This window comes from Neovison vison, chromosome 4 (assembly GCF_020171115.1).
Source record: "Neovison vison isolate M4711 chromosome 4, ASM_NN_V1, whole genome shotgun sequence".
Classification (NCBI taxonomy): Eukaryota; Metazoa; Chordata; class Mammalia; order Carnivora; family Mustelidae; genus Neogale; species Neogale vison.
Genome location: NC_058094.1, coordinates 137,758,806 through 137,829,323, shown reverse-complemented (window position 1 = coordinate 137,829,323; position 70,518 = coordinate 137,758,806). Strand labels below are relative to the sequence as shown.

Genomic DNA, 70,518 nt, shown 5'->3' with positions numbered 1-70,518 from the left:
GGGGCCGCAGCGCGAGGCGACGAGCGGACATACTCACGCCTCAGCGTCCGCGACCCGCGGCGTGTCCACGGCCGGGAGCGACCGGCGGGGAGAACCTCCGGGCAGCCTCGTCCGCCGCCGCGTCCGCAAGATCGAGACACTGGGAGCCCCGACCCGGGGGGGACAGGCCGGTCCTCTCACAGCCGCTGCCGCTGACCACGGACACGGAGAAGCTCGGGGCTCAGGAAACACCCACCGTCCCCGCCGCCGTCTACACAGTCCGCCCTCGCTCCCGGACGCCTGGACTCCGGCCGGCCCCGCGGCCGGTGCGGACGCAGGAAGGACGCGCCGGGCCGAGGCGGGCGGGGCGGGGGGAGCGCGAGCCCCGAGGGGGCGGCCGAGCCCGGACCGCGGACCGTCTGAGGAGCCGCAGGAGTCGCGTCCCCGGCGCACGGACACAGCCTCGAGCCGGGGCACATCCGAGCCCGGACAGGGGGGACCCCACAGCCCCGCGCTCAGCCCCGCGAGAGGCCGCCAGCGCCGCACACAAAACCGCGGAAGCCCACGGTCTACACCGCGCGCCCTTCCTCCGGGGGTCCTGAGACCACTCGCCCCCTCGGCAGTGCCCGCTCCGGCGGCTTCTGCTCACCTCCTGCTCCAGAGGCCGGTCCTGAGGGGGCTGGACGGCTGTCAGCGTGGACGCGGACCCACGTCCCTCACAGCTGGTCCTGTCAGCGTGGGAGCGGCCGCACGTGCTCCAGGAGCCTGCACAGCTGGTCCTGAGGAGGCCGGCACCCGTCCCAGCTGCGGCTGCGCGGGCCAGGCTCAGGGCGGAGCTGCGGTCCGGCGCCCTCTGCAGGCGGTGTAGGACAGTGCAGGACTGGGGGCCTCACCCTTCCGTGGAAGCACCTGCTCCCACCCGGGTCCCCCTGAAGCCATTTCATTCTGGAAACTGCAGCTGCATGGAGCCCAGTATGCCCCGACTTCCCCCAAAAATACCTAAGGAGCAATGAATTGGAAGCAGTGTGGAATGACAACAGTCCCTGACCCAAAGGTGGCACCAATCATGACCCTGGCCCTGACCAGACCCACACTCTGACCTCAACTTGCTCTCAAGCCTGGGCCTGACCCAATCCAAGAGCCTATCCCCAGCCCCCAACCCAAACAGTGTTCACAAGAACCGAAGGTAGAAGCTGCAAATACCCATCCGTGGTGCGTGCATAAACGAACTCTGGTGAAGGGTTTGGGTCTGGGTTCAGGGTCAGGTTTCAGCCAGAGTTCTAGATCAGGGTTTGGGTTTAGGGTCAGGGTAAGGATTCAGAGTGAGGGGCGAGGGAACAGTTAGAGTTTAGGGCTTTAGGTTTATGATTTAGAGTTTAAGACTCAGGGCTTCTGGGATAAAGTCCAAGGTCAAATTTGGGGTTTGGATTCATGCTGGGATTTGGGTTCAGGTTCATGCATCAGCGTTCTGGTTTAGGGTATGGGTTCATGATTCAGGGCTTGGATCCAGGGCTCAGGTTCAGAGTCCAGGCTTTGGATTCAATTTTAGGTTTGGGCTTGAGAGCTCCAGAGTGGGCTTTAAGGTCAGATTAGGTTTCAGCATTAAAGTTAGGGGTTAAGGTTAGGTTTAGGGATGAAACATTTTCTTCAGTTGTCATCATGGACCCAAAATTTCTATCTGAAGTTTCTAAATCTGAAATGCATTTCATCTGGGTGTCAGGAGCTCATTTAGAATTTAAGATCTCAGTAACTCCATACCGACAGCAAACATACCAGGGTCTCCCAGTCACCCAGAAATCGATTTTGTCTTGGCTCAAACAAACCCTTGGCAGAGAAGGGCGAGTGGCTCCCAAAGTTGGGATGATTTCACTATGGTAGTGGAGTGAATCCAAATATTGTGGACCTGTTCATAGAAAATGAAACAGGAGACGAATAATTGGTCGACTCCTGATTCTTCCACAATAGCAAAGACCAAGTTTCCCATAGAATCTGATAATGTCCCCTAGAAAGTACTATGGTCCGCATTACCTGTACTGAAAGAGGGCCCCCTTCCCTGCTTTAAACTAGGAATCACAGCAGGATATTTCCTACTTTGTGTCAAAAATAAAATTTTATTATTTGGCTGTTCCACTGTACAATTTGTGGAAGCACTGACAACATTTTCCTCTCTCAAATCCTCATCAACACATGGGTAAAATGCAGGCAACATTGTAATGCACTGCTCTTTGGAATACCAAGTACAAGAAGGGCTATTAGGAGTAATAAAAAGATATGGAATATGAACCTCAGAACAAGCACCCTTTATGGGTACTTAATGAGGATCCCTAACCATGAGATCTAACATCTCATCCTATGGAATTCACCCATAAAAATCATCAATAACAATAGCCTGCTGACCGCTGTAACCACCTAGCCATTGACCTCTAGGCTTGTAATACACACTCCAACCGCTAGAGACTCACTTCTCCGCAGCAGAAGGGGACTTGCCCTCTCCTTCTGGACCAACTCTTACAGTGAAACCAAAAAATCCCACCCCTTGGAAATCCCAGCCATTAGGATAAAGTCGCAAAAACCACACCCAGAACTCAATAAAGGACAGACCTCATGAAGTGGAGGCTGCAGATTACCCACATCCCACGAAGTAGCTCTACAGTGGATTCCAGGTCTGTCCCCTGCCTGGGATCACACGGGGCACCGCATTCTTCCAAGACGCCATCCTCAGAGCAAAACTGCGAACTGTCCTTGTCAGTCCTGTGTGCAGGCTCACAGTGAGCCCTGCAAAAGCCAGACACCTTCTTGAGAGCACTCGGCCTCTCACAACGATCCTAGCAGATGGAGGGCGCTTCTCTCTCCGACTTCTGCACCAGCTAGAGAAGACTTGGAAAGAGTCTTGCCAAACTCCATGCACAGGCATGTTCTTCATCTGCAAAATGATGAACAGTGAAACACCATGGATTCCCCGCACCTTCTTGAACCTAGGTGAATCAGAGATACAGCTTGGCCAGAGCTATTATCCCCAACACTCTACACACACACACACACACACACACACACACACACTCCCTTTGTGCACTCCAAATGAGTTTCCATTCACCTTGTTCATTTCCAGCCATTGTCTCTGCAGAGAAGTACAGTAGCACTGAGGTTCTGGGTGCTAAGCCAGCACCTTGGACGAATTTACTATCAGAAATTAAGATTTGTTTTATTAACAGATGAGCCCCAGAAGATCTTGCCGCCACGGCCATTAGAAAAGTCATTACAACAGAGGTCATAACAACCTCTGCCAATCTCTGCCAATCTCCATGGCTCCACTCCCTGGCTCCAGGGATTAGTTCATTCATGGGCATGTGACCTGGTCCCAGCCAATGAGGTGGGAGGAACCTTGGGTCTCAGCCTGCAGAACTGAGGGATGGGGTGGGCCACCCAGGCCAGGGGCTTTTCCATCAGGACTGCAGAAGCAGCAGGCGAGTGCCACAGAGGGCCCAGGAAGCCAGGTGCTCCGTAATATTGCTGATGACTGGATTAGACTCATCCTGAAGCCCACACAGGATGGATTCTCTGCTACCTCAGGAGAAACCCCAATGTGCTCATGGTCTTGGCCTGAACAAGATGACTGCCTGTGTGGTATATAAGCCGCAAGATATACCCGCCTGATAATGGGGCCTTACCCAGCCAAATAGTACCTACATGGAATTCAACCTCAGACAAACATGTTGGGAGAAGCTTGAGGCCTACAGAGAAAGGTAGGAGAATCCTGAGGACTTAATTTTAGGTCAATCACACTATCATTTTTTTTTTTAACTTTCAAGAGGAGGGGCCATGGTCAGGCAGGATAGATCCCAGTGTCTTCCCACTCTGCCACTGGAAAAGAAGAGCCCTCTCCCCCATCATCCATCATGTTGCAGACCCAGGGTATGGGAAACTACCACCCATGGGCCAAATGGAACTCCCCCCATATTCTCTCAATCAAGTGTGGCAGGAATGTGAGTTATGGATGGTCTTTGGCTGCCATCAAGCCACATTGCAAGAAAGGAGTCATTGTCAGAGATACCATGTGGACTGCAACACCTAACAGAAAATCTTCACAGACGACTTTACAGAAATGTCTGTGCCGATCCCTCATCTCAAAGATCCCAGGATCATGCCCCTTCTTTGAGTAGAACGTAGTGCTTTCTGGTAAAATCTAATTGCTTCACCCCCAGAGGCAAGGACTTCCATCCTTTTAGCCAGAACTCCATCTCCATCCTCCTCTACTGACAGCTGGAATGGCACATCTACAGATCCGCAGCCCAACGGGACTTCACTGTTGATTTCATGGTAGTGATGCTCAGAAACGGAGGTGTAAGTGGGAACGTGTGAGGGTGAGCGTGTGTTTTCTCTTTGTTAGTCACAGTGTGCACGGAGAATACAATACAGTAACATGCTTTCTGTCCCACGGAATGGCTGGCCAGGCCTGTGGTTGTACAGTGATCTCGGAAGGAAGCCACCTTCATAGAACATACTTCATCTGGGAGGACTCCCAAGTCCCTTGCCCTGGACACTAGGTTCCACTGAGGCTGGGGTCACTTAGAGGGACAGAGAATTCCCCTGCCCAGCGTTTTTTGAAGGACGCCTGCTGTTCTGGGACAGAAGATCCCAAAACTATTCATGGGTCCATCATCCAGCCCAGCAATCTGGGAGAGAGACCTACTCCAAGCAGGAAGGACAGACCAAGACACAACTGACAGCCTTGTGTGACATGTGCCATGACAGGGGACACTGAGGAGGACTGGGGGTGTGCAGGGTTGGCCAGACTGGGGTGGCAGGGGGACCAGGAGTGCTCTGGGAAGGTGTGGCAGCTGTGCCCTTGTGTGGCTACACATGTCAGTGTGACTGGGCATTGGCCAGACGGGAAATGACATCGCAGGCGAGGTGCGGTGTCCCTAAACTGTCTTCTGCGAGGCAAAATTCGGTAACGAGAGTCATTTCAGTACGATATCCCATCACATGCGTCCGTGAGTCCCTAAAGCTGACTGTGTGGAACATCAAGTATATAGTTGGCCATCGCTTTCAAGCCTGAGGTGCTAGGGACAAAGCACACTGGATATTTCATACCCTGCTTTCAGAGTATGATGACTTCCTGCCTTCATCTCCAACCGAAGCACAGGGTACAAAGGCAACACAGATCTACACTTCAAATGTCAACAGAAATCTGCAAACCCAAGTTCTCACAGGAGCTAAAGTTTCAGGACCAGGATGATGGAGAGGGGAGGTCGAGAGCAAGGAACCAAAAGAACATGGCATGTGCATGTTAGCTGGCCCACTTCTCTACCTGTTGGAAGTGAGCCATGCCTGACAGGAGGGAGTCCCTCCTGCACCCGGTCTGTCTGTTTGCTGCCCTGGAGCAGAGTAGAGGATGGGCTGACCTGGGTGTGGATGTTGGGGAGAGATGGCCAACTGGCTACAGATGCTACCTGCTGAGGACCTGTAGGACCAGCTCCCGGTCCTCAGCTAAGATGAAACCATCATTATGTGTGATGACTTATTTCTGGGGACAGGGCATGTGCTCAGTGCTTTCGTGACTATATCCTCTCCCATTGTATTTTTTAAAAACGCCTTAGGCATTAACACTGACATACACAAAGCCATCCCTAGTTAATGTATGTAACTCGTCCCAGACCCTAATATCTAGTGAAGAGACTCTCGATTTAGAAAACTGCTCACCAGTTAGAGGATGGTTCTTAGGAGCTAAGGAATTCAAGGACCAACCCTCTTCTGTCTTCCCCCTGGAAGCTGGTAAATGGGAACACATTCGGCCACCTGCTCTCTGGAGAGTGGCCACACGGGGGCAACAGGGAGTCAACAGTGCCCCAAACCCCACTGCAAAGCCAATTCTCCCTTCATCCTGTCAAATTTTGTTCATTCAATGTTTACAGATCATGGTAGAGATTATGAAGGGTCTGACCTTGCTGAATTTTTAAAAACCAAACAAATTCTTTCACCCTGTTCAGAATAGAAGATGTTTTCTAAAATCTCAGAGTTGGCTAGCAGAGGAAGGCCCAGGGACCTGGGAAAAGTCTATTACTGTTGAATCTCTTCAGGTCTACCTAGGACACAAGGACGACTTCTACTCCACTTCTTTGCAGGAAGAGTCTGTGTCCGCTCACAGCACTGAATCCACACAAAATAGTGCAGCTCAGAAGAAAACAAAGGAGAATCCTCAGCCCCCAGAAGCAGAGAAAGAGCCACACCCAGGAACCAAGAAGACAGACCAGGAAGGTTCTGCGTAGGCCAGTTTGCATTTCTGGAGAGCCTCTGGAGATAGACTGCCCCCAGTCTAGCCCGGGGTCGTGGGTCAGGCCCAGCGCACACCCCGATGCTGCACTGTTGGAATCCGTGACTAGTCTCCTGGTCCCTTCCTCCCCAAGACACCCCTACCCCCTGACGACTCCAGCCTGCTTCTTAGAACTCCCATTCCCCTTTCTGACCCCATCCTTCACTTTTCCCGTCATGGCCATAATACAGAGTACATTGAGCTACTTTCTATTCTGTCATTTAAATCTTTTTTTGTCATGGTTGCTCTAAAACTAACCCTTGCATCATCTACCCTGATGTAGAATCCCTTGTCACATTGCCTGACTCCACTGTGAACCCCGAGTGCCCTCACAGTGTCACGGGGCTAGTGTCCAGGGTGAGGTCCTCACTAAGCTGACCCAGCGGTTGCAGTGAAGGCCTGACCCAGGCACTGTTGCTTTCATGCAAGTGAGGCAGCACAGCCAAAACCTGGGTTTGGGATCAGAATGGCTCATGGCCCCTCAGACACATCGGATGGCATGGGGGCATGCCCTGAGGACACTTGCTAGTCCAGTGTCATCCTGGGGAATTTCCATGCAATAGCCATTGTGTCCAGTGGGGGAATTTGGTAGGAGTGGGGACGATGGGAGTCGGAACTCCTGAGATGGAATCCACCTTAGAGACCGCCCGGAACTTCCTGGGAGTTCATTCCATCATCTCGCATGAATCAATGCCTCTAAAACCATGTCCTCACTTTAGAAAGCATGGGCCTCAGGCTTCAATGACATGACTCTCCTGGGTCGTACTGGACATCAGCAGAAGAGCCTGACTGAGCCTGGAGACGGCCTCCAGTGGGATCCCCCAGAGCAGCTTCAGCTAGAGCCACAATCACACATTTATCTTCCCTGCACTCCCTGACTCACGTGGGACTCTTCATGGGGCCTATTCTGGGAACAAGGGTCATATCAGGGCCACAGAAACCTCTGACACCAGTTGTAACGAGAATCTGGGATATCAGTGGAGTCCCAAGCCATGGGCCATCTCAGAGTTCGTCTGCAAAGATACAGTTGATGGGGAAACCCACATGCTGACAGAGGGTAGAAGATGGAAAAGCTAGGAAAGAGGGGGTGCTCACATCCTATCTGGCCCCAGATGTCATAGCGGTGTCCAGCAGGACAAGCCCCCCAAATGCTCCCCAGTGCCTTCACAGAGCTCACCCTAAGGTATGAAGTTGAGCTCATACACGGGTCATGAGTATCCCGGCCAGCTTGGGGCAGCAGGACACAGGACACAGTGAAGCCACGGCCTTGACAGATGTATCGTCGTGGAACAACAGCTTTCTCCAAATATATCCTGAAATGTTAAAAAAAAAAAAATCACTAATAAAACATTAACAGTTTTAATTAAAAAGAAAGCCATACATGTCATAGAGTAAACTGGTTCAATTAATAAGTATTTATTGAGGATCTCCTTAGTGCAAATGTATAGCTCTAGTCCCTCCTGGGAGCTTGCAAACAGCAGAGGATATAATCCACGGATCAACAGTAGGAAGGAGTGCTGGCCAGGAGAACAGTGCAGACTAAGGGGACCTTCGCATTCAGAGGCCCTCCAGGAACCCCCTCTGCAAAGGTGGCGTTCGAGCCAAGACCAAAATGAAAGGGGGAGCGAATCCATCTCTGTGGAGGGCAACAGAGCAAGGACATTTCTTACTAACTTTAAAGATAAAAGAGAAATGCTGAGATGTTTTCACTTAGGTGTTGCTTTGGGAGCACTGGTTCTTCTAACTTTTAGGGATACACACTTACCTTTCCTCACTATAAAATGGTATAAGAAAAATGTCTTATTTAATCATTGACATCTTTAATTAAAAGGCAAATAAATTAACCCAAGGTAACCCCTAACCCTACTCTAGAGACTGAGTACTGTATTAGTTTTTTACTGGAGCTTGAACAAATTTCTACAAATTTCGTGGCCTAAACAACAGAAACTTACTATCTCAGAGCTGTGCAGCTCGGGGGTCTAGTGCGGGGGGCAGGACTGTAGCCCTCCTGCAGGCTCCAGGAGAGAATCCCTTCTCAGGCCTTTTCCACCTCGTGGAGGACGACTCCTACATTCCACGGCTCACAATCCCTTCCTGCATCTCCAAAGCTTCTAGAAAGGCATGTGGCTCTGCTGAAACCTTGCTTTTAACTCAGCAAGACCCAGTTTTGTCTTAAAGCCTACGAAACTATGATGAATACACCTGAATTACTTTAAGCCACTACACTGACCCACACACGAATGAAGGCGAGTGTCAAATGCAGGAATGAATTCAGCATGGAGGTGAGGGCTATTAGGGTCAGAATCCTGTTGAGGTTAGGTGCAGGGTCAGGGTGGGGATGAGGATCAAGGTCACCCGAAGGTCAAGGTTAGCGTGAAAGTAAGCATCAGGGTGAGCAGGGTCAGGGTCATAATCAGTGCCTCAGGGTTAATGTCAAGGTCAGTTTTAGGTGAATGGTCAGAATGGGTGTCAAGTTATGACTCAGTGTGAACAGCAGCATCAGATTACTGGGAGAGTTGGGTCCAATTCAGGTTCCGGGTGAGAGCGGGTTTCAGGTCAAAGTCAACATCAGAGTCAGAGTGAAGGTAAGGGTCAGTTCTGGGTCAGCACCATGGTGAATGCCAGTTTCAGAATCAGGTTAACAGTACACTGCAAGGTCAGAGTAGGTCATTTCCAAGGTGAGGGTCATGTTCAGGACCAACGATAAGGTGAATGTGGGGTCAGGATCAGGGTCAAGTGTGACATCAGCAAGGTGGCTGCAAGAGTCTTCCCTTTCTTCCTCTCCCCTTTTATTTATAACTACTTAGACATTCATAATCAAACAAAAGTGCCTCTGATCATCACACCAGGGCACCCAGATTTCTACACACCTGTGCATCAGAAAGCAGGCGGACAGGGCCGTGAAGGGGGCTGCAGATCCCAGGAAGAGGACGAGCCTGCCACAGCCTGACTTGCCGGGACTGGAGGAAGCACAACTGGGCGACACTCACTGAAGACAGAGAGTTTGCGGAAGCCCAGCCAGCAGGGAAAACCAGGCCCACCACCGAAGCAAGGTAGAGATGGGCTTGGAGTCAGAGGAGAAGGAAGAATTTGAGTCGGTCCCTCCCCAGGGCACCCCTGGTGACGGCCTGCCCTTCAAGGCAGGTGGAAAGCCAAAGTGGCGAGTGAGTGAGGGCGTGAAAGGAGCTGGAGGAAAGGGAAAGAGGCAGACGAAAACAACCAAGGAACATGTCGTGCCGTCCGCTTCAAGACTTCTGCAAGAGATGAGCCTGTGGGAGTCCGGGAGTCCCCTCATTGCAGGACATGCCTCCTGGGGTGTGGGCACCCCCCAAAGTAGAAAGACATTCTTCAAGGAAGGTCATTCATCATATTTGACATTGTGATGACACTGGCTACAGTCTATCATAGAGAAGGCCACCAGGGAACAAAGGAGGGTGAGCTACAATGCAGCCCCTGTTTGGCTATCAGCAGATCTCTCAGATGGAACGCCACAGGCCAAGAGAGAGTGGAAGGACCTACTCAGAGCTAAATGACAGAAACTGCCAGCCCAGAGTACTCCCTGAAGTGAAGCTCCCCTTTGGATACAGAGGCGCAACAGAGCCTTTGCCAGACACGCCAAAACCAAGGGAGCTCACCGCCCCTTGACCAGCCTTGAAGGAAATGCTCAAAGTTTCTTCAGCTGAAATGAAAAGGCACTATTAGTGACATAAATGCAGATGAAAGTACATAAAACACTAGCAAAGGCAAAAGATGAACACAATTACAAATGGAAACTCTATATTAGAAGGGTGTTTTAAGGGGTGGCTGGGTGAGTCAGTTGTTAAGCGTCTGCCTTCGGTTCAGTTCATGATCCCAGGGTCCTGGATTGAGCCCCGCATCGGGCTCCCTGCTCAGCAGGCAGTCTGCTTCTCCCCCTCCCACTCCTCCTGCTTGTGCTCTTTCTCTCTCTATCTCTCAGTCAAATAAATAAAGTCTTTAAAAGAAGAAGAAGGAGGAGGAGGAAGGTGTGTTAACACTTAATTACAGTTGGGAGGCTAGAGGAAAAGGGCATGAAAAATAACCAAAGTCACTCCCACTTCTCAGTGAATTTGCAGCATAAAAAGAGGCACATTTTAACATCGAAACTAAAGGGGAAGAGTAAAAGCTCAGAAACTTTACTGGGAATGAAAATAAGGTGCTAACAGCATCAAAAGGACTATTTTACCTAACAGATGTTGTTTGTAATCCACATGGTAACAACAAAGCAAAACCCTAGAGTCACAAAACAAGGAAAGGGGGAGACCAGACGCACTGTAGAAAACCAGCACTTCACAAAGGTAGACAGAAACTGGGGATATAACAAAGGAGCTACAAAACAATCAGAAGCAAGATGTAAAGTGGCAGCATTCAGTTCGTACATATCAATAATCACTCCAGGGCACCTGGGTGGCTCAGGGGGTTGAGCCTCTGCCTTCTGCTCAGGTCATGGTCCCAGGGTCCTGGAATGGAGCCCCACCCCCCCACTCCCCCCACCCCCGCATCAGGGTCTCTGCTCAGCAGGAAGCCTGCTTCCACCTTTCCAGCTCCCCCTGCTTGTGCTCCCTCCCTTACTGTGTCTCTCTCTGTCAAATAAATAAATACAATCTTTATTTGTATTTATTAAATACAAATTTTCTTTAAAAAGAAAAAAGAAAATGGGAAGACCTCATGTAAGCAACCTATCTTTACACCTCAAGGAACTAGAAAACAACAACAACAACAAATTAAGCCCAAAGTTAGCAGAACAAAGGAAACAACAAAGCTAGGAGCAGACAGAAATTAAATAGGAACAATAAAAACCACAGAAAGGACTGATGAAACTGAGAACTGGTTCTATGAAAAAGATAAAGTCAACAAACCTTTAGCTGGACTAAGAAAAAAAATGAAAAGACTCAAATAAAATTAAGAGTGATAAAGGAGACATTAAGTGCGACTGCGGGCTCAGTCGGTAAAGCGTCTGCCTTCGGCTCAGGTCTGGATCTCAGGGCCCTGGGATCGAGCCCCGCATGGAGCTCCTGCTCAGTGTGGAGTCTGCTTGTCTCTCTCCCTCTCCTTCTGTTCCTCCCCTGCTTGTGCTCTCTCTGCCTCTCAAATAAATAAATAAGATCTTTAGAAAAGGAAAAGATAAAGGAGATGTTACAATTGAGACTACAGAGAAACAGACTGTGAGACTAAACAATTACAAGCTAAAAACTCAGATAACTTAGAAGAAACAGACTGATTCCTAGAAACAAGCAACCTACCAGACTGAATGAGGAAGAAACAGAAAATCTGAACAGACCAGAGACCAAAGAGATTGAATCACGACTCAAAAACCTCCCAACACAGAACCTCCTCCAGGACCAGACAGCTTCACTGGAGATTCTATTAGACAGTCAAAGAATTAACACCAATTCTTCTCAAACTCTTCCAAAAAATGGGGGAGGAGGAACTATTTCTAAAAATCATCTTGTGGGGCTGCCATTGCCCGGATATGAAAGCCAGAGAAGGACACCACACGAAAAGAAATCTATAGACCAGTATCTCTGATGAATCCAAATGCAGACGCTCTCAACAACATTTTAGCAAACTGAACTCAAGAACAAGTAAAAAGGCACATCATGAGCAAGTGGGCTTTATCCCTGGAAGCAAGGATCATTAGACACACATTAATCAATACATGTGATCCATCACATTAATAAAATGAAAGGGAAAAAATCACATGATCATCCTGACAGATGCAGAAAAAGCATCTAACAAAATACATCACTTCATAAAAACCCTCGGCAGATCGGGTATAGAAGGAACGTATCTCAATATATTAGAGGCCTACGTTAGGAGCCCACAGCACAGTATATGCACTGTGGCAACACTGAAAGCTTTTCCTCGAGGAGCAGGAATAAGACACGGGTGGCCACACACAGCACTCTTCCTCAGTCTGGTATTAGAAGTCCCGTCATTATTTGTATGTAACAGGATGTGGTATAGAGCAAATCTGAAAGGCTATTAGATTTCACTCAAGTTGCAGGATACAGAATCCACTCAGAAATCACTTAGGTTCCTATACACTAAGAATGAAACATCAGAAAAAGAAATATAGAAAACTATCCCATTCACAATAGCATCAAAAACAACAAAATGCTAGAAATAAATGTAACCAAGGATGTAAAAGTCCTGTACAATGAACTACAAAACTTCTTTGAAAGAGATCAAAGAAATGGAAAGATAAACAAATGGAAAGATATCTTGTGTTCATGGGTCAGAAGAATTAATATTGTTAAAATGTCCTTCTTGAGGAAAAAAAAGAACAAAGCCAGAGAAATCACACTTCCTGACTTCAAAATGTACTACAAAGCCTTAGTAATAAAAACAGTATGTTACTGCACAGACAGACAAAAACAGACACACAGACCAATGGAACAAGACAGAAGGCAGAGCAGTGAGAACGCCTGCTTATACAGTCAAGAAAATATTCAACAAGGAAGCCAAACACACAACGGGGAAAGGACAGACTTGCCAACCAGTGAGCAGGGAAAACTGGATGAGCACATGCGATGAAATTAGACCCTATCTTACACCGGTCACAAAAATTCACTCAAACAGATTAAAGACTGAGACAGAAGGACCTGGAACAACAAAACTCCTAGAAGTAAATGTCAGGATGAAGCTCCTTAACCTTGAATATGACAATATGACACCAGCAGCACCAAAGACCAACATGAAAATGAACACATAGGGCTCCACGAAACTTAGCACCTTCTGCACAGCAAAGGGAACCGTTAACAGACTGAAAAAGCTCTGCAGAATGGAAGAAAATTTTTGCAAGCCATAACTGGGTAAGGAGTTAATACTGAAAACATATAAAGAAGTCATACAACTCAAAATCAAAAACAAACAATACAACTGAAAAATGGGTAGAACTAGACCTTTCTCCAAAGAACACATTGCAACAGCCAGCAGACACATGAAAAGATGCTCCACATCACTGACCATCAAAGAAATGCGAATCAAAACCACAATGAGATATGACATCACACCTGTCAGAAGGCCGATTACCAAGAAGACAAAAGACAGTAATTGCTGGCAAGGGTGTGGAGAAAAGGGAACCCTCCCACATGGCTGGTATGCGTGCACACTGACTCAACCGCAGTGGGAAACAACATGAAGGCTTCTCACAAAATTAAAAATAGACCCACCAAGGATCCCGTGTGATTCCACTTCTGGATTCGTACACAAAGGAAATAAAAACAGGACTTTGAAGAGAGATGTGCACTCCGGCATTTACTGCAACGTCATTCTCAACAGCCAGTCCGTGCCCGTCAATAGATGAAAGGATAGAGATGTGGTATATAAATACAACGGAATATGATATGGCCATGAGAAAAGAGGACTCCTACTGTTTCCAACATGATGGACCTTGTGGAAGTTACGCTCGGTGAAGTAAGTCAAACTGAGAAAGGCAAATACTGTATGACATCACTTACACGTGTAATCTATAAAAGCAAAACTCCCCAAAATAGACTAAAATGGTGGTTACCAGGCATCCGGGAGTAGAGGGGACAGGGCAGCTGTTGCCTGAGGGTATAAATTTATAATGAATAGGGAGCACAGACAACAATATTGTGTTATTATCAACAAACTTGCTAGGAACCTAGAACTTAATTATTCTAATGACTAAAAAGAATTATGTAATTATGATAAAGGTGCTAATTGTCCAAGCACATTATGATATATAACACAGTAAGATACATAAATGCATCAACACGTACACCTGAAACTTACACAATGTTGTATGTCAAATATATTTAAAAATGGGTCAAGGTCACGATCCGGTGAGACTATGGGGTGACTATCAAGGCAAGGCTGTGCACAAGGGTCACAGTCTGGGACAGAAGCACCTGTGTCAGTTAAGGATTCAAGTAAGGTTCAGGGTTAAGGTCAGGGTTAGGTGAAGTTTCATGATCAGTAATTGGAGCAGGGTCATGAGGGTCAGGAACAGGATCAAGTCAGCTGAGGTTCAGTCAGATCACTGCAGGTGGAAGGGTCAAGGTCAGTGTTAAGGTGAGAATCAAGAAGAGGGTAAGAGTCAAATTCACATAAGTCCAGGGTTGGGGTCACTGCCAGAGTGGTCAGAAGGGTCAGGGTCATGTTGAGTGTTGTCAGCGAAGTGTGGTTGTCTCAAGGCCTTAATGACAATCAGTCTGAACAACCCAGGGTTGCCGAGTGTTGGAATCAGAGATAAGAGGAGGCTCAGATCTGGGGTGCCTGGGTGACTTGGTTAAGTGTCTGACTCAGGGTGGGTGCCTGGGTGGTTCAGTTGTTAAACGTCTGCCTTCAGCTCAGGTCATGGTCCCAGGGTCCTGGGATTGAGCATGCCTTGGGCTCCCTGCTCAAGTGGGAAGCCTGCTTCTCCCTCTGCTGCCACTGCCCTGCTTGTGTTCCCTTTCACTGTCGCTGTCAAATAAGTAAATGAAATCTTAGAGTAGGCTCAGATCTGTGTGAGGGACAGAGTCTGGGTGACAGTTGGGTTTAAGGGTCAAGGTCAGAGTCTGGTTTATCAGTAAGAGAAGATCAGGGCTCGGGTCAAATTTAAAGGAATGTCAGTTTTATGGACAAGGTCATAGGACTTTGGCAGAGGATCATGGTCAGTGTTAGAACTAGGTTAAGGTCACCATCGTGATAAGGGTCAGATAGCATGAGAGTATTTCCGGAGTGAAGTTCTGAGTGAAAGTCAGGGTTACATGAGGAATGTAGTCAGTCAGACATGATGCAGGGAGGGTCCAGGGGAGACTGTCAGGTAAGGGTGAGGTCAAGGGAAGATCAAGCTGTGGACAGAAATGGGGACAGCGTGTGTTAGAGTGAGGGTAAAGCTTAGGGTAGAATCAGGGTAGTAAGTCAAGGTCAGGGCTGGAATTAGAGTGTGTGAGGTTGAGGTTCAGGGTTTAGTGTAACAGGGTCATGGTCAGTGTCACAGTGAAGTTGGCCACCAACCCCTGCCCCACTGCCCAGCACCACATGCAGCTTTTACAAACACCACCTCCTGAAACACTCCCACCGAGCTGTGGGTCTACCTCCCTCACCTGCCTGACCCTCCCTGTCCACCTCCATGGGGACTTAAGTGTCATGAAGGCAGGGGTCTCGGAAAAGTGTTTCATACATGGACAGACTCCAAGCCCTCAGAAAAACGTGGGGCACAGGGCAGGTGCTTCACTGAAGCTTGTTTAATAAGCGATGAGTGTCCATAAAGGTATTTCTGGAGGGAAAAGTGCATCTGGCTATAAACTGTCCACAGTAGTTCTATCTGTGGAAGAATTACAAAAAACATCATGATTCATTTGGCGCATGTCCACGCTGTTTAAAATTTCTTAAAATTAATGTTGATTATTTTATAATCACTAAAAATGGATTTTTCCACTTTGAGAGAAAAAGAGCTCCAGGTAAAGTTCCTGGTAAAGTGACAAGACACTCATTGCACCATAGCTATTACCCAAGCCTCAAACAACTGGCAGCCTTCGGGGAGCCCTGGAGCACCCTCAAAGAAACCCTGCCCTAGAGCTCTTCTCTAAGGAGGGAAGATAAATGAAGAGGCAAGACAACACGGAAGGTCCATTTATTCAACAGCAGCTTCGGAAAGGAATCCTCGAGACAGTGAGGGAATGTACTTCCCCGTCTTTGCTTCACTCCTCTCCCACACGCTTCTGTCCTTCGCAGGCTAGAGCCTGATGCAGACAAGGTGACTGTCTTAGATGTACTTATACACCACCTTGGAGGGCACAGTCTGGAGGTGCAGACGAACGGGACATTTGTAAAAGTGGGACAGCAGAGTCTCACTGTAGCCAACCAGGAAGTAGAACTTGTGTGCAGGCAGCTGCCTCAGGACCAGGGCACAGATCTCCAACTGGTTAGCCCGGCGCTTCAGGACCAGCTGGTCGGCCAGGCACCCTGGGAAGGTGCCCAGCATGAACTTCCGGAGGAAAACGTCCTCCACTGTTCGCTCTGCAGCGTGGTCCTCCCCATCCAGGTTACCTGAAAGCAGAAGGGACGTCAAAGACTCAGCAGAAACTCCAGGAGCCTGTTACTCAATTCCACCCCAACCCTGGCTTCTCTCTTCTTCTACAAGTGGAATAAAAGGAATAACACTGTAAAGTTCAAAATACACAGCACTTGAGTGGCTCAGTTGGTCGAGTGACTTCCTTCGGCTCAGGTCGTGATCCCGGGGTCCTGGGATCGAGTCCCGCATTGGGCTCTGCTCAGCAGGAGCCTGCTTCTCCCTCTCTACTGCTCCTCCCCCTGCTTATGCTCTCCCTCTCGCTGTCAAATAAACAAAAAAATCTTTAAATAAATAAATAAAGTTCAAATACATTATTTCACTGCATTCGCAAACAAATCCTGTGAAGTCGGTATTATCAAAGTTACCCTGGTTTTACAAAATGGAAGACTGAGGCCTTAGCAGGGCATAAAATTCATATGACCCTTTCCTGTCTAGCCCTTTCCCATTCTTTCTGGGCCATTTATAGAAGCACTGGCCACCCCTTGGCCCAGAGAGATGAGGCCGCCAGCTACTTCTGAGACTGGGGACATGAGCTCTGTCACCAGCCAGGGCCATGGCCTCAGCCAGCGGATTCTCAGTGCAGACTCTGAAACCCCTCCACCTGCTGCAGTATGCCTCAGGAGTCTCCACACCCAGCCCCGGACCCTAGAACCAGAATCTGGAAAGGGTGGGGGACAGGAATCCATTATTTTGAGTTCTCTAGACAGATGGATCTCAAAACGCCCAAGCTGAGAAGCCTCATACTGGACGAAAGACAGCCAATTCCCATTAGTTCCCGGTAGTTATGTTCTATGAAGTCAGCACAAGCAACGAGTTAGGACCACTGAACCCTCGCTCCTAGGGGACTCAAGGGGTTAGGTTTCTGCTCGCCCTGGACTAAGACAGTTTGGTCAACACATCAGTATATAACCTTGTTTCCTGCGTGTTTCTGCGTAAAGACCTCTGTTTAATACATATCAGGGCTTAACCATGAACTCTCGGCCCACGGCATTAGACCCCGCGGGGAAGGAAGCTTATTAACATGTGTATCTTCTCCCCAACGGAGATCACACCTTTCCTGTGCGTCCCACGTCAGCAGGAGGCTCCATTAATGCAGCGAAGTCACGACAAGAGCACAAACTGCAGACGAGGGGCACTAACGCACCTCGGAAAGACACCTACTCACAGCCCGGGCAGAAACGAGAAGCAGCGCCCTGGGGGAGAGGCGCGTGCGGGCGGCGGCTCCGCCCTGGTCCCATGCTGATGCGAGAATATGAAATCTGAGAATGAAAACCTCTGAACGAGCAAGAGTTGAACCGGGCCTCTCGCCCGTGTTTGCCGGATGTCTGTGCGACGCCACGACTGAGAACTTCATCCGCGGGGCTCCCAGCACCGCGACCCCCTCACCTGTGTGCAGCGACAGCCAGCCCTTGCGGTGGGCTATGTAGTGCGGCGCGTGCGCCTCCTCGTAGGTCACCGGCTTGTCCCCCTTGCCCACTCTGACTCGGGCCGCCCGGTTCTAGGAGCACAGAGGGGCCGTGATGCTACGCGCCCATCGACCCAAGCTGTGGTGCGCCCCCCGACCCCTGCGCCCCCGGCCCTCGGTTTCCCGCCCTCAGGCCCCTCCGCTGCCGGGCCCTCGGGTCCCGCGCCCCTCCGTCCCTGGGTTCCCCGACCCCGGGCCCCCCAACCCCAGGGCCCCGGCCGCCCGACCCAGGACCTCCGGACCCTCCGCCCCCAGACCCCCGGCCGCCCGACCCAGGCCCCGCGGACCCTCCGCCCCCAGGCCCACCAGCCCCGGCCGCCCGACCCCAGGAACCCCGCTCCCGGGCCCCGCCGCGCTAACCTTGGCGCAGACAGCAGACGTGTGCAGGGCGCGCGAGGAGCACGGCAGCTCTCGGCTCCAGGACAGCACCTGCGGGAGGAGGGGACGTAAGAAGGACACTGAGGCCCCCACCGCAGACCATGGGTCCCCGGCAGTGTCGCCCGCCCACTCACCCGGGGCCCGAGTACCCGGCAGGACACGGCCGCCGCCATCTTGGGCCCAGCGCCGCGCGCCGGAAGTAAGTACCGCAGCGCCGCAAGGTGAAACGAGGCGGGGCGGCCTCGGGGCAAAGGTCAACCCCCAGGACACCGCGGCGACGGATTAGACGAAATCGGAACCCGCGCAGGTGCGCTGGGCGCTTACGGGGTTGGGGCCGAGGAGGGGTGGGGCCTCCAGGCCGGGGCGCAGCCTCTGTCGGGAGGAGGCCTCTCATCCGGGCGAGGCATCGGCGGGCGGAGTCTCAGTCGGGGCGGGCCCGCAGTGGGCGGGGGTCTCGAGTGGGTGGGCGGGGGTCTCCGGTGGGTGGGCGGTGCCTGCCTGCTGGGGCGGGTCCGCGGGCTCAGCGGGTAGAGGTGGTGCAGTGCACCTCCAAGCGGTGCAGGCAACGGGTCCTTCCCGCCCCCCCCGCAGCGCAGCGGGGGCCCCCAGCTGTGCACGTCTCCACCTGCCACGGTCGGGAGTGTGTGGTGGTTCACGTCCGGGACGCAGGTGGTGCAGAGGTGAGGTCTCGCTGTCTGGGAGCTCGCAGCGACGGAGACAGAGGATCAGCGTGGGTTCCGTGCGCCCGCTGAGCTCCGCCCCGGACCCTCGGTGCTCAGCTGCGAGCGGACCGCGTTCCCACCTTCTAGAGAGTTCTGCCTCCAAATAAGTCTTTAAGAAGGAAAGAAAACAAACGAACCCGGTTTTTTTGTTTTTAATTTTATTTATTTATTTGACAGAGATCACAAGTAGGCAGAGAGGCAGGCAGAGAGAGACGGGGGGGGGCGGGGAAGCAGGCTCCCTGCTGAGCAGAGAACCCGATGCGGGGCTCGATCCCAGGACCCTGAGATCATAACCTGAGCCTAAGGCAGAGGCTTAACCCACTGAAACCCCCAGGCGCCCCAGAACCTGGCTTTTATCCACAAAGAAGAAATTCGTTTGGTTAAAATTTCATCCAGTTCTTTGAGGATGCCTTGGCAGAGAAATAGTTCATTTCCCATGGGACCATACCCTAGTGTCTGGTCATTAGGGAAGGAAATTTTTTTTAAAAAAAATATTTTATTTATTTATTTGACAGAGAGAGAGAGAGAGAGATCACAAGTAGGCAGAGAGCTAGGCAGAGAGAGAGGGGAAGCAGGCTCCCTGCTGGCAGAAAGCCTGACGTGGGGCTCGATCCTAGGACCCTGAGATCATGACCTGAGCCTAAGGCAGAGGTTTAACACACTGAGCCACCCAGGTGCCCCAGGGAAGGAAATTTTTAAGTAAGAGAAAGGGCTGGATGATAGGGAAATTCATACTCAAACCAAGCATTGTCGTGGCCATCGGTATCCAGTAATTATTGTCTGAGGGAAAAGTACCAGCCCTGGGTATCTTACTTCACAGCTCATCACAGAAACAGAAAAAGCATGGACTCTGGAGTCGGCCCCAGGTGTCACAGTCTTTGGACAACTGAGCCTCAGCTCCATAATCGATAAGATGGGTTTATTAGCTCTGCTAGCTCTAGGGCTGTTCAGATAAATAGCTCTCATGGCTATGTTCAGCTGAATGATACAGAATTGCCAAGGCTGGGCTGGTTTTGACCTACATCATCTACCCTAACACTTCTTGCAAAGTCTGTGCTGCTGGTGGTAGGGAGGACTGGATTGTCATCTATGTGGAGGGGAAGTGGGGGGTGCTGGGGAGTTGCCCAAGGTCCCAGGGGGCGGGAGGCAGGTGCAGAGAGGGACCAAGACAGGGATCCTGACTGCAGGCCACTGTATTTTCCATGGTCAAGATTCCTCTGACCACTGGAAGGTAGGTCCTCAGAAAATCCTTAATAAAGGGACAGCGTCCTTCATGCCGTAGAACATATTCCTAATACTAAGAATGTTTTACTTCCAAATGTTTAAACTACGGTCTCCAACTGTTCTGCATATCAAATAAGGGGGAAGAAGGAGGGTGAGATCACAATAGTTTCCAAATGTAAGAACTCTCAACTTTTCCCAAAGGACCCTTTTAAACTGATAGTATTTTCTCTTTTTAAAGATTCCCTAAAGTTTGATAATTTCATAATTTGATAAGTTTTCTAAATTGCCCAAAGTGGTGAGGAATATGGGAGCTGGTATATGAATTACAGCTTCCGGCCAAGTGACTGGACCTTCCCAGGTTTCAGTTTTTCTAATCTGTAAAATGGGAACAATGACAGTTGTTGTGAAAATTACATTGTAAAATGCAGAGCAGAGTGAGCAGCTAATAAATGTGTCTTTAAAAAAGAATAAAGCTAGGGGCGCCCGGCTGCCCAGTCAGACTCTTGATCTCGGGGTGGTGAGCTTGAGTCCCAAGTTGGGTTTAGAGTTTAAAAAAACAAAACAAAACAAACCTGCCTGTCATGCCTGACATGCACCTCCTCTTGGAGAGATGTAAGAACTCATAGGACCCCTCAAGAGAGGAAGGAAGAACCTCTCGTTCCAGCAAAGGTGACTCTTGACTTCTGTTGGAGCCCCAGGAGGCGTGGCCTCGCGAGCAGATCTACCCTCAACGCGTTGGAAAATGCCACCAGCAGATTTGGGTTTGTCTTCATTCCTGTCTCTCTCCCTTAGGTCTGAGGTGTCTCCAGGGAAATCCAGACAGCCCTAGGTCTTTTGAGTGGCTAACAGCCTGCTAACCTAACTCTCTTTCTGCTGTGCCTTGTTGCAAAAGGGGTTCCAGCTAGTGCCTTTGTGGTGAGGGGTGGGGGGGGGCAGGGGTTGCATGTAAGTGTGCGGTGATTAAAATAAAAAATCGTTTCTTAAACATTAGTATGGATTGTTAGGTTGTTTTAAATCACAGTGGAAACAGTTTAATGGGATGTTTCATTTTTCTGTCATTTCCATTTGTTAATGGTTTTGTTTGCTTGGCCAGAGAGGGAGACAGAGAAAGCAAGAACGGGGGAGCAGCGGAGGCAGAGGGAGAAGCAGGCTCCCTGCTGAGCAGGGAACCAGGATGCAGGGCTCCATCCCAGGATCCTGAGATCAGGACCTGAGCCCAGTGCAGACGCTTCACCGACTGAGCCCCCAGGCAGCCCTGTTAGTGTTTGATGTGCTTTGCTTCTCCCCTCAACTCTGTAAAGGAGGCAGTTTTGCAGAACAAAAAATGGAGGCTCAGCAAGTCACCTGCAGTCATAGAAGTAGCCAGTGGTAGCAAGCCTCCTTGTTCCAAAGCATGTTCCTTGTCTGGGACCCCCTGTGTCTCAGGGTGAGCATTTAGAACCTTGTGGGACGGGGCAATAGCCTGGGTTTCTGGAGGTGGATGCAAAAAGCTCAGGACTGGCTCTGGGGGACTTCCTGGAAATGAAGCGACCACAGGTTGGAACAAGAGACCCACATGAAGGGCCCACAGGGGTTCCCACGCCAGAACCGTGGGAAGATGAGGACGCACACCTGTTTCTTCACTGACGTGAGCCTCTTTGCTCTCCATGATAACCAGGAAGAGCTGGAGTTGCCTTCATGCTTACACGATGCTGGCTTCTGCTCATTTAGAGTCAGACGGCCCCCCACCACAAGGACAGGACTGATGGGTTTACGTGGGGGACTCCCAGAATCTGACTTGTAGTGATCCTTCTCGGGGAGAGGGCTGTTCGCTGCTCCTCACGCCTCTTTTCTACCACTGGTCCTATAAGACTGCGGCAGCTCCACCTCCAAGAGGCCTGGCCTTAGTCCAGTACTGCTGCTCTTGGGCCACAAGGCAGAGGAGGGGCCCGTGGGCGCATCTGGGCTCGTCTGGACTTCTCGGAGACAGTCCAGTAGGTTCCAGCACGGCTCCAGGGCACACCAGTCTCGGATGAAGGAGTGCTGGCCAGGCTGCGGGTGCGACCCTGCGCGAGACGGACACTGTGGGCCCAGCCGAATGTGCGGAAAGCAGTCCAGCCTGGATTGTGCTGTATTTCCTTGGAACTCACCAGAATCTAGCCTCAGGAAGGGATCCCTTAGCCAGAGATGGCTGCCTTCCTGTTGGAGGCAGCATTAGCCAAGACAACCTTATTCTCCTAACTCAGAACTGCTGACGTTTTGCATTTCGTGAACCTCTGCTAAATCTGATGCTTCGTACTCCTGGTGATTCATTCTCTCCTGATGACCACAGCCATTCACCAAAGAATCCCAGAGGCTCTCAGCTCTATTCAGGGAACTAAGCCAAACCACCAAGAAGTCCAGTTAGAACTGAGTCTTGAATTATCCCTCATTTTTGCACAGGCAGCCAGAGAGATGCCATTCCCGCATTCCCCCACCCCTGCTCTCCTTCTGTTGAGGCACAGGAAGAAGGAGGAGTTTCAGCAGGTCCAAGCCCGTGTCAGCTCCACTATGGGTGGCCTGGGCCTCTTCCCTCAGTGCCCCCGGGAAGCATCATCAACCCCCTGAGGTCTTCAGGCCCAAGGCAGGGCCCTCAGGCCATAGGGAGGGGACGGGGCAGGGAAAACTCATGCCGAGAGTTTGGAACCCCAGGGTCTGCCCCAGGCAAGACCTGGGTTTCTGGAAATTGGAATCACAGAGCAACGCTGACTTCGGGGTCTGAAGGAGCCCTCCTGGGACTGACCATCGCCTAAAACAGGGTGAGGGGAACTCCGCGAGGGACGCTCTCCAAGGCCCCAGGGCAGCCTCTCCGGTCCCTGCACCCGAGCGGTGGTGGTCTGCTCCCACTCGGTCAGACGGTGAGTCCCCCACCGCCACCGGGGTCCTGCCCGAGCACCCTCGTGGTCAGATTCTGTTACACCCAGTCTTTAGATGGGTCTGTTTCCAAAAGTTTAAACACTTTCAGCAAATGGTGGATGCAACTTCGCATACAGTGATTTTCCTGATGGTGAGGCAGTTAGTCCCGTCCAGGTCCTGCGTCCTTTTGAAAGCGTCAGACTTTTTCCGCAGAGGGAGGGAAGAGGCCACACATAATTCTCTGGAGTTTGATGATTGACCCTCGTCTCCAGGTGATGGACAGAGCCACTAGGGATGACTTGCCTGGTTCAGGTTCGAGAAGAGCTTGCATCAGTTTGTAAGCGAATTGACATTCAACGAGCCTAAGGGAGCTTTCCCTGAACCTTGGGTCCGTGAGAGTCCTGGGCGATGCTCCCACGGTGCTGAAGAAGCAACTGGGTAGCCCCGGCTCTGCAGGAAGTGGGCAAGGCAAGAGAGGCTTTGGTGTTTCCAGGTGAACCAACATCTTAAAATCTGTGTGATTTAATGATCCCGAAGAGAGGAGTTTCTAGTGCCCAAGGGTTAGAGATTCCTTCTGTGTCTCAGAAGGAAGAAGGCTTTCCCAGCTTCATCAGTGGGAGGTCAGGTTTTCTGAGCCCCGTACTACATTCAGCATGCGTCTTGTCCGTCCTGAGCCAGGCTCCCAGGACTCAGGAACGACACTCTGAACATCAGGGGAGCAGCAGCTGTGGCGGCCCAGGGGCTCACGACTCAAGAAAGGGCTCCCATCCAGAGGGCTGCCTCGCCGAGTCCGGCAAAGAGGGGACAAGGACCACGGAGAGGGTCCTGGTCACCATGGAGGGCCGGTTTCCCCAAAGCCACAACATATAGACGGAAGGAGCCCCCAGGTTTCCAGACCTCGCAGAGTTGGGGTTGGGCTCCAGGGACCACGGGGTGCCCCCCAGGCTCTGTGAGGCCAGCACGGGCCAGGATTCAGTCACAGCATCCAGGGAGGAGCTCGTACGTGGCCAGAGGCCACGGACACCATCAGGAAGAGAGCCTGGCCCTGAAGGGCACGCCATGGGGCCACCTGGGTTTGGCCCGGCAGTTGTAGGGGTCTGGGGGTGAGCCACGGGCCAGACAAAGGCAAGGCTGATGGCCACAGCCTGCCCATCAGCCCCCCAGCCCCCGGAGGCATATGGGCGGGGGCTTCACTGCTCTAGGCCTCCCTTCTGCAAGGTGGGATGACCAAGGCATGCCCGGCCTTACTGTGAAGACCCGGAGTCCCACTCCTGGGAACACCTGCAGGGCGGGGCTCTGCTTGAAGTGAGGGGGTGGCATTTGTGAGACCCTAGCCTCAGGCGTCTGCCATTCCCAACCTTCCGTCCCACACCCCTCCTCGGACACTGTGATCCTCTTGGAGGAAACAGGAAAATCAACAGAGAGAGGAACCTGCCCGTCACCATCATTTACACATTCATTCATTCCATTCTTTTAACAAACATTTATTAAGTGCCTACAGTGTGCCACGCCCCTTGCCAGGCCCCAGGGGACAGAGTGGAGTCACACACAGTCCTCCCCTCAAGGAGCTCACAGCCTGGCGGGGGTGGGGGGCAGACTCGGGAGCTGGGCAGGAGGGATGCGCTGGGCTGAGTGTGGTGGAGTTGTAAACAGACGGCTGCAGGGGGACGGTGTAAAGAGACGGCCGTGGGGGACAGGGCAGTCGAACTGGCAGGACGGAGTCGCCAAAGGCCTGCCCCCACTTCCTCGGGACAGCGTCTCAGCTGCGCTCCAGGGGCACAGAGAGGGAGCCTGGACACAGAGCACTGCTGCGTCATCCCCCCCACCTCCCCCGGCCAAGGGCCACTCTGCTCCTGAGAGCACCTCCAACCCAGGCTGTGAGGTCACCTCCTTCCTCAACACTGTGTAGGAAACCCTAGGCCCCCAGTTTCTGCTTCTCTCCCTTCTCACACAGGTGGGCCGCCAGCCCCGCTCAGGCTCCGGGCATGGCCTCGTGAGGACCCCAGCCCTGGAATGGGCCTCCCCCCAGACGCTCAGAGCCGCCTGACAAGCTCAATGAGCTGCTGGATGTTTTTGTTGGGGTTGGACAGGCCGTTCCGGATGTTCTCCAGAAGGCATCGCTTTAACTCAAAAATGGCCTCACTGTACGCCAGGCTTACCGCGGCCATGGGAGGCACCCCGTGCCACAGGCCCGGGATGTGCCAAATATGCTGCTTTCCGGGGTCACAGAAGGCCAGGCCTGCCAGCGTCCGCATGCCACCACCCGGTCTCTCCGTGTGCGCCGCGGCCCTGCCCACCTCACCGGGGGGATCCAGGAGCGGCCTCCTCTCTCGCGGCCTGGGCCCAGGGGCACACGCGTCATGAAGGTTCTGGCACACAAACTGACAGTTGGGCACACGCCCGGTCTTCTCCAACCTCAGAAACGCGTGCACAATGGCCGGCGGTATGTCCCTGGTCTCGGCTAAACTGACCACGGTGACGTTGCTCAGCCCCAGGAGCTGCGTGGCCAGGGAGGCCTCCTGCTCGAACCGCTCCCCAGCTGAGGCCAGGGCCCCACCGATCAGGCCCCCGGAGTCTATCACCAGGATGTGGTCGCAGCCCAGGTCTTGGCTGAAGCTCTCGGCCACCGAGACGAGCTGCATGAAGGCCCCTCGAGGCCCCCGGCCCCGCCCCGTGGCAAAGCGCAGCCCGAACATGGTGTTGAGCAGCGTGGACTTGCCCGTGCCCGGCAGGCCCAGCGCCGACAGGACCACGAGCCGCGGCCTCCGCTCCAGGCGCGCGTGCAGCTCCCGGAGGAGACCCGAGACCCAGCGCAGCGGGGTGCTCCGCGCGCTCCCATCGATCAACTCCACCGGCAGCCCCTTCAGCAGCAGCTCCGAGGCCAAGCCCGGGAAGTGGGCGAAGCGCCTCTGCGCGGCCGGCAGCTTCCCCGCCTCCACCAGGCAGTTCTCCGCCTCGTAAAACTGCCCCATCTCCCGCAGGAAGTGCTCCACGCCCAGGGGCTCGCCGGACTCTGCACCCCCACAGTGCTTCGGTCTCAGCGCGAGGATGGTCTCAGGAGGCTGCCGTGGCCTCGGCGGGGCCACCCGGGCCAGCCCCCACTCCATCCACCTCAGGAAGTACAGCTTCTCGCCCGGGGCTGGGCCGCTGATGCCCGAGATGAACTCCTGCAGGCCCCCGGCGGGCTCGTGCCCGAGCTGCTGCGCCCGCAGCTCCAGCAGCCGCTGCCTCAGCTCCTTGTCTGGGGGGTCCCCGGCCCACTGGGCCCGGCACAGCTCCTTCTCCACCTGGGCCGCCTTCCTCCAGGCGTCGCCCTGCAGCCGCAGCTCGTCCCTGCGGTAGGCGTCCGCGTCCTTGACCCTCCGGGTGATGCGTTCCGCCCGGCCGCGCGCCCGCTGGCACTCCTCGCAGTCCTCGTCCACGCGCAGGCCCAGCTTGCGCGCCGCGTGCGCCATCTCCTCCACGGACAGCCTCCGGCAGGGGGCCCGCACCACGTGAGCCACAATGGCGCGCACCCTGCGCACGAAGCCGGCGCCGTCAGTGCTGCTGACCTTCACCAGCACGTGCGAGTGGTCCATCCTGAGCACCGGGATGAGCCTGTTGAGGAACCGCAGGTTGGTGTTGCGCTTCCCGCGGTACGGGCTCAGGATGAAGTAGTACTTCGTGGCCGACCCCTTCATGGAGTACAGCAGCTTGTACTCCTTCTTGCTGATGTTGTCCGTCAAGATGAACACGGCGGAGGACACTTCGGTCAACAGCTTGAACTGCAGCCAGTGAGACCCAATGTCGCCCCGGAGGTTCAGGAAGGCCACCGGCTCCGGGAAAACATCCAGGTCCTCCCGGCCACTGGGAAGAAACCAGGAGACCTCCACCAGCCCGTCTGCGATCTCCCGAGGGTTGGTGCCCACGTTCAGGTCACGGTGCCAGAAGCAGTCCCGTGGCCTGTGGCCCGGGCCCAGCACGGCGTTGAGGAGCTGGGACTTGGAGTTGCTGCTGACCTCCATGCGCACGAAGGCGACGGCAGGCGCCCGCGACAGGACCGCGCTGTCTTCGCGAAGGCTGCCCACCCCCCGTGGGGGCTGCGCCCACCATGTCCGCACAACACCCCTCAGGGCCCACAGCAGAAACGTGTGGTAGTGGTTCTCCGAGTCAGGCAGGACAAGGGGGAGGGCAAACTGGCAGAGGGACATCTTGTGCACGATTTCTTGTTGCAGGAAACTGTCTGAGGACAGCAGAAGGGCACAGAGAAGGTCCAAGGGGTTCACGGGTGTGTCGGGCGTTGGCAGCTCAGAGAAGGAGTAGATGTCCGCGGCGAGATCGTCGGCCGTGTCCCAGTAGATGATCTCCTCCTCCATCTGGCTCTCCTTCTCTGCAGGCCTGGCGTCCGGGGGCGCGTCCAGCACCATGGTGGTGCTCCGGGCTTCAGAGCTGAGAGCCTGCAGCTTCCTGAGGAAATTCCAGGGCAAGTCCCTGGGGGCCTGAGGGGCCCGGTTCTTCATGCTGTCGCTGCTGATCTGCAGGAAGTCCTGGAGGCTGAGCTTGTGGGCCTGGTAGGTGTCCAGGCCCAGAAGCGACAGCATCTCCCGCAGCCTGCTCCTCTCCACTGTGGGAAGAACAGAAGACGTCAGCGCTCACCCTGTGCGTCAGGCCCCGGCTGGAGGTGGGGAAGGAGACAGCATCCTTCGAAAAGCAGGGTGTGGGAGCCCCGGGCCTGCCTGAGGCCAACAGAGGCAAAAGTAGCCAGACCCGGGAGATGTTAGAAAAGAGAGAGAAAAGAACACCCAGGGGCTGTGTTTAAGGGTTGGGAGATGCTGTGAAAAGGTCTACATGTCTGGGTTCTCTTGGAACCTCTGAGACCAGCTCCTCCAGGCCCACCGTAACCGTGTGCAGTGTGCAGCTGTTCACCCACATGTGGGATGCCTGCCCCTCCCATGACCCCGTGGCCTGTCCCCACATCCTAGGCCCGGCAGCGGGTTTCCCCACGCCGTCACCAGGAATGTCCCACAGGGGACACGGTCCCTGAGTCACTTGGATTTTCTAGATAATCTTCTCTTCTTTTTTACAAATAAGTTGGGAAGATTTTTAAAGGGAACAGTAAGTTATTATTAAATCCAGTCACAGAAATCATAGCTACACAACCCTTTAACAAATTGGAAGCCCATCGTGTGGTTTTCAGTGTTGCTGTGGCAACAGTTGTGGCAGCCGTGATCAGAGGCCTTCCAGCATCGTCCACACAGTACGAGTTCCTAGGGCACTAGGTTTTGCCCAGGATCCCCGTCCTGGTCATGGTCACACTGCACAGTTAGTACACTCTCCCTGTCGCCTACGCCAGCGGTTTAAAATGCAAATCCCACAGAGGTTCAGGATCGTCTCCAATGTGAAGCTTCATGCACACTCCCATAAACCAGGGAGGAGTTGCGGGATGCCCTCCCTCCACAGCAGGACCCGGCCCTGGGGCACAGGTGCCTGAGCAGTGGGGCACGGCCCCCGAGCAGGAGCCAGCGCTGGGCACAGGAGTCTCCTCCCCAAGGGCCCTGCGGGCAGCACATGCCACCCGGCACAGGGCTGTGGAACCTGCCGCAGAGACGGGAGCGGCGCAGGGACACCGGGGGCAGAAGGAAACACTTCCCGCCACTGCTCCGGTTCCGGGTGCAGCCAGGATGACCGGGGCGTGGCCTGAATGATGGGGTGTGGGTTCCTCCACCCACACAGGGACAGCTGGTTTCATCCTTTCAGCAGCGGCAGTGACACACGAGGGGAAGAACCAGACCAAGGATCCTGTCGTGCGCTCCCGCCCGGCGGGTGACCTGGGGGGAACAGGCCAGGGCTGCCGAAACCTGCCCGCTCTGGGAACGCGTCAAAAATCAGGGTCCTGCACGTGCCCCTGCAAAGATGATAGTCTCCATCTCCTCCCTGGGGGGTCAGGGGTGGCACACGGGGCCAGGGACGAGAGGGTATCTCACAGGGCTGGTCCTCCTGTGACAGGACAGGGAGCAGAGAAAATGCGTACCTGCTGGGAAGTCACTGTCCTGAGCCTCATTTGCACCATCTGAAAAAGCAAAGGAATATGACGAGTCAACCAAGTCAGTGCCCGAGGTCAACACAATGAAGGCTAAACTCGCAGCTCCTTCTTCTAAGGCAAGAACTTCTCCCAACGGCTTACAATATGCACCCCCAGTCACGCCCCCCTTCCTGCCCCCCGACCCAGCTGGTCCCCGCCCTGCTGCCTCCACAGGACTCACAGTCATCTGCATCCATGTCTCTCCATTCCAAATCTGCAAGAAAGCACACACACATTGATTTTGTCAACACGCTAAGACCTTTCTTCCTAAAGTCTCGAGTTTACTTTTAGTGTGGGGACTGGCTTCAGTTCTTCCTACATAAATTTCTGTTTTCCAAACCCAAACACAACACAGAGTAGCGACAGCTACATGCAGGACAGCAATTTTCTCCAGAACATACTCCTGTAAAAATTTACTGAAGTTTCTGAAAATAAGATATAAATAAGTTTATGACACTTACGTTGATTAATCTTGGATTTTTAGAAACTATTTAAAACATAAGTCAATGTAAATTCCTTGGTTCAGTTTCAAAATTGAAACATCATTTTTATTTTTTTTAAAAATTACTTATTTATTTATTTGAGGGCAGAGAGCTAGCGAGCACAGGGAGGCGCAGAGGGAGGGGGACAAGCAAGACTCTGTGCTGAGCGTGGGGCCCAACATGGGTTTTGATTCCAGGACCCTGAGATCATGACCTGAGCCGATGCAAAGAGTTGGACGCTCAGCTGACCAAGCCACCCAGCTGCCCCATTGTGCACTTTTATATTGTTCTGACTTCTGATCCAAGTAAAACTATCATCTAATCCAAAATGAAAATTACATTTTCAAAGCTTATGAATCGAGAAAAGATTCTGATATTTTCAGATTAATTCCTCTCATGATTTCCATATAGTCAGGCAGATAAACAGATGTTTCAAACAGTCTCCTTTGACGGGGTCTCTGGAGACCGACATGAGGAACAAGGGAGAGAAACAGGAAATCACAAGAGAGGATTCACACACATCAAATTGCAACATCAAGCAATAAAAGATTATTTTATCCGAAGTGGAGAAAAGACATCAGAAGAGTTTTTTCAAGGAATTCAAAATGCCCTCCGAGAAAATACAGCAGTTAAAGGAGGGGACAAGACATGGAGAAAAGCCCAGAACAGGCTGCAGGGAACCCTGAGAGCAGCTGTGAGCAGGGGTCAGGGAGTAAACCCTCAGACCCACAGAGGTCGAGGCCTGGCCTCGTTAGGGATGGGACACAGCCCTGATGGGACCGGACAGATTAAAGATAACGGCAAGGAGGCCCGTGGCCAGAGGGTCCGCCTTTTGAACTGCAGGAACCACCTAGGGGCAGGAGAGCATCGTGGTCCATGAGCAGAGATGGCTGGGAGCCTGGGTTGGCACCGGTGGGGAGCAGAGGACACAGCAGGATTTCAGGTGGGGACACAGCAGAAGCGTCCTCACCAGTACATGCTCTTGGTCTCTCTCCACGTGACAGTGCCACGCAGCAGGGGTGAGTGGTGGGGGGACTGTGGCTTGCCCCTGCAGGTGCCCACTGCCCGTGCAAACACCACCTCCAGAGAAATGTTCATTCAGGTACTTTGCCCATTTGTAAATCACATCGGTTTTGTGGCGGGCTTTCAGGAGCTCTCCGGATACTCTGGATATTAATTCCTCATCAGACACATGGTTGGCAAACACTGTGTCCCATTCTGCAGGTGCCCTTTCTGTGCCGTGGAGAGTGTCCTCCGTGGCCAAAATGTTTACCTTTCCACATGGTCCCATTTGTCCCATTCTGTTCTTGTGGACTTTACTGAGGCATCACCTCCCGGAAGTCAACGTGCGTCTAAATGCATGAAGCTTCTGTCCGGTGTGTTCTTCCAAGTGTTTTGTTGTTTTAGGGCTTACATTTACGATGACTCTGATCCGTTTTTACCTTAACTCTTGTCCATAGTGTTGGGTAAGGGTCTGACTTCAATATTTCACATGTGAACATCCAGCTTTCCCAACACTATGTGCTGAAAAAACTGTCCTGTACCTGGTGAGTGTTCTTGGCGCTCTTGTCCAAAATCACTTGACCACACACCTGAGGGTCCATTTCTGGGCTATTTCACAGGTCTGGATGCGTGTCTGGATGCCAGCACCACACTGTTTTGACCGCTGTCACTCTGCAGTAGGCTTTGATGGCAGGAGCGGTAAGTCCTCTGGTTCAGTACATGCTGCCGAAGCGAGCATGAGTTCCAGTTCGTTTCTCCTTCCTCAAGACTGTCTTGGCTCTTCACTGGCCCTTAAGATTCCATGTGAAGGATGGGCTTTTCCTTTTCTGCAAAATGTCACTGGCTTGTTGACAGGCACTGCAATCAGTCTGCACATCACGTTGGGTGTCACTGACATGGGACAGTTGGGTGTCCCATCCATGAACACAGGATGTGTTTCCATTTGCTTTTGTCTATTTTAATTTCTGGCAGCAACCTTCTGTACTTTCATTGTACAAGTCTTTCAGCTCCTTGATTAATTCCTAAGTGTTTTATTCTTTTTGATGCTACTGGAAGTGGGACGTTTTTTGTGATTTCCTCTTCAGTGCCTATAGAAATGTAACTGATTTTTGTGTGTTGGCTTTGTATCCTCCCTTGGCTGAATTTAATTATTAGCTTAACAGGTTTTTGTGAAATCTTTGGAACTTTCTACACAAGATGACCTCACCTGCCAAGAGAGATCATCTCAACTCTTCCTTTCTAGTTCAGATGACTTTTATTGATTCTTCTCCCCCAGCTGCTCTGCCTGGGACTTCCTGTACGAGGCTGGATGGGAGCAGTGATGGCAGCCTACCTCTCTCATTCCTGATCTTAGAGGAAAAGCTCAGTCTCACACTGCTGGGGGTTATCCATGTGTGGTTTTATCATGTGGAGGTGGCTTCCATCTACTCCTAGTTGGTACCTACTTGGTAGAGCATTTTTTTAATCAAAATAAGAGGGTAGGGAATTTGATCAAATGCTTTTTTTGTGTCAACTGAGATCATCATTTATCTTCCCCTTCATCTCGTTGACACCACTGAGGAGTTTTGCATCAATGGTCCTAAAGGATGTTGGTCTATAGTTTCCTTTCCTTCGTCCGACTTTGGTTATCGGGGTTGTACTAGCGTCAAGAGTGAGTTAGGAAGTTTTCCCTCCCTTCAGTTGTTGAAGAAGTGTGAGAAGCAGAAACATTTGTCGAATTCACCAGTGCAGTCTTCAGAACCAGGGTTCCTCCTTGTCAGGAAATGCTTTATCACAGATTCAGTCTCCTTACTAGTTACGGATTTACTCAGACTGCTCATTTCTATGTGATTGAGTCTTGGTAGGTTTTATGTTCCTGGGGATTTGTCCTTTCCATCCAGGCTAAGCAGTATTTTGGCATACAATTACTCACAGTACTCTATTATGATTCTACTTCTGTAGAATTGGTAGTAATGTCCCATGTCCACATCCAATTTTAGTGATTTGAGTACTCTCTTCTTTTTTGTCAACATAGCTAAAAGTGTGTCAGTGTTGTTGATCTTGTCCAATAACCCACTTCTGGTTTCGTTGATGTTCTGTACCGCTTTTCTACTCTGTTTCATTGATCTCTGCTCTAATCTTTATTATTTCCTCTGTTTGCCAGCTGTGGGTTTCATTCGTTCTTCTTCTAGTTCCTTAAGTTGTAAAATTGTGTTGTTGTTCTCATTTGTCTCTAATTATTTTCTAACTCCCTTGAGATTTCCTCTTTGATATACTAGTTAGAAGTCTGTATTTAGTGTCCACAATTTAAAAACATTTTTCATTTTATGTTATTGATTTGTAATTACTTCCCACTGTGCTCACTTTGTCTGACATCTGTCTCCTGACATCTATGCAGACTTCGTCTGTGGACCTGGTGGATCCACGCTGGAAAGTGTCCTGTGTACACTTGAGAAGAACGTGCGTGCCAGGGTGAAGCGCTGTGTCTGTTCGATGAGGGTGGGTTACTGTGTTGTTTCAATCCTCTGTTCCTTCCTCGTCTTCCAACTGATTGTTCTGCCATATTGCGAGTAGGTATTAAGGTTCCCAACTAAAGCTGTAGAGCTATTACTCCCTTCAATTCTATCACTTTTTGCTTCAAATATTTTGATGGTCTGTCACTGGATGTGCAAATGTTTAATTATATCTTCGTGCTGTACTGAGACCTCTATTAATACACAACATCCTTGGCTGTCTCGAAAACATCTTTATGTGCACTCCGTTCTGTCTGGTATTAGTACAGCCGCTCTCTACTACCCAAGGGTTACTATCTGCACGGAGGGACCTTTCTCCATACTCCCACTCTCAACCCGTTTGTTTCTTCAGCTCTCGAATGAGTCTCCATAGACAGCGCATAGTGGGATCCATTCTGCCCATCTCTGTCTTTGCCCTGGAGACAGCAATCCCTTTCCATTTGAAGTAATCACTGATAGGGAGGCATTACTCTGTCATTGAGCTATTGGTTTTCCTATGCCCTGTTTACATGCAAAACTCCGTCCCCTGACATTCTGTCGCCACCTCTTTGGGTGCTGACATCACAAATCACAGCTTCATACACTGACTGCCCAGAACATAAGCTAACAATTCTGTCAAAGGCATCAGTCTCAGAAGTTAGAGAAAACAAGATCTGGAGTTACAAACCAAAGTTGCAGTGATACTAGATCTACATTTTTTAATTTTTCTTTAAATGAATTAGTCTTTTCAATCATTAAGAAATCAGGAAGCACAGTTATGAGCCATCATTAAAATTGTTAAATTAGCTATTAAAACTGCCAGGAATTTCCCCTTACTGAGATCTTTGCTTCTTGAAACGGCTTCAATAAGATGACTTCTTGAAAGTCCTTCTCTAGGACCCTTTCCTTCTGCCCTCAGGTCTCACTGGAGTACCTCCTGCAGGTGCATGGGTCTCCCTCAGCTTTTGTTCCCCTGGGAATGTCTGTTTCTCCCTCATTCTGGAAGGACATATTTGCTGGATATAGGATTCTCAACTCACAATTTCTTCTTTGGTTTAGCACTTTTTTTTTTTTAATTTATTTATTTGACAGAGAGAGATCACAAGTAGGCAGAGAGGCAGGCAGAGAGAGAGAGGAGGAAGCAGGCCCCCTGCTGAGCAGAGAGCCCGATGCGGGACTTGATCCCAGGACCCTGAGATCATGACCTGAGCCGAAGGCAGCGGCTTAACCCACTGAGCCACCCAGGCGCCCTGGTTTAGCACTTTAAATATATCTGCCTGCCAGCACTTAAATATATCTGGCTATCTTGTGGCCTCCGAAGTTTCTGAGAAATCGAAAGATGATCTCAGAGGACCGTGGGTGTGGATGACCTGCTGCTCCACTGCTTTCTAGACTCACGCTTTGTCCTCTGAAGATGAGCTTCGACACGTCTTCGTGCAGGTCTCTTCAAATTCATCCTCTTGGGGTCTTCTGAGCTTCCTGCACTTTGTACTCATCTCTGTGTAAGTTCTCAGCCAGGGGCGCCCAGGTGGTTCAGTGTTAAGCATCTGCCTTCGGTTCAGGTCATGGTCCCAGGGTCCTGGGATCTAGCCCCGCATTGGGCTCCCCGCTTCACCCTCTGCCACTCCCCCTGCTTGTGCTCCCTCTCTCACTGTGTCTGTCAGATAAATAAAATCTTTAAAAAAAAAGTTGTTGTTCTCAGACATTATTTCTTCAATTTTCTCTTGCCCCTTCCTGTCTCTCTCTTCTCCCTCTGGGATGCCCACAACAAGCACCTACTGAAGGCATCCGACGGGCTCGAGGCTCTGTTCGCTTTTCTTCTATCTTTCCTCTCTCTGGTCCTCAGCCTCCAGATGCCCCATTTTCCTGTCTTTAAGTTCACTGATTCCTTCCCCCACCGCCTCTTTCTGCCTCCGAACCCCACGAGTGAGGTTTTCATTCTGGCTACTGTACCTTTCCTTCGGTCTCTCGGGCTTTCCAGCTCTTTACGGATGCTAAGGTTTTGTTCACACATCGCATTCTTGCCTTCCTGCACACCTTCCTCTAGATGCGCCACATCTTCAGGACCGTCATAAAGTCTTTGTCTGATACATCTGCCGCTGCGTCTCTTCAGAGACAGCCGTGGATCAGTTACGCTCCCTCCCTGAGTGGGCCGGACTTCCCTATCCCGTGCTTCTCCTGGGATTCTGCTGCTGCACACTGGACATCTGAATCTAATAGTGTGGTAACTCTGGAAACCAGGTTCCTCCCACCTCTCCCAGGGCTTTCTGCTTTTTGTTATTGTCTTTGTCTGCGGGATCATCGGAGGCGATCTCTGTGCCTGGGATCAAACGGAGGTGTACAAGTTAGGTCCTCCGAGGTCTTTTCTGAGACTTTCTTTAGGAACACACAGTCACAGTCAGAGCAAAAAGTTCATGGAAGGCAGGATGCTGGCCTGGAAATGCCCTGGAAGTCACTTCAGCTGGAGAGGGAGGGGCTGGCAACCATGAGGCCCTCTGCGTCTGCACCTCTGTGACCAGAAGCGGCACAGCAGAGCTCTTGGTACCCGGACAGGGTTCTCTCTGCCCACTCTGGCTCGTTCCCACCTGCCGTGTGTGCACGGCTGCCTGCTGCTCGTCCAGGAATGGGAGACCGGGCGCTGATATCGTGCTGAAAGAGAAAGTCGACTGAATTAGCTGGAAACTTATTCTCCACGGTTTCCCCTGCAAGCTGCAGAGTTCCAACCGATTCCAAAGGCACAGCACAGTTCATGGAACCTTCTGGCCGGGGCAACTGTCCAGCTTGGGAGCCAGGGTCCCGGTGCTTCCCATTCCGCCATCTCCCCAGAATCCTCGTCGTAGCTTTCTAAAACTTCCTTTCAAGAATGAGCTATGGGGCGCCTGGGTGGCTCAGTGGGTTAAGCTTCTGCCTTCAGCTCGGGTTGTGATCTCAGGGTCCTGGGATCGAGCCTCACATCGGGCTCTCTGCTCAGCAGGGAGCCTGCTTCCCCCTATTTCTGTCTCTGCCTGTCCCTCTGCCTATTTGGGATCTCTGTCTGTCAAATAAATGAATAGGATATTTAAAAGAAAGAAAGAAAGAAAGAGCGAGCGAGCTATGAGGTAACTGGCATTCTCAGACTTGAGAGAAGGTAATACACTCCGTAGGACGACTGTACACAGCACAACTCATCTACGCTTTCCGGAAACGCGAGCTTCTCCTCGGCAGAGGCAGGTGGGGAGAGGCCTCCTGGGGGATGACATGCTCGGCTTTCTTGTCCGGGTGCTGCTCCAAACAGGTCCGTCCCGGCTTGTGAAATGCATCAAGCTACACGCTGGTAAGATGGGCACTTTTCCGCTTGCATATCAAGCATCAGCATAACTTTTCTTTTTGAAAGGTTTGCTTTCAGTCTTACTAACAAAACACGCCACAGAGGAAGTCACCTACCTCAAGAAGAAAATTTTTAAAAAATAATTATGGGTGGGCTCCTGGGTGGCTCAATGGGTTAAGCGTCTGCCTTCGGCTCAGGTCATGATCCCAGGGTCCTGGGATCGAGCCCCACATCGGGCTCTCTGCTCAGCGGGGAGCCTGCTTCCCTCTCCCTCTCTGCCTGCCTCTCTGCCTACTTGTGATCTTTCTCTATGTGTCTAATAAATAAATCAAATATTTAAAAAAATAATAACAATTATGGGAGACTTCTTCACTGGAGACATAATGAAGATGAACCTGGGGAAGCACCAGAGTGTGTCTGAGCCTCAGTTTCCCCAAGTAGAACGAAGGACCCCGATAACTAACCCCACAGCAGCATCCAAGGAGGCAGCCATGTCCCCTAAGGCCACACGAGCTGTCCCCCCAGTCTCCCTAGAGCAACACTCTCACTCCCACAGAACTGCCTGTGAGAAAGGACACATTCTCTGATGCGCCGGCCAATGAGCACAGTGTGCCTTGTTCCTCAGCAGCGGAAATACTGCAAGTGTGGCTCGGCAGTGCAATGCTTAGCACTGCTCAAATTTGCACCATATGCCCAGTGGCTACTATACTACACATCCTGAGACACTGCAGGGCTTTGGCCAATTACTGCCACTGGACCCCAATTTTGCTGTGAGGCTTGCCCTGGCCATTAATCCCCCCAGCACCCACATTCTAGAACATTAAGTTCCAGGAAAATGAGGCATCAGGGCCACTTTGCTCACCACTGTTTACTATACTCACAGCACCTACTACAACGCCTGCTCATTAACTGTTCAGTAAATATTTGTTTAAGTGAATAAAATAAAACAAAATTTGGTTAATCCAAACACCTTTGCCTATTTTTGTGGGACTGTCTTTGCAAGACACTATTAAATCCAATAGGACTTACGTATTTTCCAAAGTGCCGAATTAATGATAAATCCAAAATGAGTTTCTAAGAGGAAAGATGTGTGAAGTGTGGCCACAACACGTTAAAGCTGAAGTCATGAGGGGCAGCCACAGTCCCGGCCCCCAGGTGCACGGAGACTGAGCTCCCACAAACCACGGGCAGGAAGAGCACACGCCCCAGCCTGCCCGGGACAGGCCCAGTTCACAGCCTTTGTCCCAAGCCAACACTCAGGAGTGCCCAGGTCAGAAATGAGACAGTCGCCCTAAGCCAGACCCGAGGTGGCAGTTGTGACGTGCTCAGATTGAGATGATATGTCCCTGGTAAACTGTGGGATAATCACTGGTGTGAAATGAATTCTCTTAGGAAAAACCACAGCCTTCAGCCCTGTATGTGTGTGGCGTGTGCTCCCCTACCCCGGGCGTTCCGGAACCCAGAACCCGCCCTAGAGCTGCAGGATGGGCAGCAGCCCCACGCTACCTGCGATGGCCACCGCTGTTCGTCTCTCAGATGCTTTTATTTCTGGGGCCACTTCTCCCAAATCTGCACGTCTGAAACAATTGCAAAAGAAAGTTGTAATTAAAATAATGAAGTAATGCTACAAGTTGAATCTACCTATTAAGTTAGCTGCATATCAGAATCTCTTGGGGAGCTTTAAAAACTACAAATCCTGGCTACACCCCAGACCACCGAAACCAAACCAGGGGGGGGCAGACCTGGGCATAAAAAACGGCTCTGAGGAGCACCCCGAGCATTCCCATGTGCAGCCGCCACTGAGAAGCGCCAATCTGGACAGACCGGCACCCGCCGCCCCTGCAGGCCAGAGCACAACTCGCCATTCAAAAAGATATAAAAATATACATACCCTTTGACCAGTAATTCCACTTCTACCCTAAGGAAATAATTAAGATTTAGTTACAAAGGTGTTGATGTCAGCTTTACACATAATAGCAAAAAACTGGGTGCCTTTTAAAATCAAAGCCCAATTATGGAGAAGTACGGCAGAGTCTCGGCCTGCAGCCGTTAGAAAACAGCGTATTGATTTCATTTTGTGGACAGAAAGATGCTGGATGATGTTATGGAATGCTGTTAATGGCATGTATATGAGTGGGAAGAAGTACATGAGTATTTACAGTGAGAAAATGTACAGTATGATGACGTTTTAATGAAATTGCGTGTTTTTATGTATTCGTCTATAGGTTTTTAAGGAGATCTAGAAGGACGGCTCATCAAAGTTAATAGTGTGGGCAGCGAGGGGCGATCCTGAATTCTTTTAAGCAGATTTGGTAAATGTAGTCCATTTAAGAATAAACTATTTTAGGTTTATTATAGGAATGAGTAAATGTGTTGATTTTATCAGGAGCCACACATCACTGTTGAAGAAGGACCTATGAATGTGGGAAGAAGGTGGGGCACTCAGGGGCTCACGCGGTGAAGCGTCAGACTTTAGCTCAGGTCATGATCCCAGGGTCCTGGGAGAGAGTCCCGCAGCATAGGGCTCCCTGCTGAACTGAAAGCCTGTTTCTCCCTCTCCCACCCCCCTCCCCTGTTGCGCTCTTTCTGTCTCTCTGTCAAATAAATAAATAAAATCTTTTAAAATCTTTAAAAACAGCAAAACAAATATGGAAAGAAGTAAGAGGGGACTCCCAGGGCCAAGCTGGAACCAGAGGCGCAGCGTGAACACATGACTTCCACACACGTGCTAGTGTACAAGCCCATGCGTGTGCACACTGGCATCTACACGCATGCCTTCCAGCTCCGCCCACTGAATGGGCCAAAAACCAAAGACACTACAGAGGAGCGACGAGCACACCAAGCGCCCTTTAACCCCTTGCACACTAAGAGACACCAGGTCTCCTTGGAGTAATGGCAGGTGCCAGACCTTGGGCAGGGAGAGAGTAAGAAGGGTCTGAGCATCTGATTTTAGAACAGAAGGAAGTGCTCGGGGCACCTGGGGGCTCAGCAAGTAAAGCCTCTGCCTTTGGCTCAGGTCATGATCTCAGGGTCCTGGGATCAAGCCCGGCATTGGGTTCTCTGCTCAGCGGGGAGCCTGCTTCTCCCTCTCCCTCTGCCTCTCTGCCTACTTGTGATCTCTCCTTCTCTGTCAAATAAATAAATAAAATCTTTAAAGAAAAATAAAGAAAAGAAGGAAGTGCTCAAAAAAAAAAGCTAGGGCATGCCTAGGAACACAGGAGCTGGCAAGTCCAGGGCCATGGGGCTCAGACACAATAAATACAGCAGTTAGTGAGAACCCGCCGAGAGACAGGAACAAGGGAGTCCACACAGGTGATAAAAGGCAAGCTGGGGGCGGGGGCAGGGAGCTTATGACCATGTGACATGTGGCAGCGCCGCCATAGGACCACGTCATTCTGCAACCCTTCCAACCTCAGTGAAGGTCGGCTCAAGCCAGAAATGCCAACAAACGCCAACTCTGAGAAGACCATGTGGACCGGGAGCAAGGTGCTGCCCAGTTCCAACACAGCCCCTCGTGGAAGCTCCTCTGGTGCCGGGAGAAGAGCCCTAGCTATGGTAATGCAGGCCCTTGGGGAGCCGGATCAGGGACGAGTGACGCAGACGGCCACTGTATGACCCAGCTGCCCCGCCTGGAGAGCAGACACAGTGTCCCCCGGCCCTGCTCTGACCACGGGGGCAAATCCAACATGGAAAGTTACACACGATCCCCAAGGACAAATGTCACCAAGGAGCAGCCAAGGATGGGGGAGATGCTCTGGACTCCACGTCTGAGGGTGCCGCCGCCCCCCAGCCCACACTGGGTCCCCCAGCGCAAGGGGACACTTGGGGTCAAGGGATAGAACTGAGGCACAGGTGTTGTGGGCGCTGCCGACGGGGCAGGAGGACACAGACGGGTGTGGGCCGCTGACGCACACACATACCCTCTACTGGTTTAGAGAATCGTGACGCACGAGCGTGCACCACAGAAACACGAACACTGCGAGGCGGGGGACGGGAAGTGAGACTGTGAGTGACAGCACCAGCAAGACGCACTCTGCATAGGAAGCCTGTTGTTTTTATAATTCAGCTCTAGGTGCCAATTATTTTCATAAAAATTGTAGAAGTGTAACAGTGGGCGGCAGGCACATGCGCTTATTCTGTCCTATTTGCGTTTCTTCATGCAGAAGGAAGCGTTGACTGATTAAGATCCAAAGAGCAACAAGAAGGATGCAGGGAGCAGGGTCTGGGTCAGAGAGAAACATGCAGGTGCCCTGAGAACACCAGGTTCTCCACGGCCTCTTGCACCGCACAGACTCCAAACCCCATGCAAGGACCTACATGGACACAGCGACCCGGCTCCCCTTTAATTCTGCAGCAAAACATAAGAAATCCACCCTCCCAGGAGAAACCCCGCTGGCTCTTCCAGCATGTTCTCTGGGTGCCTCGTCCTCCGCCCGCCACGGTCCCTGTGCTCGTGGCTTTCGGCCTCTGTCCAGTGCACAGCGCTAAGCAGCACTCAGACCTTGACACTGATTAAAAAATGAGAAATACTCATCACTTTTGTAGTAAGGAAAAAAACCCTTAAAAAGAGACAACAGGACAACAGGTTAAAACTAGCCCCAGAGCAGAAGCTGCCCGGCCTGGCAGCCGCACACACATCACTAGCCACCCACCCCCCAGCACATGGGCTCCCTGGACCGGAGCTGAAACCCAACCCACTGTTTCCCACGCAGGAGAGCACGCAGGTGACAGTGTCACAGGGACAAGCTGAACTTGCACGAGCTCATCAACGTGCACACAGAATTCCGCCCAGCAGCAGCAAAGGCCAGGCACAATCGCGTCCCCGAGCTGTGAGCCCCGGGTAGGGCCCAGCCTGGCAGTGGACAGCAGAGGCCCAGCTTTGTCCCGTGCTGTCCGCTTGACAATGACTCCACCTGCAATGCTCGCATGGCCGGAACTGTGCCCAGACCACAGTGTGGAAACCCTGGCCCCCGATATCCCGGATCTGGAGAGGGGGACTGTGACATCGGGTCCTCATCCCCCTTTCTGGCACACAGCTCTTAAATGTGAGTTGTGCAAGTACCGAAGGACGGGGCACACTGCCCGGGGAGCCAACTGTGCACTTGGCATTTTCAGTCCCACCTCCCCCCACATCTGGGCATCAATCATCAGTCACCAGTGGCCAATGAGTCAAGAAAGTGTGCCCGTGTCACGAAGCCCCCATCAGATCCCGGGGCACAGGGCTCTGAAGCTTCCGGTCGGTGTACGCGAGAGCCACTGAGTAGTGGGCTCTGAGAGGGCTCGGAGGCCCCCTGCCCCTTCCGACAGACTTGCCCCATGCACAGCTCCCCTTGGGCCATTCCCAAGCCACATCCTGTTAGAAGGGTCATCTGGTAACGAAAATATTTCCCTGAGTTCTGTGGGTCATGCCAGCAAATTCATGGAACCCAAGAAGGGGTCACAGGAACCTGTGATTTACAGCCGGTTGGCCCCACAGACAGGTGGTGACCCAGACTCTTGCCACTGGAATGCTAGGCTGGAGCTGCTCACGGGACCCCCGCTCCCTGTGTCGCCGGCAGCCACAGCACAGCAGCATGTGTAGTGGGGGTGGGAGTCAGCGGGAGGGGGTCCTACAGGACTGACAGAGGCCTCAGGAGAACCCAAAGCTGCCCACACAGCCATGGGGGTGTCCAGGCTCCAGGACGGTGGGAAAACACCTCCTATCACTGAAGTAGCCTGGCCCGCGGGCCTGTTGATGGCGCCCTGAGCAGATGACAGTGAAACCCAAACAGTCCTTGTCCGACACCGCCCCGCCAGACCCACACGTGAGTCTTCCGGTTCCCTCTAGGCCCGTTACTTCTAAGACTCGGAGAGATTTTAGGGGACTTGCACTTGTAGCCAGTAAGCACAAAAGTCCTGACAATCAGACCGTCCACCAGCTCCCAGCCCAGCTCCCCGGCCTGCGGCCAAGCCTGGGGGGGCCAAGTGCTGGAGCCCCGGACGCAGCCCCAGGGGCTTTCCACAAAGCAGGCCTGCAGAACCACTACTATCATTAGTATCTTTTCTGATCCCCAAATAAGACAAATACAAAATACAGAAAAGTAGCAAGAAAATGCCTTTGCCATTTTGAAAATGACTCACAATGTTAACCAGTCCTCTCCCCATCTTGTCCAGTCACGTTGCTGTCGCTCCTTCAGGCCACTGACTCTAGCCTCCAGCTTCCCTAAGGCCCTCCGTCCCCTAGGCTGAAGGGAGCCCCGCGGAGGCGTCAGTCTTCTCTTGCGATGTGAGCACGGTGCGGAGCCAGACATGGAGCCCAGCTCAGTCCTGCCAGACTCTGGGGGCACAGAGACCCACCGTGATGCTGACCAGACCTGGGGGTCTCCGCGCACGGACAAGGGGTGACCTGCCCACAGCCCCGAGTGCCCCGAGCATCTAGCGGCTCTTCCTCACTAAGTCAGTGAGTGCACGTTCTGGCCTGCGCCCTTTGAAGGCGCAGGGGCAAGGGGGGCCCGGGCAACTCGGCGGCCTCACTGGCCGTGTCTCCCGGGGGGCACAGCCAGGCATCCTGTCCTCATCCGTTCGCCCAGCAGCTCAGCCTGCGGGACTTTTCCACCTACACCTGGGGATTCCGATTCCAGGGACCTCAATGTTCCGGGCTCGGACCACAGAGACACCGGCCCCCGCAGAGCTCAGGGCCGCTGGACCAGAACGAACCGTCCGTCCCTCGTGAGCGGGGCTGATGCCCGGCGACAGACCCAGCCCAGCAGCTGGTGCTGAGGACACAGAGAAAACCACCCCAGACAGGAGGATGCGGGACAAACAGGGCACTGGCCCTGACCGTCATGCAGCTGGTGACAGACGAGGAATTGCTTTGGGTAATAAAAGGTCTGACGGAATGTTTGCTGTTTGATGCCGACAGCTTCAAAGACCCGCCACTTACCCTCCTGCCCCGCGCCTACGCCAGCCGACGAGAGAGCCTGGGGACCCCTCCTTCAGCACTGGCGGGACCCCCATCCCATTACCACCCCAAAACAAGACAAGGCCTGCAGCCAAGTGCTCTGCCCAGAAAGCCCACCAGACGGTACTGACCTTTTTAAACCGGCCTGGTGTGTGCTGCGGGTTGAAACGTGACCCCTGAAAAGATATGTCCAAGTCCCAACCCCAGTACAGCAAACATGGTCTCGTTTGGAAATAGGGTCTTTGTAGATGTGATTAGTTAAATTAAGATCAGATGATGGTGGGCAGGCTGGGCCCCTGATCCAACCGCTGGTATCATGGGCAGAGGCAAGTGTGGGCAGATGTGCAGGGAGAAAAACACAGGACAGCAGAGTCACAGCCTCTCCAGTCCCGGGATCGCTCAGGATCTCCGGCAGCGACCAGAAGCCAGCAGAGAGGCAGAAGCACACTGGCTCTCAGAGGCTCCGGGAGGCACCACCAGCCCATACCTCCGACTCCCAGTACCCGGAACTGAGGGGGTCCTCATGCCGTCCAGCCGCATCTCCAGCCATGGACGTGGCGCATGGGCTCCAGGCAGGGGGATTCGCCCCTGCCTCTGTCTGCGTCTCTTCTCTGCTTCTGGTACAGACACCGGGCACTGGGGGAGGGGAGGGCCCACCCAACCCAGTTTGGCCTCATTTTACCTCATCACATCTGCAAAGGGCCTACTTCCAGAAATGGTCACATTCACAGGTACCGGGGTTAGGACTTCAACATTCGTTTGGGAGGGGACAGGAGTCAACTGGGAACAACAGCCAAGCCCAAACCAGAGGCTGTCCCACGGCGGCGGCAGGGTGACTTCGCAGTGGCAGGCCTGGCTGAGAAAACATGTCGGCGACAAGGCTGCCCCGCAAGGCACCGGGGCAGTGGTGGCGGACATAAGAGAAGGTCAGATGATACAGCACAGGTAGGACCCAAGGACCCTGCAGCCTGGCAGCGTCACCCCCACACGTGCTGGAGCGTGCAGGGAGATCGTTGGCCAGAGCGCCTCCTGATGCCCTCCTGCTTTTCTGCAGCAGAACCCCACCGCAGCACAGGGGAGCCTGCACCCTGAGAAAGACACACATCCCCCAGGACAGCCCCTGGCATCAGACACTGCTGTCCCCGCGGTGGGCCCAGGGCAACCTCAGCCCAGCACGGCAAGCTGAGCGTCTTCCCAGGACAGGAATGGCATGTGCCCACTAGGCTTTGTCCTGGGCTCCCACTGTGTGGGCCACTGAGCAAAGGGAGGCAGCCTAAAACTCTGCCTGATCTCCGGGAGCCTCCACTAGAGCTGGTCACACCCGTGGAGCACACCCAGACAATCTCTGGGCCAAGGCTGGCTGTCCCCACGCCCCACCCTCCCCACCCCACCCCACACACCTCCTCGGGTCACCGTGAGTGCCTGGAATGATGCACAGGGGAAGCGGGTTCATACAAGGCAGCCAGTGTTCACAGTTTTACGTGCACATTTCTCCCTGCTAGGAAACTCCCTAGGAGTCCAGGAGAGCTCCGAGAAACACACCACCACCCAAGTTTTAACCAGAGCCTGGGCTGGGGCGCAGGGGAACGGACTGCTGCAGGTATGAGGCGGGGGGCTCCCGGAGCAGGGGACACCACTGGAGAGCACGGGCGCAGCAGGGGGCCAGGGGCCCTCGCTGGTGGGAGGCAGGGCCCAGGCAGCAGATAGGACGGGTAAGATGGAGCCTTCCCGGCCTCAGGCAAGACTCACTTCTGCTCTGAGGGTGAGCTGAGTGCAGATGACAGGCTTGTCTGGCACTGGGACAGCGAAGGTGGCAGGGTCAGCCCCGGGGGATGGCAGCCTGGGGGGCCGGGGTGAAGGGTGGCAGCCCTGAGGCGCCCACACAGGGTGGTGTGGAAGCCATGGGCAGGTGTGAGAAAGTGAGAGGTAGGAGGGCTGCAGGCGGGCGACCCCACGGCTGGCGCAGCTGGGCTGGGAGCCGTCGTAAAGGGACTACTTGTGTGTCCCCGGCTCCCCAAATTCTCCTCATTATGGCAGGTGGTTTTCCAGGTCTATTTGCAAATAAAACTATCAAAACCCTGCTGCCACCCCGTAGACTAGCAGAAGGTTAGAGAGGCCAGGGAAGGCTCTTACAGATGCATCCACGCTGAAAAACAGGTAAGATGACTCTGTGGAGAAATATGTGTATAACAACAATTGGGAAAAAACTGAAACAGAACAGAAAGAGGACAAAGCCTGTGGAGAAGAGAACACAGGACGGGCGGCCAGAAATGAAGGCTGTGGGCCTGGCTCACAAGATGAAGCTCCGTCACAGAGAGACGTGCTCCCCTGTCAGCCAGGAACCTCGTCTCCGGCCCAGGGGCTCAGTGTCTAGGGTCATTCAGGCATAAGAACCTGGGAAAACAGGGCCGTCTGGGGGGCTCTGTCAGTGAAGCGTCTGCCTTCGGCTCAGGTCATGGTCTCAGTCTCTTCGGATGGAGTCCACATCGAGCTCCCTGCTCAGAGGGGAGCCTGCTTCTCCCTCTCCCTCTGCCTGTCACCCACCCCCCGCACTTGTACACTATTTATCTCAAATAAATAAATAAAATCCTTTAAAAAAAAAAAAAAAGAACCTGGAAAATAAAGGCAGATCCTGGCCACTCGCTTCTCCAAAATGAGTACCGACTGGGCTTATGGTGCAGACTGGAAAAGGAAACACGCCCTGAAAGGAGACATCAAAGCCTAAAACTCAGTTAGGAAGGCTTCAGAATCACAAGGCAAGCGCAAAAGGCTGAGGAAAAGTATTCATAACACAAATGACAAGGGCTCATTTCCTCCACATACAAGGAACTACAAATCCATGAGAAAACGCCAAGAAAAGGCCTCTCCAAAACACTTTCTGGGCTTAAAACAAATGAGGAGACATAGCGCCCTGCCGTACCCAGACTGTGACCAGCCCGCATCTCCACCTAAGTCCCTTTTCTGCCTTTTAAAATCTGTACCATGTGCATATAACTCGTTTTTAAAAATAGGCAACTGGGGACACCTGGGTGGCTCAGTGGGTTAAGCCTCTGCCTTTGGCTCAGGTCACGATCTCAGGGTCCTGGGATCAAGCCCCGCACCGGGCTCTCCACTCCACAGCGAGCCTGCTTCCCTGTCTCTCTCTCTCTGCCTGCTCGTGCTCTCTCTCTCTCACTCACTCTATGTCTCAAATAAATAAATACAACCTTTTAAGAAATAAAAATAAATACGGCAACTAACAATTTCACAAAACATCACAACGCAGAGATCCTGACAGAACGAGCCCAGTGAACCAGGCAAGCAGGTCTGGGAACCCCAGGTGGGAGCCCCGCGCTGCTCCATCTCCAGGCGTCCCTGTGAAACACTAATCGGAGCCTCAGACACCCTGAGAATCCAGCTTCCTCCTCCAGCAAACCGTGTGAGCTCGTCCTGATGTGGGCTCCACCCGGAGCGCATGACAGCACACACAGAGTACCAAGATTTCTGTCTCGGTAACCACATTTAACACAACGGCAGTCATGGCTGATGGGGTGGTTCCCTGGTCTGAGAACCCCAGCGTCTCCACCCCAGCCATCCCCTCCCGTCCCCTGGGCCTCCAGCCAGTGTGAGGAGCCCACTCGGACCAGGCCAGGCTCTGGCGGGAGAGCCTATCCCTTCCCAGGAGGCAAAGGCCAGGATCCCTTCCTTCGCCACCAAATGACAGGGTCAGGAGAGCGTCCTCGTGGGCAGGAAGGTCAAACACGGTTAAGACGGTCCTCAGGGGTCGCCTGGGTGGCTCAGTGGGTTAAAGCCTCTGCCTTCGGCTCAGGTCACGATCTTAGGGTCCTGGGATCGAGCCCCGCATCAGGCTCTCTGCTCAGCGGGAAGCCTGCTTCCCTTCCTCTCTCTCTGCCTGTCCCTCTGCCTGCTTGTGATCTCTCTCTCTCTCTGTCAAATAAATAAACAAAATCTTTAAAAAAAAAAAAAAAAAAAAGACGGTCCTCAGTACTCCTAAATGTCTGGTGCATGGTGGGGGCAGCCCCTGCTTGTCGGAGGGCAGGCCTCACTGGGTTCCTTCCAGAAACAAAAACCTGAGGGGATGGCAATGGTGAGGCCCTGACGGCAACCATGGGATCAAAGACCCTGGGACGGACTTGGCTGAGGGAACACAAGAGGTCAGGCAGGAAGTGCCCATCTTTAAAGATGAGGGGAGTGAGGATTCCTAGTTCTTACCTCAATAATTCCATCAGACGGGCGAGACTTTTCAAGTCTAACGTCGGGTGTTGGGAGGCACAGAGAGCCCTTCAAGTCTGGTGGGGGGGAGGCAGTGCAACACCCCCCCAATCCCCCGTGAGGACACTTCAGTAGGATCAACTAAAAAAAGACAGGCCCCCAGCCCCAACATCCAATTCTTGCGCACGTCCGGAGGGAGAGCGCAACGTGCAGCATTATCTCATGGAGAAAACTAGAAACACTGTGGCTACGTAATGGGGCCGTGCTGCACAATAGTCCATAAATGTCAAAAGTTAGGGAGAGCTGGTCCTCGTTCTGCTATAGGGAGAACGGAAATCGCCCCACCGCGTGAAGCAAGCAAGCTGAGGAGCTGCACGACAGCATTCCGGTAAAACCCAAACGAACAATGTTGTGCGGACGGCAAACCTCACGATGTCTATCTGACCGGAGCAAAGAAAAAAACTGGGGTGCAGGACAGAGCAAAGAACAAACAGAACATGTAAATGCAAAGGAAAATGTCAGACTGCTTGCCTGGCTGAGACGGGCAGTGGGGGGGGGACACCCCAGCTGTGTCTGGAAGGCTCTCTCTGTCAGAGTACAGCCCAACTAGAAATATACCACGACTACAGAAGTGGGATCTGTGGGAAATCAGATTACATTTGGTTTTTATTTTGTTTTACGATTTTTTGTTTTTTAAATTACCTACCATTAACAATCTGAAAAATGGGGGCACCTGGGTGGCTCAGCTAGTCAGTCAGGTGTCCGCCTTCGGCTCAGGTCAAGATCCTAGTGTCCGGGGTTGAGTCCTGGTTCAGGTTCCCTGCTGGGCAGGGGGCCTGCTCCTCCCTCTCCCTCTGCTGCCCCCCCCCCAGTTCATGGGCACACACGTGCGCGCACGCGTGCTCTCTCTCTCTCTCTCAAATAAATAAATAAATCTTTAAAAAACGATCTGAAAAATGTATTTATTGAGCCCAGGTACACGACCCATACTCCAGGAGGGTGTGGATGGAGGCGGTGAGGACGCTGAGGTTGAGCCCCTCCAGATGGGCTGCGGATCCGATCCCAGCAACACACGCCAACCCCCTACACCGTGCACCGTTTCAGGGGACATAGGAACCCCAGAAGCCCACCAGTGAGTCATGGCCCTCAGGGTTAAGAACCTCTGACTCAGACAACATTTCAAGCCACGGAAAAGCCATGGGGCAGGGAACAGGGGCTGGGATGAGCACACACGTGCCGCAGAAGCCGCGCAGCCCTAACATGGAGGCACAGAGCACAGGAGACAAGCCTGGAGGCTCACAGGACGTGGCTGACAAAAGCAGGTCCCCCAGTTCTGTCTCTCCTACCCCTCCAGGCTGCTGTCACCTCCAGGAGCGGCGGGCAGGGAGCCCACACACCAGGCCAGGTCCACAGTCTGGCCCAGCAGCCTTGTCTCTATGTAGCCCCAAACTCCACTGGACTGTGGGTCACCTGCACCATATCTTTCCCTTTGAGGCCTTGCTCCTGACCAGGCCCGTGTGCCTAATGGCCAGCATAATTAGTCAGGGCCTCCCCATCCCAGCTCCCCCACAGTGATTCACAGGGGAAAGAACACCAGAGTCAGAGGCTCCTCCGTGCTCCTCCGGCCCCGCAGAAATCACAGAACCCACCGATGCCCGCCCCGAAGCTCAGCCCTGCTCCCGCAGTGCAGGTCCGGGAGGCCAAGCATCTGCGGGTCAGTGGAGACAGGCCAGAAAGTCGCAGGAAGTCGGGTCTTCCTGGCTGGACTCTGCTCTACCGGTGAAACCTGCAGTGTAGACAGTTCAGGGTTACATGTGGACCTATGGACAGTCCCCAAATGCATACGTGCCTTGGTCATACGCCACAGTGCACAGTTCTCTGAGCAGAGGACACTGAAAGTTCTGTGACCTCAGCTTTCCCGTGAGCATGCATCACAGTGTCACAGCTGACCACCACCTGCAGACGCATGGGATCACTCACAACAGAACGATACCAAATTGCCACGGATGCCACCTACTACAGGGACGCCGCGTAGGCCCTGCGGGCTCATAGCAGCCCACCATAAGGCCCCCTCTGAGCCAGGTCTACTAAGTCGTGTGTCTGGACAAAAGGCACCATGGCATCGGACAGGCCTCAGGGCAGCCCCACACGGGCTCAGACGTCTGGCGGCTGCCGGGCCATCCCCCCTCCCCCTTTCCTGACAAGAGGAGCAGGGACAGGGTGGGACCTTGAACTCCTGTTCAGTCAGTCTGGCCTTCTGAGGGATGGGCCAGGTGTTTATTCTATTTATGAGCTCAAAGTACTGGGTACTTTGTGACTAGAGCTCCCCAGACTGGAAAGCCTGCAGGCAGGTGGGAATGCCCATGACAGGCCGTAGGCAGCGCCAGCTCGGGGGGCACAGCCAAGTCTCCCCAGCGAGAGGCCTGGCTGCGGCCCTCTCCACCCCAGAGGGCCTGCTCCCACAGCCACCACCTGCGAGACCCTCCGGCCGGGCAGTGGTGCCACGAGAATCTCACCGGCTGAAGCAATGACCTTGAGACGCATTTCCCTCCTCTGTGGACTGTCGTTTCCAGCTCGCATGACTAGTTAGATTATGGAAGCAAAAACTAATTATAATTAATGGCTGAGGTTTTATTTTGCAAGAAAGGATTTTTTCAAAAATGACAAGCTCGGCGCGTGTCACCATGTTTTCCTGAAGAAAGCACATTTTAGCGCCCAGGCCAAGGCTGTGGAAGACGGTGATGTCAGACCGGGGCTGCCCCCGTAGCGGCCCGTGGCCGGGCCGGGCCGGCCCGTGTCCCGACCCGCAGCCCCGGCCTGGTGGGCGCGCGGCCTCCCCCTGCCCTCGCGCGCGACCTTCGGGGACCCTCGGGCTGCGCCCCCGGGGGAGAGCCCAGAGTCCGCTCCCCTGCGAGCAAGTGGAAAACAGCTGCGCAGTGCAGGGCTGGGGCGCAGGCCGGGCATCGGGCGCTCGCGGCCCAGCGGCTCCCAGGCCCCCGGGTCGCGCCCGCGCTCCCCGCCCCCGCCCCCGCCCCCGGCCCCGGCCCCCGCCCCCGGCCCCGGCCCCGCCGCCTCGGCCCGCACCCCCCGCGCCCCCCGCCCGGCCGCGCCCGCCCAAGGTCGGCGGGAGGGCCGCGGGGCCCGGCGGGCGGGGGTCCGGACGGGGGCCTGCGGCGGGGGTCGGGGGACGGCGGCCGCACCTGCACCCGAAGACTCCCGCCGCGCGGCCCGCAGCCCCCTCTCCGGCGCGGCCCGAGCGCCGCACTCACCCGGGCGACGCCATCAGCGCGGCGAGGTCTCGGCGCTACCGCCGCCTCCGCTTCCTCCGCGCCGAGCGCCTCCGCCGGGGAGGGGCCTCGCGCCGGCCACGGCCACCCGCCCGGGCCGCTACGGGCGGCGGAGGCGCGGGGTGGGGGCCTTGCTCGGGGAGGGGCCCGGCCCGGCGGGGTGGGGATGCGGTCTTGGGGGCGCCCGGGGAGGGGCCCGGGGCGGCTGGGGCGCGGGGAAGCACCCGGCGTCGCCCCGAGCGGCCGAAGTGAGGGGAGGCGGGGCGCAGGCCGGGCAGCGTTGGCCTTGGGAGCGGGGGCGGCCGCGGCGGGCTGCGGCCCCGACCCGCCCGCTGGCCCACCTGCCCAGGTGCCCGCAGGCCAGGACTCCGGAAGAGGAGCCACGGGGCCAAACCGGCCGAAAACCTGCCCCGGGGCCACGGATCCGCGGCGGGACTGGGTGAAGTCGACACTCCCTACCGGAGGAGTTTGATTTCCCTGAGAAAAGCCTTTCCTTTAGCCCAGGAGAGCGAGGCGTGGTCACTGCTCCGCAGCCGGCGGTAACCGTGCTATTGCTGTGCTGTCTTGCACGAGTCGCTGGCCTCTCTGAGCCAGTCACGCCCTTGTAAAATGTGGATAAAATTAACACTGTTCAGCCCCAAGCACTGTGTGGCACTTGGATCCCCCTTACGTTGTGTTATTCAGCAGTAGTCAGGAGTCCGGGTTCCTAGGGGGGTTCACTTACTTGTGGAGCATAAGGAATAACACGGAGGACATGGGGAGATGGAGAGGAGAAGTGAGTTGGGGAAAATCAGAGGGAGATGAAGCATGAGAAGACTGTGGACTCTGAGAAACAAACGGAGGGTTTCCGAGGGGAGGGAGGTGGGGGGATGGGTGAGCCTGGTGGTGGGTGTTAAGGAGGACGGGATTGCATGGAGCACTGGGTATGGTGCATAAACAATGAACCTTGGAACACTGAAATAAATAAATAAATAAAAATATAAATAAAAAATGCTTGAGGAAAAAAAAAGAAATTGCTGCATTAAGTTCAGCAGGTAATTAATGCTCTGTAAAGTCTGCTAAGTAAAGCCACAGGGCTGTGAGACCCAAATTGGGAATAAATCCAAGAGACCAGGGTTAGGTAAAATTTGGGGAAGGGGAAACTGCTAAATGGTCTGCTTCAAGGCAGTAATTGCTACTGGAGTGATAATTTTTTTTAAATCAACTTGATTTTAAAATATATTTCTAAAAAATAATGAAATGTAAGTTCACTGAAATACTCTTCCTCAACATGAATTTTAGTGCGTATATGCCATTTCTGTGCCCGGTGGATGATCATGTTTTAACCAGCCCCAACTGTTGGACACAAATATTGCTGCCAGTAGCCATAATTATACGAAATGCGGACAGCAAATACCCCCATCCGTGATTATGTCATCCAGTATTCATCCATGATTATTTCCTTAGGCAGTTTGTAGGAGTTGAATTTCTAGGTCAGATGACATCAGCATTTTAAGTCTTTTCAGATAGTATATAATACACACATATACACATACACACACACACACACACTTGCATATGCTACATACACGTATCCGCACATTCATACACACACAGATTACTCTCCCAGTACACTCTCCAACACTGATAGTACCAGTTTCCCAAAACTTGTTCTATAAATTTAACAGTTTCTTTTGTTGCCAATTTGATAGGTTAAAAACCAGTATTTTGGCAAAATGGCAAACTAGGAAGTTCCAAGCTCTCATTTCCCCAAAGAAAAGTGAAGAAAACAGCTGAACCTGCCTGAACTAATTCTGTAGCTGCTCTGAACACCAAAGACCAACACCAAGCAAGCAAACCCTCCAGCAGGAAACAGACGTATCCAAGATTGCAGGAAAGTTTCTGGCGTTTTATGTGCATTGCCCTACCCTTCCCCAGGGCAGCGGTGGTCTTGGCCTTCAGCAGATAGGACCCTGTTTCCCAGGCCCCACAGACTTATTGCCTTGGACAGGCTGTATAAGGGAGTCCATCAGATTGAAACGACGTAATTCTAGACCATAACTCACAGCAGGATGATGGTGTAAAGATCCATCATAAATATAAAGATATGGGTGAATACAAAAACCAAAATTTTAATTTTGGTAGTAATTCCATTTTTTTTTAATGGGGCTTAAAAGACAAATGCATACAAATAATTATGTTATAAATATATATTACTGGGGGGCACCTGGGTGGCTTAGTCAGTGAATCGTCTGCCTTTGGCTCAGGTTATGGTCCCAGGGTCCTGGGATCGAGTTCCACATTGGGCTCATTGCTCCTTAGGGAGCCTGCTTCTCTCTCCACCTCTGCCTGCCACTCTGCCTGATTGTGTGTGCTCTCTCTCTCTGACAAATAAATAAAATCTTTAAAAAAAAAAAAAGTATGTTATTGGGCCAAGGTATAAAAATGTAATTTGTGATATTAATAACTTGAAGGAGAAATGACTGCAGAGTACAGAGTTTTGGTATGTAGTTGAGGTGTTCAAATCATTAAAATTGGACTTTCGTAGGGACGCCTGGGTGGCTCAGTCGGTTAAGCCACTGCCTTTGGCTCAGGCCATGATCCCAGGGTCCTGGGACCAAGTCCCACATCGGGCTCGTTGCTCCTCAGGGAGCCTACTTCTCTCTCCGCCTCTGCCTGCCACTCTACCTGCTTGTGCATGCTCTCTCTCTCGCTGACAAATAAATAAATAAATAAATAAATAAAAGCTTTTTAAAAAATTATAAAACTGGACTGTTGTAACTTTAGGGTGTTATCTGTAATCCCCCTGGTATCCACAAAGAAAATCTCTATACAATATATAGAAGAGTCTATATTTGAAGGGAATCAAAACATGTCATTACAAAAAGTCAGCTAACCAGAAATAAGGCAGTAAGGGAAGAGAGACAATGCTCTAAGAAAAAAAAATAATAATAATTTTTTTTAAAAAGGCAAAATGGCAGTAGTAAATTCCTCCTTATCAGTAACTATTTTATTTTTTTTAAAGATTTTTATTTATTTATTTGACAGAGAGAAATCACAAGTAGACAGAGAGGCAGGCAGAGAGAGAGAGGGAAGCAGGCTCCCTGCTGAGCAGAGAGCCCGATGCGGGACTCGATCCCAGGACTCTGAGATCATGACCTGAGCCGAAGGCAGCAGCTTAACCCACTGAGCCACCCAGGCGCCCTATCAGTAACTATTTTAAATGTGAATGGATTAAGTTGTCCAATTAAAAGGCAGAGATTGGCAGAACGGGTTTTAAAAAATAACCCAAATACACACTGCTTATAAGAGACTCACCTTGAGTCTACAGACAGAAAAGGACTGGCAGTGGAAGGATGGTAAAAGGTGTTCCGTGTACACAGTAACCAAGAAAGCTGGGCAAGCTACCAAGACAAAACAGACTTTGTTAAACTGTTACAAGAGATGAAGACATGATATTTTTTAAAATAGTCAATTCACCAATTCACCAAGACAGCAATTATAAACATACATGCACCAAATAAAGAGCCCCAAAATATAGGAAGCAGATATTCACAGAACTGAGGGGAAAACTAGTTCTGTAATAATACTCGGATACTTCACTAGTCACCTCCTGCAGGAGACAGGACAACCGGCAAAAGATCAGGAAGCAAACAGAAAACCTGAGCCATCCCGCAGACCGGATGCCCGCAGACGCACAGAACACCGCGCTCCACAGAGGCAGGACACGCATCCTTCTCAAGTGCGCACGGAACATCCTCCCCGAGAGACCACGTGTCAGGCCACAAAACAAGTCTTAAATAATTTAAACAATGCTAGATTAATTATTCAAAATATATTTTCTTATCACAACAGAATGAAACTGACGTTAAAAATATAAAACAGGAATATTCACAAGTATGTGGAAATTAAGCAACACACCATAAACAACTGACAAATTAAAGAGTAAATCACAAGGGAAACTAGGAAATACCTCAACAAAAATAGGAAGAGTAAAACATGTGATACAATGAAAACAGAGCTAAGAGAGAATTGTATACATGTAAATCTGTCATAAAAGAAGAAAAATCTCAAATCAATAACGTAACAGTATGCGCCAAGGGGGGAGAAAATGCAGAACACACCATCCGAAAGCTAGCAACAGCAAGGAAATAATAAAGACTAGAAAAGAGAAAAATAAAAGGAAGAATAGCAAAATAGAAAAAAAACCAATGGAATAAAAAGCTGCTTCTTTGAAAAGATCAAAATTAACAAACTTTCAGCTAAACTCACAGAAAAGAACGGAAGACCTAAATCACTAAAACCAGAAATGAAATTAGGGACATTACTACTGATTTTACCGAAATAAAAATAACTATAAGAGAATATTACAGATGATTGTACACCAACAAACTGCATCACCTAAGTGAAAAAACTGGTTTCCTGGAAACACAGTCAACTACAGAATGAAGAAATAGCAAAATCTGAAGAGGTTGATAACTAGACATTGACATAGTAAACAAAAAACCTTCCAGCAAGGAAAAGCATGGACCAGACGGCCTCAGTGGTGAATTCTATAAAACATTTAAATAATAACATTAATTCTCTAACTCTTCGAAAACATTAAAGAGCATGAGATCAACATCACTCCTGATACTAAAGCCAAAGACCCTACGAGAAGGTGACTAAGTGCCCTTAGTTCCCCCGATACGAAATTCCTCAACAAAATACTAGCAAACGGAATCCAGAAAAAGGACTATATACAATGACCGAGCGGGATTTATTCCTGGGATGCAATGATGATGCCATACATGCGATGTGATCAGTGTAATATATTACATTAACACAATGAAGGGTTTAGAAAAAGTACATGATTATCTCAATGTATGCAGAAAAGGCATTTGACAAAATTCAACAACCTTCATGACAAAAACACTCAAACCAGGAGCAGTTGGAAAACTCTTCAACACAATAAAGACCACATTTAACACCCCAGAGTTAACACCATACTTGATGGTGAAAGCCTATAAGTCGTTCCCAAAAATAGAAACAAGAAAAGGATGCTCACTTTTGCCACTTCTGTTCAACACAGTACCGGAAGTCCTAGTCAGATCAATTAGGCTAGGAAAAGAAATAAAGGGCTCCCAAACGAAAAGAAAAAGTAAAATTATCTCTGTAGGTAACATGATCATATATGTACAAAGTCCCAAAAATTCCACACCAAAAAAAAAAAGAGCACCAACATAAAAACCCTATAATACCTGATAGGCAAATTCAGAAAAGTTGCATGTGAAAAGTCACCATGCAATACCCATTGGGACGGCGACAGCAGGCCATGCTCCTGCAGATGCCTGCAGCTGGCATGTCCGAAGACCTCAGCAGTAGGTCAGTCCAGAGACCCATCGGCCAGCACACTCCGAATCTCCAGCCACACTCTCGGACAGGTGTTCCCTCTTGGAGGCAGCCAATAAGAACAGGAAGGGGTGGGTGCCTGGGTGGCTCAGTGGGTTAAGCTGCTGCCTTCGGCTCAGGCCATGGTCTCAGGGTCCTGGGATCGAGTCCCGCATCGGGCTCTCTGCTCAGCAGGGAGCCTGCTTCCCTTTCTCTCTCTGCCTGCCTCTCTGTCTACTTGTGATCTCTCTCTCTGTCAAATAAATAAATAAAATCTTAGAAAAAAGAACAGGAAAGGGTTAACGGCTTCAAATGTGCAGACACCAACACTAAGCTAGAAAGATCATGAATAATGACACCACAGAGAAGCCTAATAAAGCTGAGGAAGCAGAAACCCATGAACTACTTGATGAAGAACTCAAAATAATTTTCTTTCTTTTTTTTTTTTTTTAAGATTTTATTTATTTATTTGACAGAAATCACAAGTAGACGGAGAGGCAGGCAGAGAGAGAGGAGGAAGCAGGCTCCCTGCCGAGCAGAGAGCCTGATGCGGGACTCGATCCCAGGACCCTGAGATCATGACCTGAGCCGAAGGCAGCGGCCCAACCCACTGAGCCACCCAGGCGCCCCTCAAAATAATTTTCTTAAAGAAGCTAAGTGAGAGAACAAAAATAATTATTCCTGATGAACTTGAATGGTAAATCCTAAACAAAACTCCAGCGAGCTGGTTTAAACAGCACGTTAAAAGTACACCATGACTAGGGAGGACTTATCCCCGGGTGCAAGGATGGTTCAAATTGTGCAAATCAATCAATGTGATTCACCCTATTAGCAGACAGGAGGATAAAAATCACACGATCATTGAAATAGCTTCTGAAAAGCAGTTTACAAAACTCAACACCCTTTCATGGTAAAAACTCAACAAAACAAGTACAGAAGGAAGTCACCTCAACACAAGAGAGGCTGTCGACAGAAGCCCACAGTAACACTGTGCTCAGTGATGAAAAAGCTTGGCCTCTAGCGCGTGAAACAAGGCAAGAAGGCCCACTCTTGCTTCTCCTATTCAACATAGTACTGTAAGTCCGAGACAGGATAATTAAGTAAGAAAAAATAAATAAATAAAAGATATCCAAATCAGAAAGAAGTAAAATTATCTGTTTACAGAAGACATGATCTTCTACGTAGAAAGACTAAAGACCACACACACACACACACCTATTAAAATAAATGGATGCAGTAAAAATCCACATACAAAAATCAGTTGCATTTCTATACACAAACAATATTTCCAAACAGGAATTTAAGAAAACAGTCTCATTTACAATAGCGTCAAAAACAATAAAACACTTAGGAATAAACTAAGGCGTTAAGAGACTTGTACATAGAAATGTATAAAATAGTGATGACAGAAATTAGACACGAATAAGTGGAACGACATTTCATGTTCATTGACCAAAAGAATTAATATTGTTAAAGTTAATTACTCAAAGTGATCTACAATTTCAATTCAACCCCAAGAAAATACAAATGGCATTCTTTATCGAAGTAGAAAAACCAATCCTAGAATTCATTTGGAACCACAAAAGACCTTGAGTGGCCAAAGCAAATTTTGAGCAAGAAAAAAGCTGGAGGCATCACACTTCCTGATTTAAAAATATATTATAGAACTACAATAATCAAAACAGCAAGATACTGGCATGAAAACAAATATACAGGGCACCTGGGTGTCTCAGTAGATTAAGCGTCTGCCTTCTGCTCAGGTCAATGATCCCGCGGTCCTGGGATTGAGGCCTGCGTTGGGCTCCCTGCTCAGTGGAGAGCCTGCTTCTCCCTCTACCTCTGTCTGCTGCTCTGCCTACTTGTGCTCTTTCTCTATCTCTCTGTCAAATGAGCAAATAAAATCTTTTCAAAAAATTAAACCTTATCACAGGTATGCACATACAGGAAACAAGAGTGTATATAGAGTTCCGTATTATTCCCGTTTCAGGTATCCACTAGGGGGACACATCCCCCACTGATAAGGGGGGACCAGCAGTGGAACAGACTGGAGAGCCCAGAAGTCAGTCCATGCATCTGCAGTCACCTGATCTCAGAGAAGGGTGCCAAGAACACTAAATGAGGAAAGGATGGTCTCTTCAACAAATGGTTATGGGAAACTGGACATCCACGTACAGAAGGATGACACTGGACACTTTTCTCACATCATCTACACACATCGACTCAAAATGGATAGAAGACATAATCCTATAACCTGAAACTATAAAACTCTTAGGAGAAAACATAGGGGAAAGCTAAATATTGCACTTGGCAATGAATTCTTGGATAAGACATCAAAAGCACAGGCAACAAAAACAAAAAACAGATGAGTGGGACTATCCCCAGCAAAGGAACAATCAACTGAATGAAAAGACAAACTACAGAACGGGAGACGTTATTTGCAAACCACAAATATGATAAGAGGTGAATATTCAAAATACAGAAGGAACTCCTTCAACTCAACAGTAATTTATTTTAGAAAAACTGATTTTAAAATGGGCAAAAGGGGGCGCCTGGGTGGCTCAGTGAGTTAAAGCCTCTGCCTTCGGCTCAGGTCATGGTCCCAGGGTCCTGGAATCTAGCCCCGCATAGGGCTCTCTGCTTGGCGGGGAGCCTGCTTCCCACCCCCACCCCGTCTGCCTCTCTGCCTACTTGTGATCTCTGTCTGTCAAATAAAGAAATAAATAGATCTTTTTTTTAAAATGTGTAATAATAAATAAATAAATAAATAAATAACAAATAAATAAAAATGGGCAAAAGACCTCAAGAGACATTTCTCAAAAGAAGACATAAATTGGCCAACAGGTATATGGAATGGTGCTCAGTATAACTAATCATCTGGAAAATGTGAATGAGACCACGATAAGATACCCGCTCACAGCGGTTAGTACGGCCATTATCAAGTTGGTGAGAAGGTTGAGAAACAGAAAGCCTTGTACCCTGATGCTGGGAATGCAAACCGGGGCAGCTCCTGTGGAAAACAACATGGAGGTTCCTCAAAAAGCTAAACATAGAAATACCATATGATCCAAAGTCACACATCTGAGTATATACCCCAAAGTACTGAAGCCGGTATCTCAAAGAGATACTCTGATGTTCCTTGCAGCATTATTCACAATAATCAAGATATAGAAACAAACTAATTGTCCATCAAGGCATGAATGGATAGAGAAAAACGTGGTGTATAAATACAGTAGAATATTGGTCAGCCTTTCAAAAGCAGAAAATCCTGACGTTTGCAACAACACAAATGTACTTATGCTAAGTGAAATAAATCAGACAAAGGACAAATTCTGAGTGACCCCATTTTTAAGAGGAATCTAAAATAGGAAAATTGAGAACCACAGCATGGAATAATGGTTACAGGGACTGGGAGGAGGGAAGAATAGAGGTATTGGCTAGTCAAAGGGTACGAAGTTCCAGTTATGCAAAATGAGTAAGTTCCAGAGATCTAATGGACAGCATAGGGCCCACAGTTAACAACATTGTACGGCACACTTAAAAATATGCCAAGAAGGGGGGTGCCTGGGCACTCAATGGGTTAAGCCTCTGCGTTCGGCTCAGGTCATGATCCTGGGGTCCTGGGATGGAGCCCTGCATCGGGCTCTCTGCTCATCAGGGAGCCTGCTTCCCTTCCTCTCTCTCTCTGCCTACCTGTGATTGCTGTCTGTCAAATAAATAAATAAAATGTTTTTAGAATATGCCAAGAAGGTAGATCTTATGTTAAGTGCTCTTAAACACAAAAGAAAAACTACCTATAATAACTAAACAAACAAAAATAATAAAATACATAAAGAGAGTGAGAAGAAACTTTGCAGGTGATAGAGAGTTTATGACCTTCACTGTAGTAATGTCTTCACAGGGATATTCTGATCTTCAAGTTCATCAAATTGTCTACATTAGATATGTAGAGCTTTTTGAATATCAGTCATACTCAATTAAGAGAGTAAGAGAATAAGAAAGAGAGTAAGAAAAGTCAGTTGCATTTCCATTCACTAACAATAAGAAATATTAAAAAAAGAAATTAAGGAACCAATTCTATTGACATTAGCACCAGAAAGAAAAAATATGTAGAAATAATGGCCACCTGGGTAGCTCAGTCACTGAAGCAGCCCACTCTTTTTTTTTTTTAAAGATTTATTTATTTGTCAGAGAGAGAGGGAGAGAGAACGAGCATAGGCAGACAGAATGACAGGCAGAGGGAGAAGGAGGCTCCCTGCCGAGGGATGTGGGACTCGATCCCAGGATGCTGGGATCATGACCTGAGCCAAAGGCAGCCGCTTAATCAACTGAGCCACCCAGGCATCCCGTGAAGCAGCCCACTCTTGATCTTGGCTCAGGTCGTGATCTCAGGGTGGTGAGACTGAGCCTCACGTCAGGCCCCACACTCAGTGAGGAGTCTGCTTGAGATCCTCTCTCCCTCTCTTCCTGCCCCTCCCCTGCTCGTGTGCTCTCTCTCTAAAATGAATAAATAAATCCTTTAAAAATTTTATACAAATGGACAGAAGATGCGATGGAAAACTACAAAACAATGTTGAAAAAATTAATGAAGATAGATATAAGTGAAAAGATACTCCATATTCACAGATTCAAAATCTTAATATTGTTAGGATGTCAGTGCAACCCAAAGCGATTTACAAATTCAATGGAATCATGATCAAAATCTCAAGACATAAAAAAAAAAAAAAAACCTCAAGATTTTTTTTAAAGGATAGAAGAAGTCATCCTAAAATTCATATGGAATCTCAAAAACACTGAATAACCAGAATACTCCTAAAAATAAAGAATAGGGGCACCTGGCTGGCTCATTTGTTAAGCATCTGCCTTCAGTTCAGGTCATGATCCTGGGGTCCTGGGATTGAGCCCCATGTCGGGCTCCCTGCTCAGCGGGAAGCCTTCTTCTCCCTCTCCCATGCCCCCTGCTTGTGTTCCCTCTCTCACTGTGTCTCTCTCTGTCAAATAAATAATAAAATCTTTAAAAATAAAAAAAAGAACAGAGTTGGAGTACTCATACATCTCAATTTCAAAACTAACTATAAAACTATAATAATCAAAATAGTGTAGTACATAAAGACAGACATATCGACCAATGGAATAGAATATTGATCCCAGAAATAAATTCTCACATATGTGGTCCAATATATTTTTTTACTTAATTGCTAAGACCAGCTAATGTGAAAAGGATAGTCTTTTCAACAAACAGTGCTGAGAAAACTGGATATCCACACACAGAAGAGTGAGGTTGGACTCATACCTTGTATCACAGGCAAAAATTACTTGGGGGGTGCATTGGTGGCTCAGTCGGTGAAGCGTCTGCCTTCAGCTCAGGTCATGATCCCAGGGTCCTGGAATCGAGTCCAACATGAGATTCTCTGCTCGGCAGGGAGCCTGCTTCTCCTTCTCCCTCTGCCTGCCACTCTGCCTACTTGTGCTCTCCCTCTCTCTGTGTCAAATAAATAAAATCTTTAAAAAAAATTACTTGGGGTGCCTGGGTGGCACAGTCAGTTAAGTGTCCAACTCTTGGTTTCAGCTCATGTCATGATCTCAGGGTTGCAGGATCGAGCCCTGTCTCAGGCTTTGTGCTCAGCATGGAATCTGTTTGAGACACTCTCCCTGCTCCATCTGCCCCTCTTCCCTGCATGTGCGTTCTCTCTCTCTCTCTAAAATAAATACATAAATCTTTTTTAAAAATTACTTAAAATTGGTCAAAGACCTAAACATTAAAACAATAAAACTCTTGTGAAACAAACAAACAAACAAACAAACAGGGGAAAAGCTTCATGACATTGTATTTGGCCATGATTCTTTTGGATATGATACCAAAAGCTCTGGCAACAAAAGAAAAAACTTGATCAATTGGACTTCATCAAAAAAAATTTTTTTAATTGTATCAAAGGCCATTATCAAAAGAGTGAAAAGACAACCCACAGAATGGAAGAAGATATTTGCAAATCATATACCTGATAAGGAGATTAATATCCAAAATACATAAGGAACCCATACAACTCAGCCACACAAAAAAAAAACCCCAAAAACACAATTTAAAAATGGGCAAAGGGCTTGAACAGACATTTCTCCAAGGAAGATATACTTGTAGTAAATGAAAATATGCTCAACATCTTTAGTCACTAAAGAGATGCAAACAAAAAGCACAGTGAGATACCTCTTCCCACATACTGAAGTGGCAATCACCAAACAAAAGAAAATATCAAGTATTAATGATGATGATGTGGAGAAACTGGGACCCTTGTATATCATTGGTGGGAATGTAGGATGGTTCAACCACTGTGGAAAACAGTTCCACAGTTGCTAGAAATGCTAAACATTAGAAATACCATATGAACCAGCTGTTCTGCTTCTGGGTATAGATCCCAAAAAAGTGAAGGCAGGAACTCATACAGATACTTGTGCACCAAGGCTCACAGTAGTAGGTATTCATAACGGTGAACAGGCAGAAACCACCCAAATGACCATCAACAACTGAACAGATAAATGAAATATGGCATAAACATAAGATGGAACATTATTTGTTCATAAGAAGTGGAGTTCTGACGCACACCACAACACAGATAAGCCTAGAAAACACACTATGTGAAATCACCCAGATACAAAGGGATAATTTGGGACTCAACTTAAATAAGGAAGATAGAGAAGGCAAACTAACAGATACAGAAAGAGAATTAGGGGTTACCAGGGGCCAGAGATGGGGGAATGGGGAGTTACTGCCTAGTAGTTATAGAGTCTCTGGAATGATAAAGTTTTAGATATAGTGACGTCATGGTTGGACAACATGGGAATGTAATGAATGTCACAGAACTGTACACTTAAAATGATTACAATGGTAAGTTTTATTTTGAATAATTTGCCAAGACAAAAATAATTTGAAAAGAATCTTTTTAGAAATCTCAGAAATTTTAAAAATATATTGTCAAAATAAAAGGTCTGAAAGAGTGGACTTTTTAAAATTTTTAAATTTATTTTCAGCGTAACAATTGTTTATGCACCACACCCAGTGCTCCATGCAATACGTGCCCTCCATAATACCCACCACAAGGATCCCCCAACCTTCCACCCCCCGCCCCTTCAAAACCTTAGATTGTTTTTCAGAGTCCATAGTCTCTCGTAGTTCATCTCCTCTTCCAATTTCCCTCAACTCCCTTCCCCTCTCCATCTCCCTATGTCCTCTATGTTATTTGTTATGCTCCACAAATAAGTGAAACCATATGATAATTGACTCTCTCTGCTTGACTTATTTCATTCAGCATAATCTCCTCCAGTCCCATCCATGTTGATACAAAAGTTGTGTATTCATCCTTTCTGATGGAGGCATAATACTCCATGGTGTATATGGACCACATCTTCCTTATCCATTCGTCCGTTGAAGAGCATCTTGGTTCTTTCCACACTTTAGTGACTTTGGCCATTGCTGCTATAAACATTGGGGTACAGATGGCCCTTCTTTTCACTACATTTTAATTATCAGAAAATGCAGGCTATATACCTAATGGACCCTAATCCTAAAAACAATTTAAAACTCTGGATAATTACTTTAAAATTAAATTGTCTAAACAGTAGGTAAGAAGATGTAGACTGAGAATCTTCGTCAGGTGACAGGAGCAAAGAGGTAAACTTAGAGACGACAGTCGTTTCTTTCTCTCGGGGGCCTTCACCAGACCAGAGAACCTGCATTTGGGATTTCACAGCCACAGGTGTTTAAGAAACGGAAAATAACCTTCAGGACTCAACCAAGGCAGGGGCTATAAAAGAGCAGCCTCCCTCCCTTGGGCTGGGATTCCAGAGGGTCATACCCATGGTTTTGACAGTGAAATAGAAATTACTGGCCTCCACCCCAGAGAAGAGTTGAGTGTCTCCAGTTCGGCTTAGGAGATTATTACCTCCGAGTATATGGGAACCACTAGTGGCCCTTTCATGGCTGTGCAGCATGAATTCACACCACCTGGGTGATCTGAAAATTGAGAAGCAGCTTTAGAGTGATCCTGGGTTGGGAGTCCTTCTAAAGTCTGGCAGACACAAACACAAATTTCCTCAAATTGTGGAAGGATCCACAATTATCCTGGGCATCAGAGAATTTATGAAATAAAATTCCTAGGAAAATAAAATTCCAAAGAATAATCCCAAATAAATTTTGAAAGTCAAAAATAATGCAAACAGAAACAAGGCACCATGGATGAGAAAAAAAAAGAAATCGGAACAGAACTTTAAGAATTTCAGATAAATGGAATTATTAGACACAGGTTTTAGAGTAACTATATTTAATACTTTAAAACAGATAAAGATAACCTTGAAATACATACAAAAAAGGATGAGATTTTAAAAATAATCAAAATTTAAATAAAATAGAATTGAAATTACAAGTGAAATGGATGGGTCTCATAGCAAATTAGACACCCTGAAACTAGTGAAATGGAAAATAGAACTGAAAAGATTATCAGTAATAGAGCAAAAATTCAAAGAGAAGGAAAATATGAAGGGTTAAGAAAATCAGCAGATAAAGTCAGAAGGCCTAACATATATGTAATTATGGACCCAGATGGGAAAATAGGGAAAATGGAGAAGCAACAAATTAGCCCTAAATAAATTAGTTATGTAACTCCCGGTTACATAAGAGAGAAATGCATAAAACTAAGAGAGTGTACTCTAGACAAGAGGAAATTGGCAGATGGAAGATCTGGGCTGCATGAAGAAATAAAGACTTAGAAAATAGAAATCTATTTATTTGTTTATTTTTTATTTGACAGACACAGATCACAAGCAGCAGAGAGGCAGGCAGAGAGAGAGGTGAAGCAGGCTCCCTGCTGAGCAGAGAGCCCGACACGGGGCTCGATCTCAGGACCCTAAGATCATGACCCGAGCCGAAGGCAGAGGCTCATCCCACTGAGCCACCCAGGCACCCTAGAAAATAGAAATCTAAACAAACACTGGCTTTAGAAACAATAATAGTGTATTGTGGGTTAAATTTTTTTAAATTTTAAAGCAAGAATTATAGGTAAAGTAATGGTCTCCCAAAGATGCCCACATCCTCATTCCTGTCACCTATGAATACAACATGTAACATGGCAAAAGAGCAAAAATCATCATCTTCCAGTTCTGTAGGTTAGAAGGTGTTGGAAAGGCTGTGTTTCTTGCCAAAGACCCCTGGGGAAAATTCTATTCCCTGACCTTTCCCTGTTTCTAGAGGTGGCCTGTTGATCTCATTTCACAACCCCCTCCTCATTCTTCAAACTCAGCAACCTTGCATCTCCTCCTATTTTCTTTGCCTCTTGTCTACCTTCATGAACTCTGGCAATGACAATGCCCCTTCCCCTAATGCAGATTATTGTTTCATATTAAAGTCAGCCAGTTGGGGTGACTGGGTGGCTCAGTGGGTTAAGCCTCTGCCTTCCGCTTGGGTCATGGTCCCAGGGTCCAGGGATCGAGCCCCACATTGGGCTCTCTGCTCAGCGGGGAGCCTGCATCCACCCCCCCCCGCCTGCCTCTCTGCCAACTTGTGATCCCTCTGTCAAATAAATAAATAAATCTTTAAAATCACAACCATTATAAAAAAAACAATAAAGTCAGCCAATTACCAACCTTAATTCCATCTTCAACCTTAATTTTTCTTTGCCATCATCCAGTACTTGAGAAACATACACCAAAAGAAAAAACAAAACTCATAAGCATAAAGAATACATGAAAAAAAAGAACTTGACCTAACATACATATATAGAATATTACACTCCATATCTATAGAATACACATTATTTCAAGTGCTCATGTAACACCCATCTCCCAATCCCCTTCCGCTCTGGTAACCATCAGGTTGTTCTCTATATAAAAACCTGTTTCTTGGGACGCCTGGGTGGCTCAGTTGGTTAAGCAGCTGCCTTCAGCTCAGGTCATGATCCCAGAGTCCTGGGATCGAGTCCCACATCGGGCTCCTTGCTCTGCCTCTGCCTGCCATTCTGTCTGTCTGTGCTCGCTCGCTCTCCCTCTCTCTCTCTCTGATAAATAAATAAAATCTTAAAAAAAAAACCTGTTTCTTGATTTTTCTTTCTTATTTTTCCCTTATTTATTTCTTAAATTCAACATATGAGTGAAATCATTTGGTATTTGTCTTTATCTCACTGACTTATTTCAATAAAGGGTTAGTATCCAAAATATATAAAGAACTTACACAGCTCAACACCCAAAAAACAAATAATCCAATTTTTTAAAATGAGCAAAAGACACAAACAGACATTTCTTCAAAGAATATAGACAGATGGCCAACAGACACACGAAATGATGCTCATCATCACTTATCAACAAAGATGTACAGGTTTATTTCTGAGCTATTCTATTCCATTGGTCTATATGTCTATCATATACCAACACCACACCATTTTGACTACTGTAGCTTTGTAGTAAGTTTTGAAATCAGGAACTATGAGTCCTCCAGGTTTGGTATTTTTCAAGATTGTCTCAGCTATTCACTGTCCCTTGAGATTCCACATAAATTTTAGAATGGACTGGGAAAAAAAAGTCACTGGGATTTTGTTAGGGATTACACTGAATTCGTAGATCACTGTAAGTAATACATCTCAACGATATCGTCTTCCAGTCCACAAACAGGGGATAGGTTTCCATTTATTTATGTCTTACTTCTTTCAGCAACGTTCTGAAATTCTCATGGTGTAAGTCTTCCATCTCCTTGGTTAAGTTAGTTCTTAAGTATTTCATTCTTTTTTATGCTATTATAAATAGAATTGCTTTTATTTTTGTATGACTTATTTATTTATTTATTTATAGAGAGTGTGGGAGTATTGGGGAGGGACAGAGGGAGAGGGAGAGAAAGAATCCCAAGCAGGATCCAAGCCCAGCACAAAGTCCAACATGGGGCTCCATCTCATGACCCCTGAGATCATGACCTGAACCCAAATCAAGAGTTGGATGCTTAACTGACCAAGCCACTCAGGCACCTCAATAATTGCTCTCATAATTTCCTTTTCAGTTTGCTCATTGTTAGTGTAAGGAATTGCAGCTGGTTTCTGTATTAACTTTTTATCCTGCTGCTTTGCTGAATTCACTTAAGTGGTTTTGCAGCATCTTTAGGATCTTCATATAAGATCATATCATCTGCAAACAGAGATTTTACTTTTTCCTTTCCATTTTGGATGCCTTTTGTTTTGCCTAACAGCTCTAGTTAGAACTTCTATTACTATGTTGTATAGAAGGAGTGAAAGTGGGCATCCTTGTCTTATTCCTGATCTTAGAGAAGTTTTCAGCCTTTCACCATTGCATGTTAAGTTTGTTGTGTTTTTCATGTATGGCTTTTATTACATGGCATTTTTTAGATTTTTGCATAGTTTCCTACTCTTCTTTTCATATCATAAAATGATGTTGAATTTGACAAATGTTTTCTCTGTATCAAATGAGATGATCATGTGTGTTTTGCCTTCATTTTATTTATGTGTTGCATCACATTGATTGATTTGCATAATTTGAACCATCTGTGTATACCAGGGATAAATCCCACTTGGTTGTGATTACAAAATCCTCTTAAAATGCTGCTAAATTGTTTACTAGCATTTTGTTGAGGATTTCTACATCAATGTTCATAAGGAACACTGGTCTGTAGTTTTCTGTTCTTATAGGTTTTTGTCTAGGTTTGTCTGGCCAACAGAGTAAGTCAGCCTCATAGAATGATTTACAAAGTATACGCTTCAATTTTTCAGACATGTTTGAAAAGGTATTCTTCTTTAAATGTCTGGTAGAATTCACCAGTGAAACCATCAGGACCAGCACCTTTCTTCGTTGGGAGATTTTTTTAATTACTTACTCAATCTCCTTACTAATAAGAGGTCTAATCAGATTGCCTGTTTCTTCATGATTTAGTCTTGGTAGGTTTTGTGCACCTAGAAATTTGTCGATTTGGGGCGCCTGGGTGGCTCAGTGCGTTAAAGCCTCTGCCTTCAGCTCAGGTCATGTTCCCAGGGCCCTGGGATCGAGCCCCACATCGGGCTCTCTGCTTAATGGGGAGCCGCTTCCCCCTTTCTCTCTCTGCCTGCCTCTCTGCCTACTTGTGATCTCTACCTATCAAATAAATAACAATAAATAAATCTTAGAAATTTGTCCGTTTCAACTATATTATTCAATTTTTCAGCATACAATTGTTCGTGTACTCTCTTATAATCTTTTTAAATTTCTGTACAATCAATAGTAATGTCCCCACTTTCATTTGTGATTTTAGTAATTTGAGACTTCCTTTTCTCTTACTCCATCTAGCTAAAGGTTTTAAAAAACCCAACTTTTGGTTTCGTTGACTTTCTCTACCATTTTTCTACACTATTTCGTTGATCTCTGCTCTAATCTTTATTGTTTCTTTCCTTTTGCTAGCTGTGGCTTTAGTATATTCTTCTTTTTCTAGTTCTTCAAGTTGTTGTTTTGAGATCTTTCTTGTTTCTAATGTAGACATTTATAGCTATAAATTTCCCTCTTAGCACTACTTTTAATGCATCTCATGAATTTTATATATTGTTTTTGTTTTCATTTGTCTAAGTATTTTCAAACTTCCCTTGTGATTTCTTCTTCAATCTGTTGGTTGTTTATAAGTGTGGGGTTCTTTTTGTTTGTTTTTAAGATTTTGTTTATGTATTTGAGAGAAAGTAAGCACAAAAGGGGGGAGTGGCAAGGAGAGGGAGAAGCAGGCTCGCCACTGAGGCTTCTCCACTGAAGGAACCTAATGCACGACTTAATCCCTTTGGCTCATCACCTGAGCCAAAGGCAGGTGCTCAATGGACTGATTCACCCACGCATCCCTAAAAGTGTGTTTTATAGGGTGCCTGGGTGTCTCAGTTGGTTGGGCAGCTGCCTTCGGCTCAGGTCATGATCCTAGAGTACCAGGATCGAGTCCCGCATAGGGCTCCCAGCTCCACGGGGAGTCTGCTTCTCTACTCTCATGCTCCCTTTCACTGTCTCTCTCTCAAATAAATAAATAAAACTTTTTTTAAGTGGGTTTTATAGTGCCCAAAATTTTGTGCATTTTAGTTCGTTACTGGCTTCTAACTTTATCCATCGTGGTCAGAGAATACGCCTTGGAATACAACTAACTCTTAAAATCTATTGAGTTAATTTGTGGCCCTCCATAGGGTCAATCCTGGAAAATCTCCCACGTACACTTGAGAAGAATGTGTATGATGTGTGGTTAGGTGGAGTGCTCTGTGTCTGTTAGAACTGGCTGGTTTGTTGTATTGCTTAAGTCCTTATCTCTTTATCTTCTGTCTTGTTCCATTACTTTGAGTGGGTTTCTTAAGTTTCCAAATGTTGTTGTAAAACTATTTCTCCCTTCAATTCTGTCATTTTTTGTTTTACATATTTTGATTGTCTGTGATTAGGTGCGTAAATATTTATAATTACCTTCCTGCTGTTAAAGTGTTCATTAACACGTAATGTCTTTTTTTTCCTCTTGTAAGCTTTTTTCTATTTTAAGTCTATTTTTTTCTGAAGTTAGTATAGTCCTTTGTGCTCTCTTTTGGTTATTTATTTGCATGGAATATCTTTCTCTCTTTTCACTTTCAAGTGGTATCTTGAAATCTCAAGTGAGTCTCTCGTACACAGAGTTTGATCTGCCAATCTCTGTTTTTTAACTGGAGAGTTTAATCCATTTACATTTAAAGTAATTATTGATATGAAGGCACATATTACTGTCATTGTGCTGTTTATTTTCTATATGCCCTATTGCTTTTTTCTCCCTTTTCCTGCATCCCTTTTTTTTGTATTTGATTTTTTTGTAGCAAAATGTTTAAGTTCCTTCTTACTTTCCTTTTGTGTATATTCTACAGTCATTTTCTTGTGGCTGCCATGGTGATCAACACTTAATATCCTAAAGTGGTAACATTCTTTTTTTTAAGATTTTATTTATTTATTTGACAGAGAGAGAAATCATAAGTAGGCAGAGCAGCAGGCAGAGAAGGGGAAACAGGTGCCCCGCCAAGCAGAGCAGGGCTCGATCCCAGGACCCTGAGATCATGACCTGAGCCGAAGACAGAGGCTTAACCCACTGAGCCACTCAGGTGCCCCATTTATTCTAAGTTGAATTTATAGCAGCTTAACTTCAGTAATTTAAACTGTCTCGAACCCTTTTAGTTGGTGTCACCAAATCACATCTTTATACACTGTATGCTCCAAAACATAAATTACTACTTTAAATGCATTAGTCTCTTAAATCATGTAGAAAATACAATTCGGAGTTGTAAGTGAAAATTACAGCAATAATTATACTAGTAACTAGGTGTTTTTTTTTTTCATTTAAATGCATTAGTACCATAAATCCCATAGAAAAAGAAAACATACAACTACAAGCTATTACAATAGTCCTACATTTATAATT

At 49.5% G+C, this 70,518-nt stretch overlaps 2 protein-coding genes across 5 annotated transcripts; both read right to left on the bottom strand.

Moving 5' to 3' along the window:
* Positions 1-15,884: 15,884 nt before the first annotated feature.
* On the bottom strand, positions 15,885-18,499 carry MRPS24 (mitochondrial ribosomal protein S24). 2 transcript variants are annotated; one of them, XM_044245772.1, is made up of 4 exons: positions 18,333-18,499; positions 18,166-18,234; positions 17,727-17,838; positions 15,885-16,315 (listed from the first exon to the last, which is right to left on the bottom strand). In XM_044245772.1, exons 1-4 carry the CDS (start codon positions 18,354-18,356, stop codon positions 16,032-16,034), a joined length of 489 nt encoding a protein of 162 aa, XP_044101707.1. In that variant the 5' UTR covers positions 18,357-18,499; the 3' UTR covers positions 15,885-16,031. The 2 variants fall into 2 exon arrangements, with proteins under 2 accessions (XP_044101707.1, XP_044101706.1); XM_044245771.1 differs by having other exon boundaries at positions 18,318-18,498.
* A 5,975-nt stretch (positions 18,500-24,474) lies between these two features.
* On the bottom strand, positions 24,475-51,027 carry LOC122904681 (up-regulator of cell proliferation-like). Of its 3 annotated transcripts, XM_044245768.1 has the most exons (7): positions 50,748-50,791; positions 38,218-38,239; positions 37,833-37,903; positions 34,973-35,668; positions 29,246-29,278; positions 29,014-29,052; positions 24,475-27,606 (listed from the first exon to the last, which is right to left on the bottom strand). In XM_044245768.1, exons 4-7 carry the CDS (start codon positions 35,319-35,321, stop codon positions 25,037-25,039), a joined length of 2,991 nt encoding a protein of 996 aa, XP_044101703.1. In that variant the 5' UTR covers positions 35,322-35,668; positions 37,833-37,903; positions 38,218-38,239; positions 50,748-50,791; the 3' UTR covers positions 24,475-25,036. The 3 variants fall into 3 exon arrangements, with proteins under 3 accessions (XP_044101703.1, XP_044101705.1, XP_044101704.1); XM_044245770.1 differs by lacking the exon at positions 34,973-35,668 and having other exon boundaries at positions 38,218-38,244; positions 50,748-51,027; XM_044245769.1 differs by lacking the exons at positions 34,973-35,668; positions 50,748-50,791 and adding an exon at positions 49,995-50,228 and having other exon boundaries at positions 38,218-38,244.
* Positions 51,028-70,518: the final 19,491 nt, after the last annotated feature.

Coding starts and splice junctions, on each gene's coding strand:
- LOC122904681 (XM_044245768.1), bottom strand. CDS start 35,321: ATGATCCCGCAGACAAAGACAATAACAAAAAGCAGAAAGCCCTGGGAG. Junction 29,053..29,245: donor AGACATGGATGCAGATGACT/GTGAGTCCTGTG, acceptor TTGCTTTTTCAG/ATGGTGCAAATGAGGCTCAG. Junction 27,607..29,013: donor GGACAGTGACTTCCCAGCAG/GTACGCATTTTC, acceptor TTCTTCCCACAG/TGGAGAGGAGCAGGCTGCGG.
- MRPS24 (XM_044245771.1), bottom strand. CDS start 18,356: ATGGCGGCGGCCGTGTCCTGCCGGGTACTCGGGCCCCGG. Junction 18,235..18,317: donor GCCGGGTACTCGGGCCCCGG/GTGAGTGGGCGG, acceptor CTCCTCCCGCAG/GTGCTGTCCTGGAGCCGAGA. Junction 16,316..17,726: donor CTGGCTGTCGCTGCACACAG/GTGAGGGGGTCG, acceptor TTCTGCTTTCAG/GTAACCTGGATGGGGAGGAC.